The sequence below is a fragment of the Cajanus cajan genome, chromosome 9 (genome assembly GCF_000230855.2).
Source record: "Cajanus cajan strain Asha chromosome 9, NIPB_CcT2T_4, whole genome shotgun sequence".
In the NCBI taxonomy this organism is placed as follows: Eukaryota; Viridiplantae; Streptophyta; class Magnoliopsida; order Fabales; family Fabaceae; genus Cajanus; species Cajanus cajan.
The window spans coordinates 51,904,905-51,955,912 of NC_138525.1; the positions used below are offsets into that span (position 1 = coordinate 51,904,905).

The following is a 51,008-nucleotide window of genomic DNA, read 5'->3' on the forward strand; positions in this document are numbered from 1 at the left end:
TGGGAGACCGATTGAAAAATCATTAGCATGGTCCCATAAGATGTGTAAGACCCTTGACAATATGTTATATTGTTTGATAAATTGTATTTTGTACAATTTTATTCATATTTTTTTTAATTATATTATTAATATGAAGAGCTGTAATTTTTAATAAGGTTCCTCTTTTTAATTATGTTTTTTTTATTTACAAAATTCAAATTTGAAATTCTATTATTTAAAGAGATTGAGTTTAATTTTTTTTAAAAGATATTTAAAAAGAGAGAAAAATATATGAGATAAAATAATGAGTTAATCACTGCCAGTATAAATATTTTTTACACTGGCAACCAATTATATCTTTTAATTGTATCATGTCACTATAAATACATTTATTTATGACACAATTAGAAAATATAATTGATTGTCAGTATAAAAAATTTTACACTATCAGTGTATAGATGATTAACTCTAAAATAATTGAAGAAACATGGTAATGTAAAAAAAATATAGCTTGTACTGTTTTTCTGAGCTGCAGGGGTGATTCAGAAATGTAAAGTAGTAGATTACTGCTCTATGGTCTGGAATATATACAGCATATGGCAGCTTAAGAGATTATATAACTAATGCCATAAAACTGCCCCCACCTTACTTCATGGGCATTTTTCGTTAAAAGTTTTATTGCTTTTATAGGATTTTAATCGTAATTTTCTGTAGGGTAAAATCACAATTTCACTCTTCAAAAAATTCCTTCCAATCATTTTTTTTATATAGAGAATTAAGAACATATTTATGGTAATTTAACATTGTAGTATTGAATCGGTCTATGATGTTACAACTTTGACTTTGATTGAGTTTCAAAGTATTTTTGTAGTGGTTCTCTTTTTTTGCCCCAACTGAGATCTGGTCAAGGGTTAAAATAATAATAATAATAATAATAATAATAATAATAATAATAATAATAATAATAATAATAATAATAATAATGATAATGTCATGTTTATAATCAAAGAATTGTGAAATAAAAGAGAAAAGAAGATGCAACCAAGTTGGACGAAGGAAATAGTGTCATTATTATATCAAACAAAAAAAAATCAAATTTCTCGCATTTAAGCTATGTAAGAGGAAAATAGAAGGTACATATAGTCTCTTTAATGTTGTTTGTGGAAGGAAATAATTCCCTTCGAAAATAGAAGGAAAATAGGAGTTTATGACATTTTTTTACCTTCGAAAATATTATTTTGACTTTATGTGATAAACATTTTGTGTACTAGTAGGTTGTCCTCAATATATTCGATCATGAATTGATTGGATCCAATAGCAAAAAAAATACTAAAAAAATATGTATGCAATGATAATAACATGATTAATTGAATTCATATAAGTAAATACTGATAATCAATTAAATATAAATGTTGTTACATGAAGAAAAGTCATATATATAATCCTTGTGTATCATATATGATGTATACTAGCATAATCAAGGTGCTCACATAAGTATTCTACAGAAGTTGCATCCATGTATATACCCTTCACAAGTTCAAAGGTTAAGAAATAACCCAAAAAATATCTCATCAATGTTTGTATCACTCGTATAGTAACTTAGCCAAATAGAAAACAAAAGCTTTTGCTACATAATCCAAGATTTAGTCTTACTGGTATACACTTGCTACACTTGTGATAAATTTAGATTGAATATCTACTCTTTGTCAATCTTAATATAGTATTTTAGATTCACTGCCGACTAACGTATTTTTAACTCAATATTAACCATAATGTCTTTACTTTGATTTCAAATAAAATATTTTTTATTCGCACTTGATCAAAGTACTAGTTTGGTCTTGACCAAAACATTTTTACTTCATTCTTGATTAGAGTATTTTCAACAAATCCCAATCAGAGTATCTTAATTAGTTTGTCTCAATTAAAATATATTTAGCTCAACTAAAGTATAATATTTTTAATATATAAAAAAATTATAGATAGATTGTATATTTATCCCATTAAATTATTAATAAATATAGATTGGATAATTTTTATTAAATGCATCGTAGATGGTTTGAATTTTTTTTATTTGAAATTTAATGGGTATAATAAAAAAGATTAATGAATAAATTTTTTTCATCCATTATAATTTTAATCAAAATTTATCTAATTCATCTATTTATCATCCCTAATTGAGACATTAATAATAAAGTGGTTTTAACTTATTTTAAAAAAATATTTGAATTTTGAGTTGTATAAAATTTATGTCCTATTTTCATGTGTATTGTGAGCATGAATGGTTTAGTACAAGAATAATTTCTAAGGTGGGAGACAAAAAAAATTCCTCACCTATGTGAGTCTATTTTTTATTGTAAAATATATTAGTAAAATAAATAGATATTCACTACATATAAAATAATGATTCAATATCACTTTCTTTGTTCATTTTATACAAATGACCCATGAAAACTTTATAGAATATTATTACAAGCGATACATATTTTTTCTCTTCCTTTCTTCAATAAAGCAAGAAGAAAGGGAACATAGATTTACTTTGATGTTAAGCCTAAGCTTCTCATCTTTGGGACCCACCTAGCATTGATAATTATCATTCTTCTAGAGTTCTCAATTGCTTATATCTTCTTTTTTTTTTTTCATCTGTTCAACATTAAAAAAAAAATGTTTCTCTTTCGTTCATGGCTCTTATCTTTCTTATTTTTCTATGTCTCCAATGTTGGAGCACGACATTGATACTAGCAAACGGATCCAGCAATGTGGTTTGTTATAGATCGAAGATTTCTTCACTAATAAAATAGTAATAATCAAATACTACCATTAGTCTAATAGTGTCTTTATGCACAAAATGATATACAAACTATAACAAGATTACAAATTTTGAAAAAGTCAATCATCGGGTTCCCCATTTACTACGCATACCAAACAAACAAAATGAAAAGGATATTCTAACCGATTAATATTTATTAACCTATGCAAATTCTCCGTTTAATTATAATAAGCAATATCTTTTTTTTTTTTAATAAATCAGTAGTTTTCATTTTAACTATATTCTTATTTGTATTTAAGAATAGTGCTAACATCAAATTATGAGAGACTTATTAAGTAATAAGTAGCACTTGCAACAATAACACAAATAGACTCAAAAGTATATTGAAAAGTATCTTACTAATATTTTTGACACGTATAATAAATCATATGCTGGAATCATCAATTAAAATCCTTATTTGCAGCACCATAGCGTCTTTGATGTAAGCTAAATTATGACATGATAATTAACTATATCTAGAATCTAGAACACGATAAGCAAAGCTTTTGACTTTTGTAGAGAAAAATTAAATGCCGTTTCTTGACCTTTACCATCTTTTCCTTTTCCAATATACTTAATATCTTGACACACCACCAAGACTTTCGAACATAAAATCAAACCTCTAGGAATAATAAAGATACAATTGTAGTCATAGATTTAGTGTGGTAAAAAATGGGTGCACCAATCAAATTCGTTGTACGGTGGTGCTTTGAATTTTATTTGTTGAAATTGAAATTTGGATCCTTTAAAACAAATCACTGATTTGAATAATTCTGTATTTAATTTTCTTAAATAAAGTCTAAGATATGAATTTTGTAAATGAAAAAAAATATAATTTAGAAGAAAAAATTTGTTATAAATGCTTAACTAAATAATTCAACCAAATTAGTATTCATCAACAAAGTCAAAAAATATTTTTTACCAATTACATAAATAAATAAATAAAACTTAAACTTTTATTGTCTATTGGGTACCAATTTCAAACTGTAACAAATCTAAATCCAAAATTGTCCTTGCCCTTAAGCCTAGGGCATGATTAAAAATTGTGTGCAAAGAGTGTCAAACACGTGTCATTGACAGTGTGTAATAATTGGCATGAAATATTGATCTATTTCTCGTATAGCCAACATGTGTGAGACAGAAGGTTTATGAGCATTGACCAGTACATGTACTCAGAGCCTCTACCATGATACAATTTGGAGAGAGGGAATGGAAAAAATAAAGAGAAGAAAATGGGATAGCATAGGGTTAGAAGAATAGAGAGGGTGTATGAAACAAACATCCGAAAGGTACATGAAACAAATCACATGGGTGAGAAGAGGTTGTAGGGACTGTTTACAGATCTGGTTGGCTTCAGGTCTCATTCAATGGTCCAGACTTGGATTGCCTCTCCTTCCTCTTATTTTTCTCCCTTTCTTCCTTTTCAAATAAGTGTTAGTATGCAAAGACAATTCCAATATTACCTCTATTTAGTGTCTTTATTTAATGTCTAAAAAACACTTTGCCTTGATAGCTAAGTGTGTTAAACTTGTTGCACTAAACATGCCCAACTTTTCTATAGGTTATGTTTTTTCTGGTCCTCTTAGTTCTTCAGGCTAGGTTAAACTACCATACTTTTATTTATTTATTAATTTTATATGTAATTTAAAACAAAACAAAAATAAGCTAAATAGGTTTGGTGTTTTTTGGCATCATTTTTATTAGTCAATTAAATTGATCCGGTCTTTTTTAAATTAAAAATAAGGAGTTCACTCTATTTGATTGGATAATTTTGACAATTCTTTTTTTTTTTTATTTATTTATCAGCAAACATAATTTATATTATAAAAGTATAAGGGCACCAAATTTTTTTATACAAATATAGCGTAATACAAAGATACACTTCAAAGATAATATATAAATAGGTGTTTACCCCTATCATGTACATATTACCATCTAAAACCCAGCCTTATATACATGTAGAGTAGAACTCATGTTGATCCAAAAATCCCCAACACTAAGACATAACATAAACAATTCTATATACATTTGCATTAAATATTTAGAAAAATTGTCATGTTACCCATAATATTCCTACTTCACTGTTGCTCAATTGTTTAAGATATGTATCATTTACATAAAAAAAAATTAAAAAGTTAAAACCACAATTGTGTTACTATATGAAGCTCTCCAATTAATTATTAAATAATATTTTTTTTCACAGTGATTACATTAACATTACAATTTATTAATTATAATTTTTTTAATAAAAATTAGTTTCCAAAAATCATTTATAATTTTCTTGTCTTTTATTAAAAAAATATTAATTTAGACTAGGGATCGTTTATTGTATGCTTATGGACATATAATGTAAAAAAAACACCAGATATATCATAATACATTAAATTATTATTTTTAAATAGATTAGTTATTCTTTTGTATAATAAAAAAAATCTCACTATTTTTTCTACCTTTTTCATATACTCATAAGCACAAAATAATAATAATAAGAAAAACCTTTCATATATTTGACGCATCTTTTTAGGTGCAGAGATTATTAGTGAGGACATTTTCTTATGTATAAACAATATATATATATATATATATATATATATATATATATATATATATATATATATATATATGTGTGTGTGTGTGTGTATGAGGGGGTTATAATTACACTGGTGTAATTTTTACTAAGTATTATATCGCTTAATAATTTTATATTAATTATGAATTTTGTATCGTTAGATTAAAAGTTCATATCACTTTATAACAATTTAAAGGTGCTCAAAGTGTTCATATTTTAGTATATTTTAAAATGAATATATTACGTCAATTTTGTTTTATAAAAATGATGTATCAAATCATCTTGGATTAATATAAAATTTTGTATATATGATCTAAGAGATATGAACTTTCAATTTAACGGTTGAATTTACAAAATTCGCATTTAATATAAAGTTATTAAACAGTGTAACACTTAGTAAAAGTTACACTGGTGTTATTATAACTCCTATATATATAATATTTGATAAAATAATCACTTTCTAAATATTTATTTTAATGGCTAATGACAATATTAATTGCCATACAATAAAGTTAGAGCCTAAAATTAAATTCATGCATATGATTTTGTGTTTTTAACTCTAACCATTAAGTTCATTCCAGTGATTAGAGTGATTCTAATAGGCAAATTTTATGCATGTTACAAATCACACCTTAATAAAATGTATAACATTTTTTTATTTAAAAGAGAAACAACACTTTAAGGAAGATAAAGTGTGAATATATTTTTTTTTATACTTTAACAAATGTCAGGCCAGTAGATTAAGTGAGCTCACATGTCATTTATCATTACGAAGCTTGCCACCTTCTGTTTCAACATCTCCAACAGGAAATAGGTTCCCAATATCCTCACTCACCTATCCCCGTCTTTTGCATTCTCACTTTGCTTAGCCTTGACCACCTTAATTAGGCTCTCTGTCTTCTATACTTGTTCTTATTTCGTTATTTTACAATGAAATAGATGAAGGGAAATCGATGTTTTCTTGGAGTTTTTGAAGTGTGTGAAAGCGACCCATTCATTCAAGCTTAGATAGTAGCACAAAAATGGTGTATATTGCTTTGGAGTGTTGTAATTTTTGTAGTATTTCAAAAGGTAAGAAGTATCACATTAATTATCTAGTTTTGCCTTGGAATATTTGTGTGTATATCAAATTGTGATATAAGTATTCAAAGTGGTGGTTAGCAATGGTTGTGAGGCTCTCGCGCAAGAATATGGATCATGAAGACTTAATGTAGTGCAAATTTGTCAATCCCCTCCCCCTGGTTGTGTGCGTGATAATGAGTTTTTTTTTTTAAGCTTTTTATGTTATATTTTAATTAATTATTTTGAATTCAAATTCAAAATCTATATGTAATCAATGTATGTCAATGTTTAATGTTGTTGTTTTAAATGACCAATATTTTTTTAAAATTAATTATTTTATATTTTTTTTAATTTATTGGTTGATACAACAATCAACTTTTTTCTTCTTTAAATATCATGCATCTAGGGGAGTCAAATGCACAGAACACTATTCTCTCTTTTGTTTCTCTCTTTTGTTTCTCGGCACTCCACTCTTTACATCTCTAGTGTGGTCACTAGGATGATCCTTTTGTATCTTGAGGGAATTGTGTGAGACTATACGAATAAGGTAAACAATATCATTAAAGTAAACTAGTTTAAAATGTTCAATGTTGACTTAACTCTAATTAAGGTACTTTCACAATGGTTTTAACGCATCACAAAAACTATAGACAAAATAATTGGAAGACTCCAAACTATCTTTAAATAGCCTGAAAGCTCTAGGGATTGAGTTTACAAAGGCTCAAACTAATCTAACAATATGTAAAAAGTATAGGAACCTAAAGCTTCTGTTATCTCAAAGGCTTAAGATCTAAAATAAAACTCTTACTTTGGATGAGTTACTAGGAGTTATGAAAGTGCATAAGATTCATATGTGCAAGATAGATCAAATTAAAACTAATGATATTGTTGTATTCAAGACGGGTGAATTAAGCCAAAGAAAAGAGAAATGCAAAGTTTTATAAGTTTAGTCGGATCATAATAGTTTAGACAAAGAATCAAAAGACTTAATAGATGATGAGATCTTCCTCATGTTCAAAAAGTTCGAGAAGATGCTCAAGAAGAAAGGAAAAAATTCAAGAGCTTCTAGAAAGAAAAAAAAGAGGGACAAGTTTAGAAAACCTTCCCAAGATGAATGCAATAAGATCATATGCTTTGAGAGTTAGAAGGTATGACACACGAAGGCTTAAGTGTCCTATATTCATAAATAGGTGGTCAAGTAAGAAGAAAAAGAAGAAGAACTTGATGACCACATGAAAAGATTTGGACAACAATAGTAATTGCAATTTAGATACTAAGAAAACAAATATCTATTTGATGATAGATACAAACAAAATAACTTTGGAGGTAAAATTCAATCTTAACACTTTGTTTGAATCATCTAATCTCACATAATTACTCTCAAGTAAATTTTTTTTAAAAAGTACCAAAAAATGATTTCTAAAAAAATGAAATACTTGAGAATTTAAAAGAATTAGCTACAGAGAATAAAACTCTCAAAAACAAAATCACAACAACACATCTATTTGAAGTTGTAAATTTAAAAGATAAAAACCTAAAACTAAGACAAGATCTTGCCAAATTTGTTCATGAATCTTCTAAACTAAACATGATTTTACAACATAATTATTACCTTAAGACAATAGAGGCCTTAGATATGAAGGCCATAAGACTAAGTTTGTCCCTCTCAAGTCCAAAAGTCCAATGCACTATTTTATAATTTTTGTGGCAAGAATGGTAGTTCGCAAAAGAAAACAAAAATTAACTAAGATGAAGGAAACTGACATTAGAGGACCCAATAAAACTTTGGTGCCATTAATATCCTTGAAAGGAAGAGGCAAATGCAATATCAAAGGTATAGTAAGATTGATAAGGACTATTTACCTACTATTTAAAATGTTTTGTTTGTTGAAAAATTAAAGTATAATTTACTTAACATAAATCAATTTTGTGATAGTAGATATGTTGTATCTTTCAATAAAGAATCATGCATAGTCAGATGAAGTGGTGAGTTGTACTTAATGTGTACTTGGTTTGAGATCTCTATATGACCTATGTTGATTTCTTGAGGTTGGAGTACCCCTACAAAACTTTGTAACCTTTACAAGTTGTTCAAGAATTTCATCCTAGTTGAAAGTGTAAGTGTCAAGCATTCACGATGTGGTATTCTGTCGATTATCTCATACTCTTAGGTTATTCTTATTATGAAACTTCAAATTGATGCTACATGCATAAGTGCATTAGAATATAGGACAACACTGCATAACACAAATTATTATCTTGAGATATATCTTAAATGATAATTATATTGTTATATATTTGGATGTATGTGACTTGTCCGAACTTTGTTTTCACATAAAGAACATGTAATGAAACATATCTCATTCTCTTGTGTTTGCATTGTTTGTGTTTATGATGAATGTTACTTGCAAATGAGTATCAATTAAAATGATGTCATGGGAGAGGCTTAGGCCTATGTTAACTTGCTATTTTGGATGATCTTATTTCAATAGAATTCTGACATCAAAACATGAAACTTATGGAGTTTTTGTTTCAAGCATTACTTTAGACAGGTTTTTGAACTTGTATTTGTTTTGGTTTCGAGTTGGTTTTGGTTTTTAAACTTTGTATGCCTTTCATGTCAACTATTACTTATGTTTTACACTTTATATTTCCTTTTAAGTTTTAGATTTTGATCGTATTCATATGTTATATCTTCTATCCGCTTGAAATAGGTTTTTTGACAACATTTCTTTTCTTTTAAATTTTGTCACATGTATGATAATAAATATACGAAGAGTTGAGAGTGTCACAGTTGATAATAAATTTCTTCCATATGATTTAGCGGAATCAGGATGCACCGATGGTTTTGGTACAAGACTTCTGTAAAAGGAAAACAGCTAATATGGATATTTTAATTTTATTTTATTTTTTAGTATGGCTTTATTTTAAAAGAGTCATAATTTTCAACTTAATTTAAAAAATCGTATATAAATAATTAAAAATATAAATGTTTATGTACACAACTATTAATATATATATATATATATATATATATATATATATATATATATATATATATATATATATATATATGTGTGTGTGTGTGTGTATTGGAATTACGACTTACTCTTTTGAGTAATTTTTCAAAATTTATCTTATTTCAGTGATTACCAAAAATAAATTTACCCTTTTAAGAGTAAAAAAAGTCGGAAGCAACTCTATAGAAAATTGATACAACAATAATATCTAATAAAGTTCGTTTTACATTGTCACTAAAGTGAATTCAACATACTATCTGCACGAAATAAGCCTCACTATGCATGATAAACTTCAAATGGGAAAAAAAAGATGATTAGCAACAAAAAAATACAAAACCTCTCCTCACCTCAACCCCTGCCCGGTGCAAAACGGGAAAAAGGTGTAAAAAGATTAGTAGTGTCCTTAGCCTATGAAGCATACAACTTCGAAAGTTCTCCATCAAAAGTCTTTTTTATGGCCTCTCTCTTGAGTTTGAGAGCAGCAGTGACTAAACCAGTCTCAGGAGTCCATGGGTCAGAAAGCAATTTAATTTTCGCAGGAATCTCAAATTTCTCCAAACGAGCTTCCTTTCCTTCCTGCAAACAGTTTCATAAAGAGAAATTATATTCCTACTTAATATTTTTATAACATTATATACAATTAACTAAGAGATAGAAAATGAAGAGAAAGTGTGAAATGGGATGAGTGATGTGACAGAAAGAGAGCAAAAATGAGTTTTAAGAAAATATTGTAAAAATAACATTACTTTTCCAATTTTCATAAACTGTGATCATGATAATAAAAGAGGAACAATAGTACAGCATTTGTAACAATAGAGGCAACACATGGCATTTTATTTTTTTGGGTGAATAGCAACACATGGTATGTTGATTCAAAGAATATATGCATAGTTGCATACTAGAAAACATGCAGACCCTTTTCTTTTAATTGTGAAATTAGGGAATTACGCCCAACAGAACTAATAATAGGAGACTAAGTGGGACATCTTTCGTGTAACGTCCGTTACAAGATATAAAATGAAGTACCAATATGAAGTTAGAAATGAGCTTTACAACCTAATATAGGTCCCTTTGTCCTTTAGCAGCGATGGTGGTCATAAAAGAAAGCAGGGAGAGGGGTCCTTTGCTAACATGCATGCTTATCTCTATGACCTTACTAACATGTCATATGAAGTACATTTTTTTTTTTCACATAAGTAAACATTACTAAATCTACACAAGTGTATAAAAAGATGAAACGCGAGCTATGGAGTTGTCATGCCAACTTCATCTATTATTTTTAGACCACAAGCAAAATCTTCATAACTTCTCCTTTCTTGTCTTTTCAATTGCTCTCACTTTTCCCTCACGATATCACAATGTTATTAGCAATTTATGACGAAAATCACTTCCTCTTTAAATCATTTCTCAACTCTCTTAATTTTCTTTTCACTCTTCTTTAATAACGTAATCATTTATGTTTCATTATCCCAACACTCCAATTCATTTCATTATTTATCATAATTATAGATTGTTTTCTTGAATTATGCATAAATTAGAAAGTGCCCTCTCAATTGACCTTTCCATAGTCATGATTAAAGGCAATGTCATGTTCAGATATAAAAAAAATAGTACTGTAAACTTTATGCCAAAGATAAAGGATAACGTAATGAAATGTCAATCTCATGGTCGCAATAAGCAAGGCACTTCCAACCCTTCTATAAAAAAAGTGGGATCACTAGTAGTGGTATCCTTTCCCGATGATAAAAAACTTTGTAAGACATTGAACGGGATATATTTATATGCAAAAGGTCTCCTAGCTTCCTCCCCTTCCCTCAGTAACGTCACTTTTGTATCCATCAAGGTTATGATTGTTCGAGTAAAAGGAAGATATAAAATAGGGAGGAAAGTAAAAATAAAGAGGGATGAGAAGCTTCTGAGTTTCCTTCATTCATGTTTGGTAGAGGGTACAAAATAAATTTGAATTAAAAATTTTCAAAAAAAAATAAGAAGGAAAAATAAAATTCTTTTTCATAAAATAATGCACAAGTTAATTTGTAAAAATTTACTTACATTAACTTCTCTAAAACCTTATTTTAAATATGCATAAGTCAATTTTAACTTATAGAAAAATGTATTTCCTTTTTCTTTTCTTTTCTTTTTCTCCTATAAGTGTCTTTTGAAAAATTTATTCAAACAGGCCTCAAATGAGTTGCAAGTTGCAACTTTTAACCACTCCATATTTTTGTTATACAAAAAAAGTGTGGAGTGATTTTTAATCTAAATTTTCCTCTTATTCAAACAACCATAGACTGGGGCTGAGATAATTTTGGATGTAAATGTAACTCTAAAGCTAATCAGTTAATATAAAAAGTTGTCATAGTTAACTTTCAACTCAATAATGTGCTGTTGATTAAGACAAGTGTACCTTGTAAAAACTGAAAATTAACACCTAATCATTACCATTAATTAGTTGTTAAGACTTAAGAGGACCTTGACAAGAAGGCATACCTTTACAAGTGATGCATGTACCTCCTTCACAGTTTCTTCTTTCTCACACAATTCTGCAAAACTGACATCAGAAATTCCTTGTTCTGAAGCCCATTCTTCCAATGTGGACTGAGAACCCACCACAAGTGCCACACAGTAACTATGGAAAGGATCAGCATGGACCATAATATTGTCCACAAAGGGGCTAACAATAAGAGCTGCCTCAACCTGTATCAAATAAATTAGTCATAGGAAAATGATTTGCAATGGTGTATGCTACAAAGTTGCTGAAAATATGCCTAAATATCTATAACTTGAAAATGGAGAATTTGATTTTAGAAATGCATTAATTGTGTTTCAAATCTTTAAGATGTGATCGAGATAAAGATAAGGATTTCGTTATCATCTAGACTTGTGGATGTTATCATTTTATTTTCAAGAATAAGATGATATTAGTATGAGTTTTCTGTTATACTTTAACTTTATAGATAGAGCCCAACAATAGATGTTTAAGGTTTATTAATTATATCATACACCCAGTTTCTCTTTCATCACACTTTTATTCCATTTTTTTTTCTTACTTCACTCTTTATTTCCTACAGCATCATTTGTTACATCTACCAGTATCTCTCCTTTATTTTATTTTTTTTCTCTTTCTCTTTTCTTTACAGTCTTACACCTCAATAAAAAAAATTCTCTCTCTCTTTTTTCTTAACGCCCATACACCTCAAATTTGAGACGTACAATAATAATTTTCCTTTAAGAAGTCCTATGCACAACACATCTCTTCTTTTAAAATTGTTTTTTTTTCTAAAACAAACCAACAGAAGTAATGTCCATACCTTTCCCAATGAGACATATTCTCCATGCTGCAGTTTAACAATGTCCTTTTTACGATCAATGATTTCAAGGCATCCATCCGGATGAAATCTCCCAACATCACCAGTGTAAAACCACCTCATTCCTCTTTCATCAACCTTCACAGCAAAGGTACAAATTCACTAAGGAGAATTTTTACAGCAGCCGTGGAAAATCAAAAGTGATGTATTATTCCAGTTTGTCTTTTTGCCCCCAAGACAAATAGAGAAAAGATCATTGAAGCCTTACCTTGTATAATTCTTTTGTTTTTTCTTCATTTTTGAAATACCCAAGAGTGACATTTGGACCACCAATTACAATTTCACCACGGGGCATTGGTGAGTCATTTGTTAAATATCCACCTTCAGGCCAGTCGATTAGCTGAGGTAAGAAAATCAAATGTTCATATGAGAAATGTCTTTTTTCCGGATACCACAAAGAAAAAAAATCTGCCACGATTAGATAACCATAGTAGAAAAATACATGACTCAATCTTTAAGCCTCCTTTACATCGCACCATTATACAAGGAAGATTATAGATGCTACCCATTTTTATAAAATTTCACCCAATATGAATTACTTATGATAAATTTAAGAAAACAAGGAAATAGTTGACATCCAATATATTCTCTTAGAGTTGTAATTGCCTCCAGAATGTCATGAAGTATAGGCAACACTTAATAACATGCTAACAGTCCAAAGAAAATGGTACTATGAGTATAGTAAGCAAAACATTCCTACATTGACAAAGTTGCTGATAATTTTTAAGCATGCTAAAAAAGTTTGCTTAACATGACTTTACAAGCTTTGCTGAAGACTAGTATGCCACGCAAATACACAATTAAGTTGAATAATTTCCGTGAACAACTATTATCCAAGAAAATCTCCCAATTATGACTATATTTGTAAGATTTTTGGTCTACTTTCTTTGTGTCCCTTCTCATGATGAGTGGTAGCAAGGTTCCTGGGATGAGGTTGGTTAACTAGGTTTAGTTAATCAGCTTGTTTTGGTTGTTTTGTTCTTGTTCTTTTTCAGCCTCTTTTTAGAGGATGTTTTATGCTCTGTTCTCATAGTTCCTTTAATATGTGCTCGAGGGTGTACTCAACACAATGAGAATAAATAAAATTAAAAGACCTAAACTTTGCATCTTATGTTGATACCATAATAAATTACCAAAAGCCAGAAATATAGATAGGGTACTGTATTTTTTGTTAAAACAAGGTTCTACAACTACAACAAAAACAAAATCCTTTATCCTACTAAGTGACTACATGGATAAAGCAATGAATTGTGTTCTGTCAAAAAGTCTTCAGAGAAGACATTTAGATCTAAGACCATTTTAATAGTATTTACAAACTTTCTTGGTTTTCCTTACCTTTTAACTATTGGGCTATTCTCCATCTACTAACGTTCTTCTTACTAGTTTTAATTGGTCATTTTCTCAAATGGCCAAACCATCTTAGGCGCAGTTCTACCATATTTTCCTCAGCGGGTGCTACTTCTACTTTCTCTAATACATTCTTATGTCCTAGACTCTCGTCCATATAATCTAACGTATATGGTGGTAACGGAATCTTTTATGTCAGAAATGTAGATTAATTGTGCTTATGATGTATCTTGACATAAGTTGCATGAAGTGAATTCTCCGAACCTAATTAAGAAGTATGATTCGACTAAATAGCAGTATAAAAGGAAACCTGTATAATTTCACATAAAGAACAATGAGTAGTATTTATTTGTGTAAGAGTCCTTGAAGTTAAGCCATTAGGACTGGCAAGTAGTGAGATATTTGAGTAGGATGAAAAGGGTCATTCAAGTTGTATGAAGGAAAAATTTGTCTGATCCATAATTACCTTAATATATGAGCATGGAAGAGGTGGTCCAACACGGCCAACGGATGTATCATCAACATCAGAGAAGGTCCCACCAGCACAAGTCTCTGTAAGACCATATCCTTGACCGATTGGAGCACTGGAGATGACTATAAATTATAAATATGACAGAAAAAATAAGGTTTAATTGTATTTTTGATCCCTCTAGTATTACAATTGTGCAATTTTGGTCCATAAGTTCTAATTGAGCAATTTTAGTCTCTCTAAATATTTCAATTATGCAATTTTGGTCCCCCAAAATTTAATGAAGCAATTTTAATCCCTCAAATATTACAATTATACGATTTTAATCCATCGAGTATCGCAATTATACAATTTTTGACCTATTTAAGTTACATATATTATAATTTTCATTTATGTATTAAATAATATTTATTTATTATTACTAAAATTATTAATATACGTAACTTAAATAGAAGAAAAAAATTGTATAATTACAATACTTAAAGACTAAAATCACACAATTATAGTAGTTTAGATACTATAATTGCTTAATTAAAAATTGAGGGACCATAATTGCACAATTGTAATATTTGAGGAACTAAAATTACTCAATTAAAGTTTAAAGGACTAAAATCATACTACGGTTATACTTTTGAGACCAAAAAACGGATTTAAACCAAAAAAAATAATAAAGGAAACACAAGGGAGAAAAAAAAGAAAAAAGCATTAGAGTAAAAGCTAGTAATATTTCCTTCAGTAGAACACTAAAGCATGAATCAGGTAATATATACAGAAGTTGAATTTTCAAAAGGAAAAAGGCAGACCCACAGATAAGTTTCTGTTTTATTTGTTTATATCAACTATCAACTATCAAGGCCAGTTATAACAAATCATTCATAGGTCATAACAGAGCAGTTCGTATTTGAACTTCTCGTTGCATGCCTACCTATGTCCTATGTTGATTCTAGACTTCTTCATGATATTCTGACTCTTTGTGTTTGTTAGAGATATTTTGGGAGAAAATAATCACTTGATTCTTCAAAACCATCTCAAGAAAGTAGCCAAAAGAGAAAAACCATTATTTCTCTCAAATAAGTTGTGCCAAATCATAAATCACCAAATATTTCTTCAGTCTAACTCGTTCTTAAGTTGGTCCTCTTTGTTTAGAGCTCTAATGCTCAACGAACATCATAAAATTAATATAGAAACTTTTAACAAGTTTGATTACTGTTAAATAGACAAAACATTAAAATATCAACAATATCACTTCAATGTAAAAGATAGGTTAACGTTTGACATCTCTATGCATGCTGCAATTCAGTGCATATGGTTGGATCAGAAGACCAATGATTTCAAAAATAATTCTTTGTTATGAGATGTTTAAGGAATATAGTGCTCTTTTTAGTTGACGGTTATTGTATATGGCTCTCAATTTGGCATGTAGAGAAACTGACTAGGTTTAAGTTCATGTGTCTTCTTATCTAGTATGACTTACGTGTTTTTAATGTTTTTGGTTTTTTTCTAGGAAAACATCTTATCCTCTAGTGTACTTCCCTCATTTGGTTCTAAAATCAAATTACTTATTTTTATGTCAGGTATACATACACAATATTAGAACAAGACTGACCCAAGACAAATATTGATGAACTTCTGGGTATCACCAGAAAGGGGAGCACCACCGCACAGTATAAAACGGATCCGGCCGCCCAGAATTGCCCGGACCTTTCTGAACACAAGAAAATTCCAAAGAGCCTTTTCCAAGCCCCAAGCTCCAAACCAACTGCCATTGATTGCTTGAAGCCTCCGTGCATAGGCTAAATGAAACAACTTCTTTGGCAATCCTCCTGCTGCATTTACCTGCATTGACAAGCCTTTAAGTCCTCACTCTTGCCCCATCAATTGTTTAAAGCTAGGTTTCAAGCAACTAGCTTGCTAACACACATGATACTCTTGATGCATGCAACATAAGTGTGTAATCATGAGTCACAAATCAAACTCAAAGTACCTTCTTGAACACTCCATCTCGAACACGATCAAGAATTGCTGGTACAGCTGCCATTAAAGTTGGCCTCAGTGCAGTGGCATCCCCTTTTGTTCCCCTTTTTATCTTGTTTGATGTATCAGTAAGGGTCAAAGGAGAACCATACCCTATGGGAACCCCAACAGCTGCCATCAAATTCTAACATACTCGAGTGGGTCAAAACATGAAATGAAGAAATACAGAAGAAAAAAAGATGGAAATAGAATGCCCTTAGTCTAAGAAAATTATGGAATCTATACAAGAAAAGTATATTCACATACTTCAGCTGCTAATTCTAAGATATGAGCCATTGGTAAGTATGCAAGATATACGTCCTTTGTCCCAATGTCAGGAACAATTGTCATCACAGCAGAGAGTGTAGCTAAGACATTGCCATGTGTCATCATCACACCCTGTGCAAAAGAAAGAAATTAAAGAAATGGCATAAACAATATAAACAAGAGAATGAAAAGTGAACAAAAAGAATGAAGGAAAGAAAACATGTTATAGTCCAATCTAGAACAGTTCATTCAGTAAAAAGATTTTAAAAATTGAAATTGAAAGAGCAACACATCTCAGTGATGCTTCTGACCTTAGGTAATCCTGTACTTCCACTTGTATACATTATAACTGCAACATCTGCTGAAAGAGGTAAATCAGCATCAACAGGATTTTCTCTACCAAGTCTCTCAACCTCGGCAAAGGAAGTGATTATCCAGTCAAATGCAATAGCTGAGGCATTAGATGGGATATCATCATCCAAGCATATCACACGTTTCACTGAGTCTAGTTGTCCACTAATGTTTAGAAGTGTTCTCAATTCTTTTTGCCCACATATCACTGTTGTAACCTCTGTCTGGCAACGGTTTTGAAAGCAAATGCATAACAAATTCCAGAAATTAAATCACAATACTGATAACAAGCTATGGCTAAATTAATAACCACATGAAAATTTCAAATTTCGATAATCCAATAAATTGCAAATGCCAAAACTTTTATGCTTAGGAGCTATGTATTTTCAAGTTTGCACACAAGACAACTGTGCAATTGTGCACTTTTATCTCAGTTCAGTTGTTTCTCAAGAAAACTTACAAACTCACTATAGCCTTATATATTATGCCACACAATGTAGCCAATACGTGTTTGGTATAGTGGATTGAAGAGGATTGAGAAGTTGTAAGGAGAACCTTATATATTGACATTTGCTGTGACATAGAATTGTCTTCATGGCAACTCTAGTGTTCTGCCAGATCGCCATAGCTACTGTACATTTCCTAGTAAAGTTATTATTTGACATACATCTAAAGAGACCATATTGCTTTAGTAATTTAATCATAGCTACTTGCTTCCTTCTTTTTCTGACATGTCATATACGGGGACAAGTGTTAAGAAATTGATACATTATATATACTAATAAATGTGACAAACTTCTATCTATCCAAGGCTATAAAATCAACTAGATTATTAATATTTTCTCTATGAAGAGCATAATCAGGAACTCAGGAAGTTATAGCAATTAGCAAGACATTCCAGGCAGGCAGAGATGTGTGAAAAATAAGAGACAAAGAGGAGTGATAAAAACCTCATTCAATGAGTAACATAAAGCTTCCTCTCCCAATGATGCATATATAGTCACAACTGTCACATTTCGCCTGAAACAACCCTGAAGATGCAGAAGTAGGAAAAGAAAAACAAGTCAATTCCCATCTCCCTTCAATCAGACGTAAAAATACTTTTTTATTTCATAGTGGAATTCAATAAATATTTTTAGTGTTATTAATAATTTGTAGAATTAATTTAGTGTAATCATCTTTAAATGGTTGTAAAAGCGTAGTTTCTACCGTTAGAATGCACAATCAACTCTAATTTCAAACCTTAGTAAATTGTAAAGACCACTTTTCTATTTCTTAACTGAGTTTTTTTTTTCAATCAAATTACCAAATAAATAAAAGATCGGTGATGACTCTATTTTATAATTTTTTTTCCGCCATTGTGACCCGTAATGACTAGTGACAGTTGAAATTATGGTGGGGACAATTGAAGTGTTAACAACCACAACCAATTCCACCCTCATCATCTGCCTGTTAAGGGCAGGTATCCATTTAACATGTATTCATAAATTTTTTATATATCTATGAGTATCCATATGTATATGTAAGTATTTGAAAAATGAAATATTTTAAATAAAAAGGTAAGAAACAAAATAAAATTAAAAATAAATAATTTAAAAGACATATATTTATGTTAAAAAATAATTTCATAACATATATATTTGTACTAAAATAAATAATTATAATATGTATATTTAGTGTAAAAATAAATTAATCAAATTATTTTATATATAATTAAAAGTATTTTTAATAATCTTAAAATGCATGTACCCTGCAAATACAAGTATTTTAGTATCCTTCCCTGTTCCATTATTATTAAGCAGATATATATTTAATTATTCATTTAAAATTCATAACAAATTTTATTCATATGTATGAATTTCTTTGTCACCCACAAGCTTAACTCTAACCTTCACAATCAGGCTTGTAAAAATATTTTAAAAAAATAGAATTGCCACAGATATTTTATTGGACAGAAATTAAAAATAATTTTAAAACTCTTTTAAAAATAAAAAAATAATCTTTAAAATCAGGCAAAGCAATGTTTGCGAGTCTACTAGGGGGTCTTCAACATACCTTTCCCAGGAGTCTTAGAAACTTCAAACACACATTTAAAATATTTTATTTTATTAATTAAAATTTATTAAAAATCACAAATTTCTGATTAAGACAAATTATTCTAGACATAAAGTTCAATAAATTATGACAAACAAAAAATATTTTTTTTAAAATTGTACTACTCCTTACATACATAAGGACGACCTGAAAAAAGAGTATTTATGTCGACATAAATATCTTATATCATCTTACTTAATTACATACGTTAATCTTCTTTATTAGATACGACAGAATAACCACTTTTTAAGTAACAGTAAAAGGGATAAAAATGGGAAAAAAAATAATTAATATTATATTATTGAAAAGCTGGTTTTACCATTTTTTTTCTTCGAACACAATCCTTATCATATCACGGGACAGAAGAAATAGAAAATAATAAATAATTTTAAAAAAATTAATATATTAAACACTTGATTATTTACACACAAATTCCAGAGGAGTGGTGGGTCAATATATTTTTTAACATGCTCATTCTAAAACATTCTAGCTTCCATTAAAATTAATTAAAAACTACACAATAACAGGTAGTAAGACTTGGTATCAAACAAGAAGTAAAATCCATGATATTTCAATAAAAAAATTTATCAAGACTAACTAGTGTGGTTAAAAAAACTGTGTTGATAAGAGAGACGATACGTGTGCAGTGTACAATAACGCAGATGAAGATGATTCACTAAGCATAAGTTTATTTTGGATCAGACAATAACACCAAAATCACGCAACCACTCTGCTTTAAAGTTTTGTCTTTAATGCAATTTGTAGGGCAGAACCTGTAACGCCATGAACCACTCCTGGCGCGTGTCGGCGAAGATCGCGACGCGCTCCTCCCTGAGATGGCCGATGTAGGCCAAGCCAGAGGCGAAGGCCGAAACGACGTCGAAGACTGCGGCGTACGACAGCCAGCGGTACTCTCCCAGGTGAAGCTTCTCGAAGGACCTGGCGTCCACCTCGCGAGCCACCAGGGCGCGCGTCCCGAGCAGGAGCCTGGCCGCGTGCGCCTTGCAGGCCGCCTCGAAGAGCTCGGCGAGCGTGGCGACTCCCTCCCACGCGCTCCGCACCGGCGACTCGAAGCGGTGGTTGCGGAGGGCGAGGCCGGGGTCTCCGGCGACGTCGACCGGAAGGCCTCGGCGTTTGGGCCCCCGGGAGGCGTTGCGGACGAGGAGCGTGACGAGGAGAGGGAGTATGGCTCCGAAAATGTAGGGATTCATGGCGTGTGGTGAGGGAAGCGTGAGTTTGTGAGGGATTGGTTAAATAGTGTAGGAATGGGAATCGGAGAGAACGATGAGTGTTGAATGAGGTCGTTGGAGTTTCAGTTGCGAACGAGTTCCCCAAGTTGGGGCTTGGTCTTTCTCGCTTGGCTCCAGTGCTTTCGCTTTTGTCGTCAACGTTTCTCTTTTTATCAGATTTCCTTCCATTCCCTTGCTTACGTGGAAGTAGATGCCTGCAACTAGATTTAGTCTACTGATTCGAACGAAGATCTAGGTTCAATCCTCCTTACAACTATCTTTATAATTTTTTTTATTTTAAAAAAAAAATATTATGGAAACAAAATTAATTATTTCTTTTTATCATCAAAATTACATGTATAATAATTATTTTAAAATTTATGTTAAAAATAACATTAATAAAAGAGATATCTTGTTTAAATGTTTATTTATTTATTTATTTTTTAACTAATTTGCTCGATTATCTCATTATTTAAAGTTACCTATATACTCTTTCTTTATCATTTTTTTTCTTATTTTATTCAATTTTTTTATAGTAAGACACCGGATGACTTTTTTCACTGGTATTTTAGTAATGTTGCTTATTATATTATGAGGTATGTTAGTTACATCTTTATTTATAAAAAATAACTTTTATAAAAAATAGTTATAGTCTAAATTATATTTTTATATTTTATTTTTATTTTTAAATTTATTTTTTATCTGTTAAGATATTATTTTAATTTTTTATCTTTTATATTTGAATTAATTCGACTCTTTAAAAAATTAATTTTATAATACAGTTTTAAATCAATTTTTGACTAATTTATTATATGAAACTTTTGATATTAAATTTAATTATATGAAAATTACGATGTTCAATTAACTTTGAAATCTAAAAGAGCTATAAATATAGTAAAATTTGAGTAAAAACTAAATCTCAGTAACTAAAAAATAATGTAAAATTATATTTGTTTTTCAAGTTTTGGTTGTTATTTAGATTTATTCTTATGTGATTCTCACAATGTTTAAAATACTTTTAGTTTAAACTTTAGTTACATTAAATAATTTTCATATAAATGATTTTAATGAGACAAATTTAAGTTTTGACTCAATAAAAAAAAATCAGAATCGTGTTTCAAAATTTAAAATAATCATTGTTTAAAAATGATTAAATTAACAAATATTTAAGAGAAAAAGACAAAAATTAATATTTTTAAGAGATAAAAAATTAAAATAAATCTAAAAAATAAAATAAATTACTGTAAATATAATTTAACCATAATTATATATTTTAGTTTTCTATACACTTACTTTTTAGCTATTCAGAAATACCAAAAATTTATTTTATTTAAATATAATTAAAATAAGAAACTATTTTGATATTAATTATTCGGAAGAAAAGTGACGGAAGGTATTTACCCTTGTGTTTGGGGTCTGAATGAATCGTGATTCAGTTTTGTCGGTATCCAAGTTTATTGAATGTGTTTGGGATGGGATGCATGAGGCCTAGATTTAATGTTTTTTTACTTTTTAAGTTTTGATTTTTTTTTTCTTATAGAAGACAATATTAATAAGAATTTAATTAAATATATTTTTAGTTTTTACATATACTTATTTATTTTCGTCATTGTAAAAATATTTTTTAAATAGTTTTTTAATTTTGGTACTAGTTTATATTTTTATTTTTATTGACAACGAGATGATGTTCATCAACTACTAGAAGCTCTTTTGCAGCTCCAACTAATGGGAACTAGGGTTCTCCAACAACTTCATCTAGTGTAACCAATGGTGGCAGTTCAATTCGGAGTTCTAAATCAATCGTATTCAATGCTCTTAGCTATGTTAATGTGAAGGAAACGTTGAATTATAAAAAAAAGACTTTTTTTAATAATTTTAAATAATTTAAATTTAAAAAATAAAAGTAAATAATTATTCAATTGTCCACCATAGAAAATATGCCATGATTATCCACCATAACAAGCACTTTATTTCTCATTTTAGTTATTGTAATTAACCTTTTCATTTTGATTTAATTCCTTTGAAAAAAACTAGAAATAAATCATTCACATATTGCAAACACAAAAAAAAAAAAAGAGAAAATAAGTATATTACAAGAATTAAAATAAAATAAAAACAACTAAAATAAAAAAAAAATACGAAAATAATTTTATAAAATACAATATATATATATATATATATATATATATCATGAACTAAAAATATTTTTAAGTTAAAAAAATATAAATACACCAAAAATATAAAACTTTTATACTTTTTTATTCAGAATGGATAGTACATATATATGATAAGATTGTTTGTTTTATAATAATTATTTTAGAAATTATATAAAGTGATTTTAATTAATAATGTATAAAAATTAAAATTTACTATAAATAATAATAGTTTGGTTCACGACCTAAAGTAAGGAGGATCTTGTTACATTACCTTATCCAAACTTTTTGACTATAAAACTTTGATAGATCGTACAAGGTGGATTTATTCGTAGAAAAGTGTTTCCTCCACTCGCAACTTAAGACACGTAATACAATTAGAATGGAAGTATGGAGAAGAGACCAAGATATGCGTATAAGTGTAATTGAGTAATGTCTGTCATTCAAAACATAGACAAAATGTTAAATATTTTCTTTAGCACACTTTCATTCGTAATAGTTATTGTTACTAAATTTATTGGCAGGAGGGGTTTCACAAGGTGAATTAAGGTTTAAATTTATGTTGAAAGATATTTATATTTAGAGTTTATGTAGATAAAATTTATTTATAAGTATTTTCAAGAAAAATAAAAAATAAGTTTTTTTTTAGTTTCTTTATAAATTAAATTCACATATGAAGAAACTACTATAGAAGACTTTTGGTACTGCATATGATCACCACCAGTTATATTAAAAGCATGCATCAGGATGTTTAACTTGGTTGCTTCTTATTATGTCCATGGGATAATAAGCTAGAATTGCAAAACATGGTTTCTGATGCTTGTTTGGTTCAGAACTTCAATAAAATGTTTTGAGAAGTTAAGGGTAGAAAGGTCATGGAGTTGAGGAGTGATGGAGATAACGGTGGTAGTTGATGCCTTGGTGGTGCACAATAGTCAACATTAGGGGGTTGTTTGTTAGGAGTCTAGGTCATTAAGTATGGTAAATGATGGACCACCTATAATGAAGGTCCACCTTTGAATATGTCTAGAAAAATAATGTATATGGCAAAAAATATGAAGTAAATTTATAATTATCCTCTAAAATTTATTATATAGCAAACAACTTCTAAGGTACTATTAGTCATATGATCTAGGGGATCAATAATTAGTGAAAATAACAACGTAAAGTTTGTGACAAATGAAATAAATAGTACCTTCATTGGGTGAGATGAGAAAAATGGGAATTTGCTATAGTTTTTGGAACTTGTAATGTAACATAGGATACGAACATTCAACACACCCGGCATGAGTTGGACTGGACCACACCCTTGTGGAAGCTGCTCACGGACTCTACGAAACTACCACCTACACTTTTTCTCACCCTCCATTCTTCCACATTAATCAATATCCCACCATATACTTAAGTACGTGTCAAATCATTTTTACATCTTAACAACATTTTCTCTAATGTAAAACATAAAGCCAACCACAATTTGTAATTTTCTTTTTATAAATTCCAACCAATAGCAAAGAAAGTATTAAAAAAATAAGTGTTTAAAAAATTATTAGTAACATTCCTCTTATGTATATTTTCTCAATTTTTTTCTTGATAAAGTTAGACCAAGGAATAAAAATCTTTTCTTTTTATTAAATAATACCGACACAAAAAGTGATAACTATCATGCCAAAATCATAATATATTGAACTTACATGTACAAGATTTTGCAAATAAATTCACTTAATTGCCAGATACTACATGATTCAGACTATAAGACTGCAGCAGCCACACCGTTCCTTCAACTTGAAACCTTTCTTAAAGGATGAGACAAAAAAATCCTTTGCTTCACAGCATACACAACAAAAATTTGTAAGAAATAACCTGAACTTGGCTACAATAACTATGCCCCTTAGTAAATCATCACTCGTCCAAATCCATAAACTTCATAACCGAAAAAAGCAAGGATATTGCATCAATGAAAATTAATTCTGTATTTCTGTTTCCCTAAAGGATAGGGCCTCAAAAGCTCTATAGGCGACAACCTTGTTAGTTAATGCTGTAATCTTGTTCAAAAAATTAAACAGCAAAAAAATGTAACAATTTTGCAAGTCTTTACAGTCTCATAATGCTGAAGTAGCCTAGTTTGGTGCTGTTCTATTTCTTCCATTCATATGATCTTGTGGTTGTCCAGGGGGTACAACCCCAGACCCAGATAACATTTCCATCATAGATTGGAAGGCCCCTGTTAGATTCTCAGGCATTTGGTCAAGGTTTACACTAATATTGCCCCCAATCCTTATTTCAGGTTCACTAGCTCCACCACTATTATTGGTATCTTCTTGCCTTTCCACAGAATGTGACCCCTGCTGCGTAGCGTTCCCGGCTATGTTCATGAACATGTTTGCAAGATCATTCGGGTTAAATGGCACAGAGGAAAATGGAGGTGGTGCTGCTTGGCTTCTTGATCCTCGTGCAGATAGGTTTGGAAATTCTTGAGATGGTCTTGGATTCTTTAGAGAATGAAGAGGAAAAAGTTGTTTAGTTGAGACATTGTGTTAGAGCAATGTCGCAATCAGTCATCAAAATGCTATAGCTACCTTAATAGAAATAACTTATCAACAAGGAAAAAATTGAAGTCGCTGCTTAATGAAGGAGAAAAGAAAAAATGCTTGCTTACATTTTAGTGAAGTAACAACTACATTAAATTCATAGATTATAAATAAAGAGAGATATATGAACAAAACTACATGAAAGTAACATCAGTATGATTCTTAGGAACAGGGGAGTTCAAAAAGAGAGCTTGTGGAACTGGAAGAGAACAATAACTATAAAATCATGTATTTCTTTGGGAAAATGTTATTTTAAATTGCGCTATAACAATTTCTTATCTAAATATTATTTTGGAAGGTAAAAAGAGAGCAAAGAAGGATTCGTACTCCCAAATCATGCAGTACATATGATACAAATTAAAAGTATACTGTAGCTATGATCATATGCAGTACCAAAGACATAGATATGGATAATAACTGAATTTAATAATAATAATAATAATAATACCTGGTTGTGATGCTGATATGCATGGTGTATCTCTTCTGACAACTTACCCTCGGCTACCTGTGGTTAACAAGAGCATTACAATCACATGGGAAAAGTAGTAAGAGAAGAAGAATGAAAAGGAAAAACTGAACAAACCCGTATATTTTCTTTGACAGTCTCATTATTTGGATCCAACTGCAAAGCTGCAGAAACACAAAACATCATGTTAAGAAAAATAAATTGAATTTGAGATTCACGGGATTTATCATTTCCAAATTCCAATCAGCTTGGAACCAATGCTAGAATTCCAAATTCTAACTATAATTCTGATAAATACAGAATGCATTGTCGGTAAAATCAATTCTTAACATGCATGCTCCTGCAGGAATAGGAAGCCCAAATGAAAAAAAAAAAGCTAACTAAATATGAACTTGGAGAAAAACTCCAAGTATTGATTAACATTGCATTAGTAAGGTGATATGTAACAGTAGATAACAATGAAGTCAACATTCTCCAGATGATTTCAAGTAAAAACATAAAATAAAACAAATTACAAGAATAAATAAGGGTAAGAATATAATCCTTTATCAACCTTTTCTAAATCCTAATTCAATAGCGTCTCTGTAATTTCCTTGTGCATAATAAGCCATACCCAGACGACTGTATGCCTTGCTGTAGTTTGGATCGATCTCGATAGATCTAATACAATCTTGGATTGCTTCTGTATATTTGTTAATCTGAGTGTAAGCAGCTGCTCTGATATGTGTCAAAAAATGAAGGCACAAAATGCAGATTCATCAGTTAAATAAACTGGTTCCTAAGGTAATCTGAACCAGACAACTGTCCACAGAATTATATTCCGAAATCTGAACCAAATAAAGAAAGATGCATTTGAAAGTAGACAAATAAAAAGAGGTATTGTGATCCACCATCACTCCTATTTCCGTTCTTCAAGGGTAAGGGATATTTTGAACCTAAAGGACGCTAGCCAAAACAAATTGACTTGATGTCTTTAGTTAAAGCAGATGTCTTTAGTTCTTTTCTATACTCCATATTAAAACATACATTTAGAACCTTACAGAACTTGTTTCTCATAATTATTCAAGAGTGTACAGAACATAGCAAGCTTACTTTGAAATAAAATTTGCTATCCCACAAAATCCTATTATTACCATTAACAATGTCTTGCCACCCCCACCATGTGGTATATTAAGGTAAATAACTTAATTAAACACTTATTTAATAAGCATGAATGTTGATGCCATAAATTTAACCATGAAACTTATTGGAATAAGCAAAAAAGAGCATTTGTTTTTTTACAATCGGAATTACAATGATGGCACCTGAGTTCAAACTTGGGATTTTGTGTATACTACCTCAAGCTCCCACTACTAAACCGATCATAGTGATTCAAAAAGAGCTTATTTTGATAAGCTATACTAAGAAACTTATTGAAATAGAACATGTCTAAATAAACTTCTCCATAAAAAAATGAGGTAATGAATTTAGCTTCTCTAATAAGCTTTTGAAGAAAGTGTATCAAGCACCTAACTCAACCATACAAAATCAGCTTGTAAAATGAAGGTTATTTCTCACTTATATACACTATTATGACCTTCTCAGTAATTAATGTAGGATTTCCAACACACCCTCTCACATCAAGAACAATACATTTCGAATGTAAAGTTTGCAGGACTAAACAACTACGGGTGGTTTGATGACAGTCAAACAACGGGTGGCCTGATAAACTTAACAATAATAAGAATAGATCCTAATACTATCTTAAGAAAGTGAATTAGGAACTTAACTCAATTTTACAAAACTAACTTGTAAGATGAGGATTACTCCCTACTTGTATACACTATTATAGCCTTCTTCACTAATCGATGTAAAATTTTCATCAAAGCTAAAATCAAATGTGCACTTTAGCTTTTTGTGAAGTTAGATGAGAAAGCTTCTATAAAAATTAATTTTGTATTCAAATATTTTTTAGGTAGGGAAGAAGAAAAGGAAATAATAGAGAATCAAAATAATATAAGATTGATATTATTACGATGTAATGAGGTGATTACAAATGATAACCAAATAGCCCTTCATATACTAAATATAGAATCCTAAACCTAACTAAATAAAGTAACAAAATCATAAAATATAAAAGAAGAATAAATTCTAAGAGATCATCTAGGATACTCTAAAATATTCTAAGATATAAAAAAAAAAAAACAAAGATATTTCTCAGATTTTCTAACAAGTACATAAGTTGATTTTAGCTTATGAAAGAAACTTAATTCATTTTACCTTTTTTTTTCTCTACAAGTATTTATGGAGAAGTTTATCCAAACAAATATATAAACTAAATAGAATTTATGGGAGTCATAAGCTCTTCCAAACCCTATCTACAAGGTGATATACTAAAAACATGGTATATTTGAGACAATATAAAACAGGAATACCTGTTGCAGTAGTAGACAGCACTCTTTTCATAGAGTGCAATGGCAGCATTATACAAGTCAATTGCATCAGAGTATTTCTTAGATTGCATAGCCTTGTTACCTGGGTGAAAATCCAATTTCAATTACTTAATCATCTTACAAAAATCTATCACTGGATAAATATTCTTTAACAACACATCATAGATTCAAATTGAAAAACAATCTAATTACACCAATCCACAGTGCAATATAAAGACAAGTTTTGACTTATACAAATTTTAGAAATGTTACATTTTATTTTGATTTTAAAAAGAAAAAAGAGTTGCATAATTCAATTCTTATGAGTAAAGGATGTATTATGCTCCCTGTGTGTCACAGTTTGAGTGTGAGGGATTTGCAATTCATCCAAGTGAAAAATAAAAAAATAAAAAATCAAGCTTCTTAAAGTCAAATCACTTATCATACCTAGTGATTTTAGTGATTCAGCCATGTTCTTCAAACTAAGCTGGTGGCAACTGGATCTTTCCATCTCCTACAAAGAAGCGAATTTAATCAGAATTAAACTGACAGTTTTACTAATAATTTGTTTTCTGATAGAAGCCATCAACCTAATGGCATTGATTTATCCACATAGCCAACCCCATCAAGTGGTATAAGACTTGGCTGCCAATGTTGTAGAATTTGACAACAAAAATCAAGATATGAATTACATAAAATATCAAGTAGTAAAAATAATAATGTGCATATTATCAACAAACTAATGGGAACTGACTTGAGCATCTAATGGGATATCAATAGAACTCATCAAATGAAATTCATTTACTGAACAGAAGAAATGGGATGAATTCATTAGTTTCTTGTCACTTTATTGTACATTTAGTACACACAGGCAATCTAACTCTGAATCTACATCTTCCTTAGCAAAAGTTCGTTCTTTCTCACCACCTTGGCCATTCCTTCGAATAGTGTATGCATAATCCCCATGTACCCCCTTTGTCCATCCCAACATCTCAAAATCCAACTTTAGATCTTCCCATTGCCATAAGGTCCAAATTTGTGTCATTCATCATCTTATTGCTCCCTTTATTCAATATGAGTATGAGCAACTTTCTCCTTCCTCCAAATCCTTTGTTGCTTCTTTCAATGTTGTTACAATTCCCAAAACTATTTCCAAGGCCTGAATCATGAGGTAATGGAAAAAATCCAAGTCTCACATCAAATAGAGATAAGACAATTAAAGATATATAAGTGGGGGCCAATCCTAACATTACAAATCGGTTTTGTAGAGTTGAGTTAGGCTCAAATCCACACTCTAAGATGGTATCACAACTATCTAAATTCACTCTAAAAAAAGCCACCCACCATTGATACTCGCATCAAACCCAATAGTATTAGGTGTGAGGGGGTGTATTGGAAAAAATATAAATCCCATATCAACTAAAAATAAGACAATTAAAGATTATATAAGTAAGGGACAATTCTCACCTTACAAATCGATTTTATAGAGTAGAATTAACCCCAAACCCAAATTCTAAGATGAGGGATGTCAACATGCAATGGAAGATAAAAGATAGCTTTAAAGCATACCCAAGCATGCATAGTTTGCTTATTGGTAAATGTGCAATTTGTAGTAAACAAAGGTATGTAGTTAAAGTCAAAGAAATGATTGCATCTATCGAGGTTATGCTTAGACTTATGATGTTGAATTACTCTAAGGACCTCTAGCTAAGTTGACATGTTGGAACTGTTAAAATAAAACATGTTGAGATACCACCCTACTTTTGTGCATATATATAAACATGTCCCGGTGTAGTGAGACACACAGTTTCAGCACATCTTCCTTCATGGAAATAGGGTTGATTATAAGAAGTTGAGAATGATTACATTTATGAACCAACTTGAAGGAGTGTATGTGTATTACACATATGACTAATATGTGGACAGTATTTATGTCCTCTGCTAGCATAATTTATTGAATATAAACACAAAGATCTTCTGCACCCATATTGAGTCAAGTTTCCCAAACATCTTTATTTTACAATTTACAGTAATGATCTGACCAAATTGGTAAAACATTTATCTTTCCCACTCCAGCCATCCTGGGATTCTTTAAACAAACACACTTGCAACTGTTTCTCAAAATTAATTGGTTATTTTTCGAAAACTCTCTCAATAATCTAGCAAAAATAAGTGATTGTTTCTTTAATATAAGCTGAACCAAACATGCATTAATTCTAAAAACCAATGAGGATATTTTTCTCTCTCTATCTTCTTCCTTTATGCTGAACATGCTCTCATATAGGTCCTCATCTTCCCCATCCCTCTACCATCTCTAACAAGTTCCAGCACCATTTTTCCATCCTATAATTAAAGCATCATATAATTAGAACCACAATTTGAAAATAGGGAAGGTCCAATAACACCAACACTGCACCTATTTTCTGGAGTTCCAACCTGCTCCCACAAGTTGCTCAGGTTAGCAGGACATAACAAATTAAGGGTGCATAGAATTTCAACTTGCAACATTTTTATGAGTTATAGAAATCGAGAAAAATGGTTCTAGAACCTTAAGTTAATGCAAAGAACTTTCTATTAAAACTATAAAAAAATCAAGCACATGTTGAGTTCTGATTTCAAATCAGTAGTGTAGTGTTAATTAATTTTCAAATTTCTTTTTTGCAAGTGGAAATCAGTCGTGTATATCAGGAGAGAAATAAACCAAATATAATAAAGTAACGAGTGAAGTATGACTGTTGCAAAAAGCCATGTGGGGTATTTAAATATTGAAGCAAATAAAATAGCTATGTTTTAAGTTTCACCGTCAGCCAGAAATGCAACATGTGCTTATGCATGAAATAGTATGTCATACCATAAAAGCATTATCAAATAAGCAACTTGCTTTCTCCAGTTGCTCTGGATCATCAAGCCCAACAATCCCAAAATAGTGATTTCTATCCAGAGCAGCAAAGAATTCGTCACAGAGTTCATCTTTAGATTCTGCATTCAAATATTGAGAATATCAATATAACTTTACTTGAAAAAAGGAACAGAATATTATTTGAATAATAATTGAATTGCTTGATTATTGAGAGTCTGTACAAAATACATTTATATAGACTACTAGTCTCCTAATTAAGGAAATAAGGAAATAAAAACTGTACAAATCAAATCAGCCAAATCTGTCCTAATTACAGAACAAATCTCCTAATTATTATAGAACAAATCTGTCACAAATCTGTCCTAATTACATTTTACAACACTCCCCCTCAAGCTGGTGAATGTATATCTATCATTCCCAGCTTGCAAGTAAGATCTTTAAACTACTCGGTGGGAAGTCCCTTAGTGAACATGTCTGCCAACTGCAGTCTTGAAGGAATGTACTCGGTGGCTATAAGACCGCTGTCCAATTTTTCCTTAATGAAATGTCGGTCTATCTCTATGTGCTTTGTCCGATCATGTTGAACTGGATTGTGCGCAATGCTAATGGCTGATTTATTATCACAAACCAGTCTCATAGGAGCTTCATACTTTATTTTGAGGTCATCAAGTATTATCTTCATCCATAACAATTCACAGACCCCTTGTGCCATAGCTCTAAATTCTGCCTCTACACTTGATCTTGCAACCACATTTTGCTTCTTGCTCCTCCATGTCACCAAATTTCCACCCAAGAACATGCAATATCCTGTGGTGGACCTCCTATCAACAACTGATCCTGCATAGTCAGCATCAGTATACACTTCCATGGATAAGTTCCCCTCCTTTTTAAATAGCAATCCTTTCCCTGGAGAAGCCTTCAAGTACTGAATAATTCTATTTACTGCTTGCAAGTGTCTTTCTTTTGAATCATGCATGAACTGACTAACCACACTAACCGCATAGGCTATGTCTGGTCTGGTGTGGGATAAATAGATGAGCTTTCCCACGTGTCTTATCCACCTTTGGGCTTTCCTCATCATTCCCAATTCTATGATTTTGCTCTATGGGTGCTCTAGTGGTCTTACAGCCCAACTTACCAGTCTCTTTAAGAAGATCAAGAATGTATTTCCTTTGAGAAATAAAGATACCTTGTTTGGAGTATGCAACTTCTATCCCAAGGAAGTACTTTAGCTTACCAAGATCCTTCATTTCAAATTGAGCAGCCAACTTCTCCCTCAAATTCTGTTTTTCCTTCTCATTGTCACCTGCAATAATCATATCATCCACATAGACTAAAAGTAGAGTGAGTTTTCCGTCTTGTGAATGTTTTATGAAGAAAGTATGGTCACCTTGGCTTTGTTTGTACCCCAAAGATACCATTGCCTGAGTGAACCTCCCAAACCAGGCCCGAGGTGACTGTTTAAGGCCATACAAGGCTTTCTTTAATTTGCAAGCCTTACTCCCTCCACCAGCAACACCATATCCAGGTGGAATTTCCATGTATACTTCTTCATCTTAGCTTCCATGCAGGAAGGCGTTTTTAATATCGAACTGATGCATCTCCCAACCAAAGTGTGCTGCCAAGGAGAGGATAATTCTGACTGTATTCATTTTTGCCACTGGAGCAAAAGTCTCGTCATAATCAATCCCATAGGTTTGGGTGTATCCTTTTGCAACCAGCCTCGCTTTATACTTGTCTAGTGAGCCATCAGAGCGATACTTAACCGTGTATATCCACCGACAACCCACTGCTTTCTTATCCTTTGGTCTCTCTACAATCTCCCAAGTCTCATTCCTTTCCAATGCACCCATTTCATCGTTCATGGCTTGAACCCAGTTCTTATCCTTTAAGGCTTCTTGTACTGATGTAGGGATTATGATAGAATCAATAGCTAAAACAAAACTTTGGTGCTGCATAGAAAGATTTTTAGTAGACACAAATTGGGATATAGGATATTTGGCACAAGATCTTTTTTCCTTTTCTTAAGGCAATTGGTAAATTATCTGGATTAAGATCACAAGAGATATTTAAGGTCCGGTTCGGACAATTGAAGTTGCTGTTCGACCAGGTCGGGTTTTTCTCTTCATTGATATTGGATCCCAAAACGTCTAACTTCATTATTTTGCATTGGTCCAGGGTCTTTGTCATCCTCCATAAGAGCGGAATCTTGCAACAAAGGAGTAGATGACAACTCAAGGAACTTAGCTTCTTCTAGATTACTCTCCCCCTGACGCTGAGTACTAGTGAAGAAAGATTGTTTCATGAAATGTGACATCCTTGGAGACATAGACACGAAGACTTTGGGGGAGATAACATTTGTATCCCTTTTTGTTTGAGGCATAACCTATGAAGACACAGTTGATAGCCCGAGGATCTAACTTTCCTCGATGAGTGCTATGAACATGGACAAAAACAGAGCAACCAAAGACACGACTTTGAAGGCTAGTCATAATGGGTATAGAAGGATAGAATGAGATCATGACTTGAACAGGGCTAACACCATCAAGAACACGAGAGGGTAATCTATTGATTAAATATGTGGCAGTGAGAACAGCTTCCCCCCAATAAGACTTAGGGACAGACATTTGGAAGAGTAATGCTCTAGTAACCTCAAGGAGATGACGATTTTTCCTTTCTACAACCCCATTTTGTTGGGGGCTGTCCACACAGGTTAACTCATGAATAACTCCTTTTTCTTTAAGGAAATTGGAGAGATTTTGATTTACATACTCTCTCCCATTATCAGAACGCAATCTCTTAATAGGACTCCCAAACTGTATTTGGACCATTTGGTAAAAATTAACAAACAATTGGAAAACTTCAGACTTATCTTTCATGAGGAAAATCCAGGTATCTCGTGTACAGTCATCAATAAAAGAAACAAACTGTTGGATCGAGCGCTTACCACTAGGCCAAAAGCTATAGCTTTTAGTCAGGGCGCAACTCTTTTTACTTAAGAGCACAGCAGCCCAAGCGCCATGATTCGACAGTGACTTGGCCCACCTAGCCTCCGCCACGGGACAATTGATGCAACCCGCTACAATCTCCCCCTCAGCAATTGTCCCGTTGGGTATCGAACTCATGACCTTGGCTCTGATACCAATTGTTGGATCGAGCGCTTACCACTAGGCCAAAAGCTATAGCTTTTAGTCAGGGCGCAACTCTTTTTACTTAAGAGCGCAGCAGCCCAAGCGCCATGATTCGACAGTGACTTGGCCCACCTAGCCTCCGCCACAGGACAATTGATGCAACCCGCAACACAAACCACTTGGCACCAGAAATATTAGAAGTAGATGCAGGCCCCCACACATCTGAATGAACAAGATCAAAAGGTTTTGAACTTTTATTATTACGGGGAAGAAAAACTGTTCGATGATGTTTAGCAAATTGACAAACATCACAATGAAAGGACTCAATCGACACTTTTGTAAACAAAAAAGGAAATAATGACTTAAGGACACTAAAAGGAGGATGCCCAAGACGCCTATGTTGAAGCCATATCTGGGAGGAAGACCAAGATTCTGAACTCATCTGATGACTGGATGTGAGTCCCTTTTGTTTGGTGCACTCTTTACTATCTTCATGTTGTAGGTAATATAACCCGTCCTGCTCTTTAGCAATTCCAATCGTCCTCCCCGTGGCAAGATCCTGAAAAACACAATGGGAATGGAAAAAAGTGACAGCACAGTTTAAGTCTTGGGTGATCTTATGAATAGACAAGAGGTTGTTAGATAGTTGTGGAACATGAAGCACATTTTTTAAAAGGAGGGAAGATTGAAGTTGAATGTTGCCACAACCAATAACAGGGGTATGAGAACCATTAGCAATAGTGATATGTTGGTTACTAGATGAAGTGGTATAGGATGAAAAATAAGGAGAATGAGGTGTCATATGATCAGTAGCACTAGAGTCTATAATCCAAATATTCTCAGTATTAGAAGCATTAAAGGATAAGAAGCTAGAACTCTTACCAGTCATGGTTAAGGAACAAGAATTAGATGTCTTACTAAGAGAGTCCATAAGAGCCCTTAGGCGTTCCAACTCTGCTTTGCTGAGAGCTAGTACCTCATTTTCTGCTGGTGTGATAGATGGGGCACTTTCATGGTTAGATGTTACTTGATTAGCACGTCGTTGTGTAAGCCCTTTGAACCCTCCAGTTCGCTCAAGGACCTTCTCCTTCCCATGGAGCCTATAGCATGTCTCCTTAGTATGGCCCGACTTCCTGCAATAACTACACCATCGATCATCACGACCAGCTTTTATTGGTGGCCTTCCAAATGAAGAGCCTTTTACAGGACCCTTGCCACTAGCTAAGGCTGAACCATCCAGAGGACCCTTACTCGTAGCCAAGGCTGAACCATCAATGGAACTGCCTTCTTCCAACATAACTGACCTCCGAGTTTCTTCACCTCGTACAATGTGGAACACCTCCGAGAGAGAAGGAAGTTTATTCTTACCCAAAATCTGAACCGGAATCGGATCAAACTCTGAGTTTAGTCCATGTAGGAACTTAAAGACTCGCACCCTTTCTAGGAATTTTGTTAGTGTGTCTGAATCAGCTATACACTTCATTTTCAAATTCTGATATTGATCCAACTCAATCCACAAACCATTCAATGTTCCGTAGTAATCTGTTACTGAAAGACTCCCTTGCTTGGTATTAAAGATCTTGCTCTCTATGTCATAACACGCTGCAGTATCCTTCTTCATAGAATATGTCTTTCTAAGGTTCTCCCAAATTTCCTTCGCATTGGAGAAAAACATGCAATTTCGGCTGATCTCCGATGTCATAGAATGCCACAGCCAGGTCATGATCAGAGAGTCTTCATCATCCCAAGCTTCATATTTTGGGTCCGTTTTGGCTGGAGGGTCTCCTTCAATGTGATTCAACTTCTTTCGTCCCTTGAGGGTTGTGCGAACCAATTGAGCCCACTGTAAATAATTTCACCCATCAAGGCAATAAGGGCTTTGCAGAACCTGTAAATCGTTGGTACTCAAAACAGGGGCTGTCTTATCTTCAGACATACTGGGAGAATGATAAAATGCAGAAATAGGAGTCTGGTGAACAGTAACTGCGTTTAAAACTACCCTTGGGACAGAATCAGGGATAGTTGGCAACCAAGTCTGTGGTGGCTCGGTCAAAGAACAGCGGCTGGGAAGGTGCTAAAAGTGAACAGATTCAATTCGCAGCAATGAAGGCTGCCTAGACGATGCGGAAGCAGAGCCCCCTGGATCGGGAGCTCTGATACCAACTTGAAAAAAGGAACAGAATATTATTTGAATAATATTTGAATTGCTTGATTATTGAGAGTCTGTACAAAATACATTTATATAGACTACTAGTCTCCTAATTAAGGAAATAAGGAAATAAAAACTGTACAAATCAAATCAGCCAAATCTGTCCTAATTACAAAACAAATCTCCTAATTATTATAGAACAAATCTGTCACAAATCTGTCCTAATTACAGAACAAATCTCCTAATTATTATAGAACAAATCTGTCACAAATCTGTCCTAATTACATTCTACAACAAAGTAGACATTGTTGTCTTTAGCAAATTTTGATGAAAGCCCTTGGCAACAAGCCTGGCCTTGTACTTGTTAATTGAGCCATCAGGATTCTCTTTAATACGGAAAACCCATCTGCAGCCAATGGGTTTTCTGCTAGAAGGTAATTCAACCAATGTCCATGTACGGTTGTCATGTAAGGCAGTGATTTCAGCTTGCATGGCAGCTAGCCAATTAGGATCAGTAAGAGCAGTTTTGACCGTTTTTGGTTCGACATTAGACAACAAAAGTGTAGGGTTAATTCTGGGTTGAATAATCCCATTTTTTGAGCAAGTGGTCATGGGATGAACATTAGGAGGTATGACTGGAGGTGAATTTGAAGAAGATGAAGCAGTAGTGGAAGTAGTGGAGATGTTAGCAGGCGTAGAAGAGGGAAGGAAATTGGATTCTGAGGAGCCAGAACTGGCAGAAATAGCAGGTGGTATTATGGTAAAGGAAGATAGGTTGTGTGAACAAACAAGAGAGGTAAGTGTAGAAACAGAGGTGGCAGGGATAGAGGCTTGGGGTTTTGTAATGAAAAGATCATTATAGGGAAATCTGCCTTCATTGAATATCACATCTTTGCTGATATAGATTCGGCCAGACCTGCTTAAACATTTGTAACCCTTATGATTAGGAGAGTATCCCAAGAATAGACACTCCTCTGACCGAGGTTGAATCTTGTGCTGATTGTAGGGTCTAAGTAATGGAAAACAAGAACAACCGAAGACCTTTAGAAATGTATAATCTGGATCCTTGTTATGAATCAGTTTATAGGGTGATTGAAAACCAACAGAAGAGGTGGGTAGTCTGTTGATTAAGTAGGTAGCAGTTAAAAAGGCATGATCCCAAAATTTTAGTGGTAAGGCCAAATGGTGAAGCACTGCCAATCCAAGTTCAATTACATGTCTGTGTCTCCGTTCAACAGTGTCGTTTTGATGATGAGCATAGGGACAAGTAAGTCTATGAATAATGCCTTCTTGTTGTAGAAACAGAATTAAAGTGCGAAATTCACCACCACCATCTGTTTGAACAGATTTGAGAGGCGTTTGGAACTGTTTCTCAGCCAGAGCTTTAAAATTTTGAAAATTGGAATACACGTCTGATTTTCTACGAAGGAGATAAATCCACATGTATCTGGTACAAGCGTCAACACACGTTAAGAAATACAAATAACCACAACTAGATTCTAATGATGCAGGTCCCCAAACATATAGAAAAACGAATTCAAGTGGTTTGGAATAAACAGTGGTGGAAGATTGAGAAGGAAGTCTATGAGACTTGGCAATATAGCATGAGTCACAAAAATCAAAAATTTTATTAACAGTGGGAAGATGAATATTACAAGTTTGTAAGGCTTTAGTTAGGGAATCATGATGAGGATGCCCTAACCGTAAGTGCCACTGTTTATAGGTATTGGAAACAACATGATTACATTTTTTAGAAAGAAAAATACAAGGATCAGATTTAAGAAGAGCTGAATTCTTCTCAATATCAATATTGATAGATTCCTTCTTCACCAGATGTGGGTGAAAATGATAGAGACCATCTTCACCAAGTTTCCCTTCAAGAAGAGTCTCGTTCAAATCCTGTGATTTGACAAAACAGCAATGAGGATAGAAAACAAAGTAGACATTGTTGTCTATAGCAATTTTTGAAACACTTATTAGGTTTTTGGTTAAAGTGGGAACAAGTAATAGGTCTTTGAGAGACAAAATTGTGGAAGGATGCATAGGGGACCGAAACATATTAGAACCTATTGAGGCAATAGATGTACCTTGGCCATTGGCCATAGCAATGTGCTCTGCACCAGTGAATTGAGCACTCTGCAAGAGATATTGAGGGTCAGGGGTTGCATGGTGAGAAGCACCAGAATCTGGAATCCATGCTATAGCAGTGTTTAGAGTTGGAGCAGCATGTTGAGCAGGGGATGCAGCACGCGAATGACTTGACTGGTTGGATGTCGCTGCAGGGAAGGTGAATCCAGGAGGTGGGAGACCAGGACCAGAAAAAGAGCCACCCAAGGGATAAGGAGGCCACGAAACTGGACCTGAATGTCCAAGCATATTGACAGATCCATAGTAGGGAACAGCACCAGGGCCAGGATTCTGAGGCACATACCCATGTTGAGAACTGGGACCATAGGTGGGGTAAGGAGCAAACAGTGAATGGAAGGGCAATCTAAAACCACCCAATGATAAGCTATTGGAAAGCTGGTGACACGTGGAGGCTTCATGTCCACGTTTGTGACAGATTTGGCATTGAACAGCAGAACCACGATTTCGTCCACCACGAGAGCCACGGCCACGTCCTCCATCATGATTATTGAAGCCACCTTGGGATTGAGACGGGAAATTCTGAAACGTATTGGGCTGAGAGTTTGACATCTGAGGCTGCTGGAAAGCCAAATTGGCATTTGGAACACCATTTGGGATAGAAGTAGTTTGAGCAAGATTGATGGACAAGGGTTCTTGAATAACAACGGCCTTTGCTTGTTCAAGTCTTGCTTCCTGAGCAAGAATCATGTTCTCAAGTTCAGCGGGGGAAAGGATATCATCACGACTGACAAAAGCAGTGACTGTAGAAATTAGAGAGTCATACTCTGGTGGGAGACCACCAAGAATGCACTCAACATGTTCGCGGGTCGAAATGGGACTACCAATCGAAGCAAGAGTCTCAACGATGGTTCTGATGCGAAGGAGATAATCAGAACACGATCTTGTTCCTTTCTTGATGGTGCGAAGCTCTAGACGTAATTGTGTCGCTTTGATTTTGGTGAGTGACTGAAAATGTTGAAACACCAGATCCCAAATCTGGTACGAGTGACGACAGGAGACAACGTGAGCCTGAATTGATTCAGAAAGTGTTGCGAGGAGCCAGGAAAACAGCAGCGAATCCTTGCAATCCCAGGCAGTGTATTCGGGATTGATAGCATTGGCGTCACGATCCTCAGCAGTAAGAAATTTCAGCGGAATCTTAGGATTGACGACAAACCGTTCAAGGTCATGTGCACGAATCACAACAGTAACCTGTTGCTGCCAGGTCATAAAGTTCTTTTCATCCAGTTTGCATGTGACAGATTGGGAGAATGTATGCGAAACAGAATTGTCAGGGGTTGCGGAAGCGGAGGCCATTGGAGCAAGATTGGAAAAGAAGAGTCTCAACGGGTTGCGCAGGACCAGTGCGAGCAGAAAAAACAAACAGAAGCAGCACGACAAAGTCGAAGACAAGAATCAAGAAGGGACGCGAGCAAATCGTACAGAGAGGGCGTGAGTCGCGAACGAAGCAGAAAATCGCGCGAGCGAAAAAAAAAGAGCGCGCGAAGAGGGCGCGAAGAACAAAATCGCGCAAAGAGGGCGCGAGAAGCAAAACCACACAAAGAGGGCGCAAGCAGAAAAATAGAAACCCAGATCTCACCGTGCTCACGATGATACCATATGAGAGAAAGGATTGAGAGAATTTCAGTAGATTGTATTATTGATGAAAAACAAGATAGTGATATCCGTGAGATATCACTTACATATATAGACCTAACAAATCTAACCAACTTGATGAGTTGGCAGCATTTAACAGAAAACAGAAAATACACTGTATCAATACAATAAAATAATAAAAGTATTTATTATCCTAGTCTCTTCTCTAATACACACAAAGATCGTTTATAAAACTAAAGCCAAGATTCCATTTGAACTGAACCTGTAGAGGAACTCGACTACTGAACCCAAAAATTCAAGAGGAGGGGGGGAGGGGGATCACTCCATGCATAATATACACAAACCACTCTCTCTTGGTTGTTATCATCTCCTTTTAAAAGGATTTTGTATCCTTCTAACTCTGCAGAACCATATTCTCTTGGTTTTAATAAATATCTTCTTTTATCCCCAAAAGAAAATGTTTTATAACTGTGCATCTTAATGATAACATGTTAAGGAATAAAAAAATAGCATTTATTACCAATAAAGAAGAAAGTACTACATGCTTCTTGGTTTTTCAAAATATTACGTTTAATTTAATATTTACTAATTTTTTTATTTCTAACCCCATGATCTAGGAACACACATTAACAAAGACCCAAAGGAAGAAAAAAATGAAATCTAGGAACTTTTCTTGAAATCCAAATAACAAAAATGAGACAACCCAAATATTATCAAACAAAGACAGTTTTTGTGGAATGAAACCATAAAAAATATAAACAGACTCTTCTAGATTAACAATAATTTTTTTTATAATAGTTAACTAAAACAGTACATTGCTGTTGTCCCATATCTGATACCTGGTTCATTGGCCCACATGATATCAAATTAATCTTCAAAAGAGAAAATCATAGACAGTAGCTCGCTAATGGGGCCCTCAAGCATTGCCCATTGCACCACAACAAGCACTGGCTGCACCCTTTTCTTAAAAACCTAGGAGGGTAGAGCTATCGTTATAATTAACAAGAAAATTTTATCACTGCCCTTTTACCCATTCACAATCAGATTAAATCATAAATATGTTAAACACATCAAGAAATTGTCTTTCAAAATATGTTACAAAACTATAATTCTTATTTTCATAAATGTCATTATCCAAAGGAAGTATTGTGTTACTCCTTGACATGTAAATGAAAACAAAAATCATTTACTTAATTATATCTGTAATAATGCTTGTTGAAGGGGTCCACACCCCAGAGCATGCTCAAGGAACAACATAAAAGAATTTAAATGTAGCAAAACTATAAACTTGTCCCAAAAAAAAGTGTCCCCTCATTGACAACCTCAAGATCATAAACAATATAAAAACATTCTATACATAAATGTTTAAGTATATAATAACTCAAATTTCAAATAAAATAAAGAAGACAGATTATCCTACCAAAAACATGAGCGCCCTGTGTTGAATCTTCATCCTGATCAAGTAACATGTAAAATAAATCAGAGCTGAATCAAATTCCAGCACTACACAATTTTAAATTAATGTGGTAGAGCAAATTGCTGCTAAAACAGTGAAATTAGAGAGAAACATCATGAAATAATTCAGCATCAATGTGACAAACAATTATCGTGGACACACTCTACCATACCCTCTTGAATACACTCTCTTTCATTGTTTGAAATTTATTGGAAATCACTACGTTTTATGGATCTCGCATCTTATTTAATGAATCACTCTTCTGATTTTGTAATTTTCAAACAAATTTAACCAGTAAAAGAGTGTGTTAGAGAAGTATTCCTAACACTCCTCAAACCAATAAACTCGTCAAGCATGCTAGAAAGGTTACAATAAATCCTTTAAATTGATCCACCAATATATATCACAGTCATGAACCATCCATCATAAAAGTTTAAGCTATTTGGTAAGGCACATGAATTGTTTTATATCACACTCCCACAAGCAAAGGACTCTTGAGCTTGAAATGTGCACCTTGCACAGGCCAACTTTATCTTATGCTAAAGTTTATCTTTTTCATCAAAAGAATGGATTTTCGAAGTTTGTTCTCTGTTTTCCTCCTTCACCTAAATCCCAATAATTTCAATAGTTGGATACTTGGATACATGGTGAAACACTCAAGCATAAAACTTGCATGCAGTACCATAGGTGTTGTTAGTGCCTCTAATTAGAATTGAAATTTCACCTCAGTGATATGCATAATTGGAGTTTGACATGAATAAACTGGCCTAATGCAAGGACCATAAGAGGGTAAGTGTGAAGTGAATTAACCGTAGATTTTGACGCCTCAGAATGATTCTTCACACAAGCAGGATTCTCACCCGAGAATGAACTGGAAGCAGCAGCTGCAGAATCCGGTCGAGGACCAACGTCTGACTTACTAGTTTCACATTGCTTGTTAGCTTCAAGAGACTTGAATATGTCAATCAATGAATCAGTTTTCACAGTATCACCAGCCACAGGAGATGAATTCAGCTTAAAAGCCTCTGTCAAACAGTCTCTAGCAACCTCAATCCCCTCAGCATCAATCCCAGGACCCGGCTCAACTATTCCACAGAAACCAAATTACATTAGAGAGCATCCATTGATCGCAATAAAAAATAAAATAACTAAAAATTAAAGAATCAAGAAACGAAATTTACAACCCAATTGAAAACAAACAACAATTTTATCTACGCTGTCACATAGTATCGAATTGAAACGACAATTGGCAACTCGAACATAATTAATCACGAAAAAATAAAGCGACCCAGTTCATAATATCGCTGGCAAAGCATAAATACGCGAAAAAGAAAGAATATTGCAGTGGGAATTAAATTGGGTAGTGTTGCTTAGTGGGGAATGAATGAGGAGAAGAATACCAGAGTTGAGGAAGTGGAGGAAAGCACGAACTATACGACGAGAGAGAGGTGAATCGGTACCGATGCTATCGTGAGCCATGCGATATCTCAGGAACAGTGGATTGAGAAACGAAACTAGAAGAAGATTAAGATCAAGATGAAGAAAATGGTCATTCTTTAGAGTAAAAGTGATAGTTGTCTTCTGGAAAGTTCGTAGAACAGGCAGCGAATCTAGTCTCAACTGGTTGAGGGCGCATGAAACTGAGTTGTTTTTTATGGATTTATTTAACTTTTTCGTTCTATTAGTTTTCACTGCTTCTGAATAAGAATTTTTACTGCTTCTGAATAAGAAATTAAGTATATAGGAGTTGTGTGTGCGTGTGTTAACAAATATAATTTTTGGGGTTTTTTTTTTTTTTGGTCTTTTGTTAACAATATAATTAGACTTTTATATATTACACTATGTATAAATATTAAGGGTATTAAAGTCTTTTTCAATGACAAATACTGTTCTTACTGGAGATCGGTTAAGGAGGACGATCTGCTAGGCAAGATTGGTGAGCCTCTTTCGTTGGATACGTCGGCTGCTCCGAAGTGGGAGTGGTACCTGCAAAAGAGACTCCGATGCTAAAGTTAGTATTTGTGGGTATATGGATCTCGTATATGTAGTGCACGTACCTTAGTGTGAATTAGGGTTTATCTGGGCCTGAGGTCAGTTGTGGCTCGTTCAGATGGTGGGCTTTTGTTTTGGCCGATGTCATGTGGCGTATATCCGATGTCAATCCGCGCTTTAGTACCGAGCTCAAGCTCGGCTTCGCAGTACGGATAGTACACTAGCCCCCCGAGCTCTAAAGGTCATGGGTCGAGGAGTTAGTGTCAAGTTCAGTGAAGGGTCGCAACTCTTCGCTTATGCTTCTTTGGCGCAACGCCATGTGTCATAAGTGTCGCCTCGTTTCCCGAAACGCGTGGGTGGCGCGTTAATGGGTGGTGATGGTTTACAATGATGGGATGTACCCGTCATTATGGGCCTCATTTAATGCCCTTCCCGTTTTGTTGTTTTGTGCCTTCGTGTCATTTCCGGTTTTGTTTAAAACATTTGCCTCTCTCCCCCTTCGCGCACTTTTGCATTTTAGCTTCCTCTTTACGCTTCGTCCTCTCTCTACTCTCTGCACCTTTCTCGTTTTCGTTCTATCTCACCGCCGGCATTTCCGCAATCGCAGTCGCCGTTCTTCGCCATTATCTCTGTTTTTGTCGAAGGAGTACCAGGTACTTCTTCTTCACCGTTTCTCTGTGTTCTTTCTGTTGCCATCGTTTCTTTCTTCTTCTTCGGCTAGTGTTGCAAAGAGTAATGGCTGGTGAGGGTGGTCAAGGTTCGATTCCCCCTAAGGCCGCGGCTGGGCAGGCTAAAAGGAAGGGTAAGGCGAAAATGTCCGCCACTGGTGGCGAGCCTAAGGGTAAGAGGGGGGTAACAACCCCAAGGACTCGCACCCCGCCATCTCTGTCCTTGGGTATGAGTGGGTTAGGGGGGATGTTGGAGAGTTTGAGAGCGTGTTCAGGTCGTTCCTTGACGTAAATGTGATGTGGAAATCGCATAAAATCCGTAAGTCGTCCATCTCCAAGCTCATCCGGGTTGAGCCCTGCCAACCTGGTGAGCGTGTGTATATGGCGGGTACTCCGAATACCCCCTTTTTCTATATGTACCAATGTTTTTTTCCGAGATCTGGGTGTGTGTTTACCCTTTACGCAGTTTGAGTGTGATTTTCTGAACTTTATCAATGTGGCCCCCTACCAACTGCACCCCAATAGTTGGGGTTTTTTGAGGGCTTTCCAAGTTTTGTGCTCAGCCTTGAGGATAGGGGTGTCGTTGCCCTTTTTTCTTCATTTTTATCAACTCAAATTGGGCGAACCTCTCCTGGGTTGGGTGTCTCTAAGTGGGAGTAAGGCTGGGAGGTTGTTCCAACTTTATTCCCAGTCGTATAAGATTTTCAAGAAGGAGTTCTTCCGAGTTCGGCCTGCTGAGGCTGACCCGCTGGTCGACGAAGTCTTCCACTTCGGAGGTCTAGCGAGGTTTCCCCTTTTCTAGCAAGAGAATTCGATCAAATTTAATGGGTCGAGCAGCCTTCAACTGTTGGATTCCGATACTACTTCCATCACCGACTTGGCCGCGCTTCCTCGTCCTTTAGACTACAAGCTCGTCCTGTCCTCTTGCTTGCTAACTTGGCGAATAAGGAGAGGGGTTTGGAGAGTGAGTATCTCGTCGTTTCGAGTTATTAGATTCTCTGTCTTTGTTCACCTTCTTATGTGTTGGGCTCTTTGTGTTTGCAGGTCTAATGGGAAAGAGCAAATGGCGCGAGCTGAAGGCACGTTACAACATGGAGGAGCTTGAGGTGCCCGAGCCCGGCGAGGAGGAAGGGTGTTTATAAACTATTCTTAGCCTCGAATCCTAAGCGATGTGAGACTTTTTTAGGCATACCGGAACAAGTCTCCCAGTCGATGCTAAGGGGCAAGAGTGGCCTAGGCCCTCCTTCTAGTGCCAAATGTTCCTACCATAAGTCCGCTGTCATCGTTAGGGTCACCGCATCCGAGGTATTGTCCGCTTTGGCTCGTTGGGCCGTCACAATTTTGTCTTTTAAAAGGCGTCTCGGTGGGTTAAGGAGGAAGGGTGTTTATAAACTACCCTTAACCTCGACTCCTAAGTAATGTGAGACTTTTTTAAGCATACCGGAACAAATACTCTTTAGTTTTTTTTAATCTTTTTAATTTAAAAAATAAAACTTTTTGGAATCCTAACTTAAACTATAATAAAAAAATGAATATTTTATTTTGTAACTAAATTTATAATCTAAACTCTAAATCTTATTTTTTTTATTTCTTTTAAAGTCACTATCATTTTCAAAGTAGGTTATCATTTTCTTATTTAAGATATTTTATTTTTTTTCTCATCTTTTCACAGTACATTTCTTGAAGGAGAGTGCGTTTAATTAAAATTTGTGAATGTGTTTAACTAAATTTTAACATTACATAAGCAGGTCATGAATATGTTTAACTAAAATTTACGATTCAATATATATATTAAACTTGTGGTTTATTTTCAGTAAAATTGACATCAACAATCACATGTGAAGGGGATATTGTATCAATTGTTAAGTTAGAGGAAGAATTATTTAAAAGAGAAAATAAAACATATTTTATGAAAATTCTTCTTCATTCATAATCTTAAAAAGAGTGATGATATAACTATTGAGCAAGTTTGCTAATGTAATCTAATAGTTCTCTTTAAAAAGTCAAATAAAACTTTTGAACAACTAGTAGATAAGATTAGCCTTAAAGTTTTTATGATGTGTAATTTGGTATTTAAAGTTTAAAAGATAAAAATAGATATTAAGTTCAAATAGAAATTGATTTTTTTATCTTCAATTTTTGTATTATTTCATTTTTATTTTACGTGGTGTATCTTATCCAAAATTTAAAAATAAAAAAATAAAATATATTAATTACAAAAAAAATTGTCTGAATAATTATGAGATTTAGAAATCATATTAACTAAAAATAATTTAATTGCAAGAAAATAAAATCACTAAAATAAAAAATAAAAAAATTAGAAATAATTCTTAGTAAATATGTCATTTACAAATAAATAATTATGCCTCCATACAATATAAAAATAAAAATAAAATATATATATATATATATAAAAAAAATGGTGGCATACAATAGGACTTCTGAATATCACCTATGATGCATGGATTGGATAGAATGGCATGATAAATAATGAATTACTTGAGAAGAGATGGAAACATCTAAGTTTTTAGAGAATCTTTTATTTTTATGTCATCCTTATCATATAAATAATATGATATTTGAATATATTTTCATATGATAGGCAACTAAACGGAGCCACTAGGAGTTAAAAGTGTTGAAATCCTAAGAGATTTTACCCAATTATACTGGATAGGAGCTAAGGCATCGATATATACATTAATTTTTGACTTTTTCTAAATTCTTGCTCTCACATTATTGAATCTTGAGCGTCTTCACCTTAGATATATGATAAATAAACTAAGACAGACTAGTGTACTAATATCACAATTGGTTATGCAACTCTAGGAAAGCATTGGACTATTATATTAGAGGATTTTGTCTCATCCTATTATAGACATACATGACCTTTTATTTGTATAATATAAATTAATAAATTATTTACCTTGTATCTAGACTTTCTGTATAATGGCTATTCAAATATCTGCTATATTGCTTTTGTTTTTAGGGTTGGCTACTCTATTTATGACTTGGGATTGATAAATTTCATTGTATGCTTTTCATAGTGCTTTTGTTTGTCTTGACTATATTTATATTACTCCTTTACTAAAAGCCAAGGATCTACAACGGCTATCTTTTTAATCTTCTTCAAAGGATGATAATTTTGATCCCTATTATTGTATTTCTTTATAAGAACATAGCTTTTTTCTTTCTTGTTTTTGTTTTAGTTGTGGTTTCCTTTGTACTCTATTGTTCAACCTAGCTCTTGTAATATATCAATTATCCCAAGGCATGTTACAGATTGAATTCAGTTTGTTTGCATTCTCAGCTTTTTATATTTTGTGACCTGGTTTTGTGGACTTAATTTTGTTTTTGCTTTTGTATTTTGCAGCCTTAAAGAGTATTCATTCACATGTCTAGTATTGATGAATTCAGGAAACATCCTCAGCTTTCTCTTTGCTTTCCTTTGTCAAAACCATATCAGTGCATGCTTGAAAATTAATTTCAGGTATTATTTAATTTTATTACAGTGAAGTTTTCTTGAAAATAAAAGAAGAAAAAAGTCATGGAAGCCAATGAAATTTGTTAATTTAATGCCCTCCTAACTCCCCCAAAAACAAAGTTTTTTTTTTTCTTTTGACACATCATATATTCATGTTAATATTTAGGATTAAATGTAGAATATCTCTAAGTTAGCCTCATTTGAAAATTTAAATATCAAGATTTTTCCTCATTATTAAACTATCCTTGTCAGTTGGAAAAATCAACATTCTTATATAATATATCTTTGATGTTTCTAGCTCTTTTTGTCTGGTTGATTTCTTGTTTAGAAATATAGTGTAAAATTATAAATTTAAAATATATGCAAAAATTCAAAGCATATTTAGACCTTATAATTCTCACCATGCACTTTACCTGAAGGGATGGAAAGTTGTGTGGTGTATGATTGAAAAAAAAAATATTACAGCAATATTGACTATGATAATCTTTTGAAAGGAAAAAAAAAGGGGGGGTCAAGGTAAGAGAAGAACTTTGTTCGAGCCTCTTAAGCTTTTAGAAAGCAATGGGTTGTCTTGACCCAAGTATTCATATACAGTAATATGGAACTAAACCTTTTGTTTTAATGAATGTCCATAGTATATATTTAAAAATTGCTAACAAATAGTAGTCAGTTTCTTTTATTTCAATAAACAAACAAGATCAGGGTAAAACTTGGTAGTTCCTTTAGCTTTTGAGGAACATACAATATTTACTGCTAACAAATAGTAGATTACCATTTATAACTCCAAGAATTGTTGCTGAAGTTAAAAACAAGAATGACCCATATAAGGAAGTATGCTTATGGAGTGCAATCTCAATGAATGCATTAGATTGAATACGAGAATATGAAAAAGAGAAATTGTGATAACACTTTGATCCCTTTTATCTTATAATATATAATTCATTAAAAATCAAAAAATTTACAGTTTTATATCCTATTTAATGATTTTTTTTTATAAACTTCTGATTTTAATAAATTTTAACTATTAAAAATGTCTTCAAAGAAATTAATATATATAGTAAAAGAGATATAAAAAAATACATGATTTTATGTATATTAAAAAATAATTATTTGTATTAAATTTTATTAATTTTATAATACTCTTCCTAATTTATTTTTTTTATAAATGTAAAAAAAAAATAGTGCAATAATGTAATATCTCAATGTCTTTTGATTTTTTGTTTGAAACGTTGAGAAAGAATTGTTCTACATATTTTCGGGATTTGTAGGCTTTGATATTTATTTTCTTTTATTTATTTTATAGGGCACATATGATACTTATTATTAATGATCCTTATTTACACAAAATATATGTAACTAGACTTCATTAATTGTAGTAAAAAAGTCCTTAATCATAAGAATTCAAAATCCATTCCACCTTAAAACCTACAAGAAAACCCTAGCTAACACATCAAGATAGCATATCCCGGTTAGTTTGTCACTACATTTGCCGTTTCTTTTTTATTTTATATTTTTGAATTTTCTTGTTGTTTGGATTCATACATGTATTGTTCTTTTTATGGTTACATTAAAATTATGGGGAGGATTGTAGTTGTTCATACATTTTTCATCATTATTTTTTGTCATTTACTTTAATAATTCAATGTAAATATGCAAATTGTACTCTTACTGTTGATTTATTTTATTTGAGATTTATGTATATGTTACTCAATTAACACAATTTTCGATCAATACTCCTTTACCATGTTAATGTTTTCATTTACTGTGTTAATTTTTTCCCTTTATGTGTGTATGTATTGATATTGCACATTTTACATACTTGAATTAACTGTACTTTAGGAAAAGAGACTATAATTTTTTCTCAAACACTCCATTTTTAAGGTTTATCGATACACCTTAATTTTATTCTCTTCTATTTCATTGTCTTCAATTTTTCTTTTTTTATCCATCCTTACCATTTTGTCAACAACTTGTTGGTACACATTCATTAACTTTAAAATTCCCTTAAGCAAAAGCTCAAAGTTCCCCACTTATTGATTTTGTTTTTCCTGTTGGATCATGATTCATAGCCTAAGTTTTTGGCTTTGATCTCAGTAATAGTTTCCCATTATTAGTTGTGCAAACTTTGTACATTTTTGTCATATATTGTTTTTGAAGTATATGTGTGTATTGTTTTGTGACTCTAAAATTTGATATCTTTTGTATTGTTTCACACTTTTTTTTTTCTGATTATTTTAAAAATATGAGTTTGTGCTTTATCTATGTACTTGTGTATGACTATACTTTATCTCTATGTATGTTTGCTTTGTGTTTGTGTTTGTGCCTTTGTCTTTGTTTTTATATTTATAATGTGTTTGGGTGCATTTATGTTTCTGTGTTTTATGTCTTTATATGTGTCATCCGACAATTAAAAGAGATATACATATATTTGTAACATATAAATTAAATACTATTAATTAAAAGAGAAAGAGTTGTATTATTGTTTACAAATCAGACAATAGTTAATTAGACCCTAAACAATTGAAATATGGAGGAAAAACATTCCATCTCTTAATTTTGAAAACCAAATAAAAAAAATTTGAAGAGAAAAGATTAAAATTAAAATTATTTTTTTAATAAATATATATTAATAAAGTTTAGCTTAGATACACTTGTAGTTGCATTGCTACTTAATTTTATAAATTATTATTTTTTATATAGTCTTTATAAATTATTATTTTTAAGTTGACTCTTGTATTTTTTTCTTTATTTCTGTCTTCAGTATTTTGTTTTAGACTTTGTACTATACTATTTTTTTACCAAAAAAAAAGTACTAATTTTGTTTTTATAATTTATGAATAATTTATTTTAATTTTTTATAAATTATTTATTAAGAGACTAACTTAAAATGAATGAAAAATTAAAGTAAAAAAAGATATATTATAAGATTAAAATAAAATTTCAAGAATATAAAATATAAAAATAAACTTGATAAAGATCGTGTTTAAAAAAAGTTTATTGAGGCCAAAAAAAAAAATAGATACATTATAAACCAAAAATTATAAATTTTGACCTTATAAACAATAAAAAGGTAACTTTGAATTTAAAAAACAAAAGGTAATTAAAATTAAACTAAACAACTAACGGATATTGGTCTGCGATTCTAGATTGTGTTTATATAAAGGGCACTTGGCAAAAGTTTGGGTTTCATTATTCAAACCCATGTAGTAAATGCCCTTCCGTTTAAAGGGTCACGACCCATTTGAGCGGAGTCTTTGGGAGCGATGGGAATGGGTTGCTCCAAGGTTCTTCTGTAGTGTACAGAGACAAAAACGAGTAGGAAGAACTTTTGGGTT

At 32.6% G+C, this 51,008-nt stretch overlaps 2 protein-coding genes across 2 annotated transcripts; both read right to left on the reverse strand.

Annotated features, from left to right (window-relative positions):
- Positions 1-9,617: 9,617 nt before the first annotated feature.
- Positions 9,618-20,783, reverse strand: LACS9 (long chain acyl-CoA synthetase 9). Its single transcript, XM_020380932.3, has 11 exons — positions 20,119-20,783; positions 18,202-18,282; positions 17,212-17,475; positions 16,901-17,032; positions 16,605-16,778; positions 16,227-16,456; positions 14,618-14,735; positions 13,013-13,144; positions 12,748-12,882; positions 11,927-12,133; positions 9,618-10,012 (listed from the first exon to the last, which is right to left on the reverse strand). Exons 1-11 carry the CDS (start codon positions 20,554-20,556, stop codon positions 9,845-9,847), a joined length of 2,079 nt encoding a protein of 692 aa, XP_020236521.2. The 5' UTR covers positions 20,557-20,783; the 3' UTR covers positions 9,618-9,844.
- Positions 20,784-24,367: 3,584 nt separating this feature from the next.
- Positions 24,368-43,176, reverse strand: TPR8 (Tetratricopeptide repeat (TPR)-like superfamily protein). Its single transcript, XM_083064037.1, has 10 exons — positions 42,933-43,176; positions 42,343-42,617; positions 41,497-41,530; positions 31,044-31,171; positions 28,640-28,706; positions 28,196-28,295; positions 26,335-26,498; positions 25,899-25,945; positions 25,764-25,820; positions 24,368-25,216 (listed from the first exon to the last, which is right to left on the reverse strand). Exons 1-10 carry the CDS (start codon positions 43,009-43,011, stop codon positions 24,845-24,847), a joined length of 1,323 nt encoding a protein of 440 aa, XP_082920163.1. The 5' UTR covers positions 43,012-43,176; the 3' UTR covers positions 24,368-24,844.
- Positions 43,177-51,008: the final 7,832 nt, after the last annotated feature.

Coding starts and splice junctions, on each gene's coding strand:
- LACS9 (XM_020380932.3), bottom strand. CDS start 20,556: ATGAATCCCTACATTTTCGGAGCCATACTCCCTCTCCTCGTCACGCTC. Junction 18,283..20,118: donor AGTGGTTCATGGCGTTACAG/GTTCTGCCCTAC, acceptor CTGCATCTTCAG/GGTTGTTTCAGGCGAAATGT. Junction 16,457..16,604: donor GAGATGGAGTGTTCAAGAAG/GTACTTTGAGTT, acceptor TTGTCAATGCAG/GTAAATGCAGCAGGAGGATT.
- TPR8 (XM_083064037.1), bottom strand. CDS start 43,011: ATGGCTCACGATAGCATCGGTACCGATTCACCTCTCTCTCGTCGTATA. Junction 41,531..42,342: donor CTGAGGCGTCAAAATCTACG/GTTAATTCACTT, acceptor TTACTTGATCAG/GATGAAGATTCAACACAGGG. Junction 25,821..25,898: donor CTGTCAAAGAAAATATACGG/GTTTGTTCAGTT, acceptor TGTTAACCACAG/GTAGCCGAGGGTAAGTTGTC.